Source organism: Malus domestica, chromosome 16, assembly GCF_042453785.1.
Source record: "Malus domestica chromosome 16, GDT2T_hap1".
NCBI lineage: Eukaryota > Viridiplantae > Streptophyta > Magnoliopsida > Rosales > Rosaceae > Malus > Malus domestica.
This window is the reverse complement of record NC_091676.1, coordinates 25446932-25518625: the sequence shown is the minus strand read 5'-3', so window position 1 is coordinate 25518625 and position 71694 is coordinate 25446932. Positions and strand designations below refer to the sequence as shown.

The 71694-nt window shown below is 37.7% G+C and overlaps 5 protein-coding genes and 1 long non-coding RNA gene across 8 annotated transcripts; 2 read left to right on the top strand and 4 right to left on the bottom strand.

Annotated features, from left to right (window-relative positions):
• Nucleotides 1-5545: 5545 nt before the first annotated feature.
• Nucleotides 5546-6856, bottom strand: LOC114822093 (senescence-specific cysteine protease SAG39-like). The gene is made up of 2 exons (XM_029096150.2): nt 6421-6856; nt 5546-6234 (listed from the first exon to the last, which is right to left on the bottom strand). Exons 1-2 carry the CDS (start codon nt 6854-6856, stop codon nt 5642-5644), a joined length of 1029 nt encoding a protein of 342 aa, XP_028951983.1. The 3' UTR covers nt 5546-5641.
• Nucleotides 6857-8127: 1271 nt separating this feature from the next.
• LOC114822102 (uncharacterized) lies at nt 8128-14331 on the bottom strand. 2 transcript variants are annotated; one of them, XR_003770211.2, is made up of 12 exons: nt 14189-14331; nt 13945-14068; nt 13699-13728; nt 12664-13300; nt 11757-11849; nt 11518-11585; nt 11264-11336; nt 10492-10604; nt 10289-10393; nt 9468-9567; nt 8501-8681; nt 8128-8426 (listed from the first exon to the last, which is right to left on the bottom strand). XR_003770211.2 is itself a non-coding variant. In XM_029096184.2 (12 exons), the coding sequence occupies exons 6-12, from the start codon at nt 11838-11840 to the stop codon at nt 8559-8561; spliced, it is 666 nt and encodes a 221-aa protein (XP_028952017.1). In that variant the 5' UTR covers nt 11841-11849; nt 12664-12945; nt 13211-13300; nt 13699-13728; nt 13945-14068; nt 14189-14331; the 3' UTR covers nt 8128-8558. The 2 variants fall into 2 exon arrangements, 1 of the variants encoding a protein (XP_028952017.1); XM_029096184.2 differs by having other exon boundaries at nt 8128-8681; nt 12664-12945; nt 13211-13300.
• A 1896-nt stretch (nt 14332-16227) lies between these two features.
• Nucleotides 16228-19700, bottom strand: LOC139192678 (uncharacterized). Of its 2 annotated transcripts, XR_011576939.1 has the most exons (4): nt 19368-19700; nt 19160-19285; nt 18772-18900; nt 16228-18605 (listed from the first exon to the last, which is right to left on the bottom strand). It is a non-coding gene; the product is annotated as an uncharacterized lncRNA (long non-coding RNA). The 2 variants fall into 2 exon arrangements; XR_011576938.1 differs by having other exon boundaries at nt 16228-18900.
• A 3504-nt stretch (nt 19701-23204) lies between these two features.
• Nucleotides 23205-29688, bottom strand: LOC114821963 (uncharacterized). The gene is made up of 2 exons (XM_029095638.2): nt 29432-29688; nt 23205-24426 (listed from the first exon to the last, which is right to left on the bottom strand). The coding sequence occupies exon 2, from the start codon at nt 24371-24373 to the stop codon at nt 23339-23341; it is 1035 nt and encodes a 344-aa protein (XP_028951471.1). The 5' UTR covers nt 24374-24426; nt 29432-29688; the 3' UTR covers nt 23205-23338.
• An 11157-nt stretch (nt 29689-40845) lies between these two features.
• Nucleotides 40846-43120, top strand: LOC103416414 (sugar transport protein 10-like). Its single transcript, XM_070816217.1, has 4 exons — nt 40846-41247; nt 41345-41670; nt 41886-42515; nt 42607-43120. Exons 1-4 carry the CDS (start codon nt 41115-41117, stop codon nt 43060-43062), a joined length of 1545 nt encoding a protein of 514 aa, XP_070672318.1. The 5' UTR covers nt 40846-41114; the 3' UTR covers nt 43063-43120.
• Nucleotides 43121-46567: 3447 nt separating this feature from the next.
• Nucleotides 46568-49009, top strand: LOC103431799 (uncharacterized). Its single transcript, XM_029096333.2, has 3 exons — nt 46568-46718; nt 47304-47469; nt 48552-49009. The coding sequence occupies exons 1-3, from the start codon at nt 46661-46663 to the stop codon at nt 48805-48807; spliced, it is 480 nt and encodes a 159-aa protein (XP_028952166.1). The 5' UTR covers nt 46568-46660; the 3' UTR covers nt 48808-49009.
• The last annotated feature ends 22685 nt before the right edge of the window (nt 49010-71694 follow it).

The window sequence follows — 71694 nt, the reverse complement described above, 5'->3', positions numbered from 1 at the left end:
TAATCTACTCTAAACTGACTTAAAACATAAAAATAAAATTAAAAACACTTAACAAGACTCACAAGACTCAAAACAAACTTAAAATACTCAAAACATCTTAAAACAACCAAATAGACTCAAACTAGACACTAGGAATGACTATGGACGAAAATTGACTTTTACTTGACTCAAAACACTTAAAAACACAAACTAAAACAGATTCTAACTAATTAGACACACTAAAGTAAAGGGGGATTGGGTTTTGGATGAAAATAAAGTAAAAACAAAACGTAAGCTAGAACTAGACAGATTTGCACGAAATTAGGGAAAAATATGGATGATTCGTTAGCTAGAATTCCTTCTCCACACATGACACACTAGCATACAAATTGATATTCAGTTGTTCTTTCGATAAACCATAAACCTCAATGCCCCAGATTAACCATGAATTGCACTAATTAACCTTTAGATTTTCCTAGTTTCATTGAATTGGATGAATGCATGTGACAACCCAAATCATTCCTCACAAGTTCCCTACATGAATTGCATAATAGAGATACGAGCAAAGATCATTAAGTTCTATGAAAATCATAAGCATTGACAAGGCACTTGTAACTATGAATTGCATGAAACTTATGCCAGTAATTTACTTAACACGATCGTGACCAGCAACCTCCACTACTTATGAATATAAGTTCATAACGATTAGGTGAAACTCCCTTATATTCTAGCATCAAATTCATGCATGCAAACTAAGTGTCGACCCTCAATCAACATACAAGAATAAGTTATCAATCAAACAGTTAAGTAAATTGCATTCAAGGTTTATGAAATCACAACTGAAAGTAATCAATTCATATTGTAAATATGTTCATGGCTTTGAATTCCCTCTAGCAAAAACGGGTTTAGCCACTCATGTTCGCAAAACAAAGATTATTGAACTTAAACATTGAAAACAAAAGAAAGATTACACCTAAAACGTTCTAGCAACTCTAACTTGAATGGCAAGAATGTCCAAGGGCTCTCCTTCTTCTTCTTTGTTGCGGCACAAGGTGTGGTTGATGATTTTTATCGTGAATTGTGGTGGTAGATGGATATCGGTGAGTTATGGTGAAGGGTGGATAGGTGGATTATGGCCCTCCTCTGAGTGGTGCAGCTAAAGCTTTTTAAAGGCTAAAACTCGGCTAGGGTTCAGAAAAAGGGTTTTAAATACTTAACTAATTTGTCCCACAATTGAATAGGTAAGAAAGAATCAGAATTTCAAGAGAAATAGATAACAAAGATGCGGCACAATATAGGAAAGGTATTTAAGGTCAGAAATTAAGAGAGAAAAGGGAAGGAAGCTGCGGCTGACTTTTAATTGAAAAGGGAATGTGATTTTGGTTCAGAATTTAGGCAATGAGAGGATCCCTTGTGCGGCAAGAAAAGGAAAAAACCTAGGGTGGTGCGGCTTGGACTTTAGGGAAAGTTTAGGACTTCTAGAATATGTAATTAAATGTCCTCACATATTTTGGAATCCTTTTGTGGCTGGAACATAGGTGAGGAAGTATTAGGAAACTTCCAATCCAAGAATAGAAACTTTCAAGAATGGAAACCTCCAACTTTAGAACTTTGGCTTCCAATTCTGAACTCTTTGTTCTTCATTTTCATTTCTTCATTTCTTTCATCTCATTATTCATTCCTAACCTCCTTTGATCTTCAATTTCGTCCATCTACTTAGCTCCAAGCATGTGTTATTCATTTCAAGCCCAAAACTGCACCAAAAGGCTCCAAAATACACTTTCTTGCTCCTTTAGCCCTTTGGACCTACGAACACACGAAAATAGCTTAATATACTAAAATAACTAGGAACTAACAACATAAATGCCAAAAACAAGCTAACTAAGTGACATAAATATACTCCTATCACGAGCCGAACTCATTGCAAGCTCGAATTATTTCAAGCAACTTACAATCCTAGAAACAAATATATAGTGTACAATATTGACCATGTTTGGCAAAAAAAGTTTGAAGTCTTTCTAGATTAAAAAAAAACATGCAAAGTAATTCCTAGAAGAAGCACATGTTGTGTGCTTATTTCAGGAAGCACTTGTTGTGCACTTCTTTCAGAAAACAGTTCAAGTGCATTTTCAGGAAGTACTTGCGTATTATTAAAAAAATTATTGTGCTTCTAATAGTGCTTTTACTGAAATGGTTTACAGCAAAAATTCTTTTTAAAGTAGTTCCAAACCAGCCTAGAGAGATATTAGGGTCTACTTAGCAAAATGTGTTCGTGTTCCATCTTCTACTTCTAATTGTAATAGGAAATAAAATTAAAATAGGAATCATATCCCTCTAACAATAATAACAATGAATCAACATCCTACAAGTTAGCTTATGCTAACAATGTCCCTCAAATTGGTGCATAAATGTTGCTAATGCTCAACTTGCCAAATAAGTTGTAAATTGCTTTACTCGAAATGTCAGTCGTAGATCTTTGATCAAATTATAGATTCATCACAAACTTAGAAGCAAATCTAAATTCTGTAACCAAAGCAGCCTCTAAACCGAAGAAGGTTAACACAGTCCTTTAGCTATTCCTCCATACTCAGCTTATGCACTAAGTAGAGCGGCCACCTTTCACTTCTTACTTCACCATGTAAGCAAATCCCCTACACAACTTTAAAATAACAGAGATATGGATCGGATATCAGTGATATTCCATGTCCAACAAAAAACATAACCCATCAATTACAATAATTACAATTAATTCTACAAGTCACGCCACCTAATGCTTCCGGTCAAATTGACCTCTAATTTTTATTTTTTTATTTTTTATTTTTTGGAACAAACAATATTATCTACACTAAAGCGAAAAGGGTGGTAGACTTAGCCTCACAATGGAATAGCAATAATGCGGTTCAAATTCACTTTTGACGAGAATCAAACTTAAGACCTCTCACTTACATGTGAAGAGGAATACCATTAAACCACAATACTAAATGGCAATCCACCTCTAATTAATCTCAAGATGACCAACCTCTCTTTAAACTTGATTCTACCATATTTTACCAATCTGAAAACTACCGAGTATCGATCAACTTCATACCTTGAATGACCCACTGGAGAATTCGTGCTAAGGAACCCATGCCGAAGCACAAGAGTTTCTCCCAAACTAGGAGGCCAATCACAATGTGACACGTGGGGCGACATCAGAATAAACCTTCTAGAATCTTACATCGACCACAGATGAAAGCCGAAGACTCTTCTCAACTATAAAAGGAGACCATTCTTCTCAATTAATCCTTAATGCCATTATTGTACTTAAACTCATCATTAGAACTCACTAATGATGATTATGCTTGAACCTATGTATTGTGTAAACTCTTCATTATTAATGAGAACTCCTATACCCTCGTGGACATAGCCCAACTTAGGGTGAGCCACATACATCTTGTGTTTAGTTCTTTATCTCTATCTCTTTACATATTGTCCTCACTAGGTGATGGAGAAACCTTGAGAATGTCACAAACTTAATTTAACACTTTACATAGTTTCAAAGTCTCACGATTTTGTACATCAACAAAACTTAATTAGCTTTATGGGCATAAAAAAATTTAACTGATTGAGCAGATAATATCACTAACAGAAGACCCCCATATAGTTAGTTTACCTTTGTTAGACGAAATTTGGTTACTTTACGCTTTGCCGATGAACAAGTAAGAATTGCATCAACAAAAATTGATGGAATTGGACCTAAAAAGCCATTCAGATTCGTTATTTATTCTGTATCAGTGGGAACATAAACATAAAAGAATTAACTAAGTATCAAATTGAACAAATGATGGGTCAATGCAGCATATTTTCCATTTTCTTTTCATTTTTAAGATTTTCTTTATCTGATATCAAATGCAAACTACCAGCAAATACCTCTCAAGAGTATTAATACCGTCACATGAATTGTAAATGTATGAATGTGATGCACCAAAAAATCTGCAGTTCCTAATGTAATAGATAAGAAATCAACTTTGCCACCTACTGCTACTAAATCATGGCGGGACTATTGATGTAAAATTTATTAATAGTATTCAAATTTAAATATGACTTCTAGAGAATTACAAAGAAGTTCTTTTCTCCTTCTGTTCTTTTCTTTCTTTTTTCAGTTGCCAGGGTCAAGGCCTTTCTCATTGGGCGAGCCATCCGATTCAAAATTCATTCCCATTCAATTTCTATATGGATAAAGATAAGCTTTTATAATGAGATTTACTTCCACGAATATGCATGCAAAAAAGTTGTTATTTGCTGTTGTTCCCAACGAGTAATTAATAATCTTGTTATGCACAAAAAAAAAATAGCTATCATCCAATTTTTTGACGAATCATCTAGTCCTACAATTTCATCGCCTAATAAATTTTAATTACAATTGAAATGATAAAAAATGATATATGGGTTAATATATGCTAATGTGCGAGATCTGGTAGCACATACCAATGAGACCCCATCGATTAGTATTACACAAAAGAAATCAATTATAGACACTAATATAATTTGATATGCTCTTCATGGACAAACTTAGGATTTGCGATTCCAAGTTAGATCGGTTCAAGATCATGGTATCCTTTTCTATGAGATAGGAAGGATTGTTGTACAAAATGTACTTTTAAGTAATTGCTCCATAGATCCAACATCTATCTATATAAAGAAGAAATCATGTAACAAAGGAGATTCTCATTTGTACTAATGGTACTTCAAACTTGGAACGAGCATGAAGAAATTAATTTTACTTCTTTATCTTTTGAGTTGTTTTGCCGGATTGGTCGCTCAAGACCTTTGGTTTGTATCCCGATCTGTAGTTGAAAATATTATAAAATTAATATAGGGTTCCTCAATAATAGGAATTAAATTGGGAATGAATTCATATGAATATATGTTGTGACAATAAAACTGCAATTGAAATTGCTCATAATCTAGTTTAACATGATCGCAACAAACATGTTGAGGTGGATAAATATTTCATCAAAGAGAAGTTGGAAGGTCAGATTGTTCAATTTTTGTTTGTGAAGTCGAAGAACCAATTAGCTGATATGCTAATAAAAGCAATTTTGAGCAAGGCATTTTACAACACATTTAGCAAGTCGGGCATCAATGACATATATGCACCAATTTTTTTATTTTTTATTTTTTTGAACAAATGATATTATCGACATTGAGGGGTGAAGAAGTGGGCTAAGCCTTACAATGGGCTAGTAATAATGTGTGGTGAGAATTGAACCTAAACCTCTCACTTTAGCGTGGCTTGACTTGTAGGATTAATTGTAATTAGTAATTAGTGGGTTACATTTCCTATTTAGGTTTCGTTTCCTACTGTAATTAGAATTAGGAGTTATTATTATTCTTGCTCTGCAAGGCTCGTTGACTATATATATACCTCCTTTGAGGGGAAGAATCATATCAGAGAATTAACACATAAACCTAATTTTAGCAAGTGGTTAAATTTAGCGTAACTAGACAATTCAACTAAAAGATCGAATAAGTTCTTCATTTGTAATTATAAACTTGGTACTACCGATGCGCAGACCATATAGCGTATTGTACTAAACGTACAAGTTCATCATGTACATATTACGATATACACGTCCAGGGTATTAGATATTGTAGGCATTGATTTGGATGGTAATTCAAGTTATGCAGTGGGGTAAGAGGCTTCCATAGCAATGCCACAAAGACCTTCCTTTGCCTCAACACCTCTCTGCATTCTTATGTATCCTTCTTCACCCCATTCAGTGCCCCATGAGTTCTTCACCAACCAATATTTAGTCCCATCAGCACTAACTCCATAACCAACAGCGGTAACCCCATGATCAAGACTCGTTCCACAAGTTCCTGTAAAGACACCACTTGAATAGAATTGAAAATCGGAACCTCCAGCATCAATGGCAACAGAAATTGGCTGATTTGCAACAGCCTTCAGAAGGGCTTCTTCACTGTTTGCTGGCACATCTTCATGACCAGTTATTTTGGCTGCATGGTTGGCCTCCTTCTTGGTGTTGCAAGTACCATCAACACCGGTGTAAGGATAATTAGTCTCGGTACTAAGCCCATGGTTTTGATTGATGAATTGAAATGCATCATCCATCAAACCACCCTCACAACCTTGATCTACACCGCTTGTGTCACAATCAACCAACTCTTGCTCAGACAAAGATATCAATTTACCAGTTGTAAGCTTAGTAATTCCTTCCATGGCTGCCACCGCTGAAAAAGCCCAACAACATCCTGCAAGTATTTTGTTGCAGTTAGATATCATGTTGTTCTTTTTTTTTTTTTTTTTTTTTTTTTTTTGCATAAATTAAGTAGTGGTTAATTTAATAGACATAGATTTGTATAATATTGCAATTAAATCATAGTTAGAGTACTAGAAACCGTTTAATGAAGTTCCAAGTTATAAATAAAATTGATTACCACATTGGCCTTGGTCCTTGACTGGTGTCACAGCTCCTTTGTTTCTCCAATCTACAGTTGGTGGTGCAGTAACATTTTCATATTTGAAAGAAGTCGTCTTTGCGGAACATTCGTGCCCCATGAATCTATTTCTCGAGGCTTTGAATTCTTCATTCGTAAGGTCTGCAAATTGATTGACGCTCAATTTGTAAAGTTTGTTTGCATCATTGTTGGAAGATTCTATGAAGGCAACATTTTCCTTGAAAATATTGAAGCGCTTCTCCTCCTCGTTAATGTCAGAATATACACGTCCATAACGAGCCATCCATTGCTCGTATCTCCCATACATTGATGCATCTTGGAGAGTGCGAGAAGTGGCTTGAGAAGACAAGGCTCCCAGCATGAAGATCAAAGCCAAAATAATACATTTGCAGTAGTACTGGTTAATGTATTCCATGGTGTATAGCTAGTAACGGAAGCTACTAGGATTTGATGAAGTAAATGGATTGGAGAGAAGGTTATACCCAAATGGTAGACTGCTTCACAGTTTATATAGAGAAGAGAATGGCGGGCGTTGCTATCACCGTGTTCCAAAAGTTGATCTGCAATCTTCGTGCCCTGTAAAATGTTCCGATATAAACCTCGCTTTTATTTTTTTTTTATTATTATTTTTTCTAATTTGAAGTCACGGTAAATTAGTAGCTAAACATATGTCCTTATGCGCTTACTTGTTCATATAGGTCAAAACAAATGTAACTTTGTTAATATGCAGAACTGATTAAGTTGGAAAAGTAGTCTCAAATTGTAAACCTCATGTCATAACGCATGCAACCTTCTCCTTACTTTAGACATGAATAAGCTAAGTGCCTATTCTTAGAGCTGGCTTGGAATTGTAGTGCTTTAAAAAAAAAAAAACAGCTTATTAAAAAAATCTAGGACATCAAATTTATTTAGAAAAATCAAAAGAGGTGTTTTTTTCTTAAAAATGATAACAATAAGAATAGAAAAGCATAGAAAAGTAAAAGCATTAAGGGCTGGTTTGGTATTGCTGTGCTTTGAAAAAAAACTGTTGTGAGAATAAGCGGCTGTGCTGTGAGAATAAGCGGCTGTGAAATAAATCAGCAGAGCGTTTGGTAAACTTTTTTGTAAAAGTGCTTTTGGAAAGAAAAGTAGTCTGATAGTGGGTCTTTTCATTAAAGGAGCACTGTAGCTCTGTGTGCTTTGAAAAAAAGCCAGTTTTCCAAAGCTGCAAATAGCAGCTTCAGCTTTTTCCTTTGATTTCAGCTTATTCTCACAGCAGCTTCCAAAATAAGCTCTTTTTTTTCAGTTTACCAAACACTTACAACCCTCACAGCTTTTTTTCATATGTGCTTTTTTTTTTAAGCACCTCACTCCCAAACTAGGTCTAAGTAGGGTCTATCATGTTCCTATAAAAAGTATATTTTTTTTCTTTCAAAGTATAGTAATCATTGCGCACTTAATAAAATTTTCAAATTGCAAGTATACCCCCACATATTTTACCAAATTACAATTTTTACCCCTACATTATTCTTTTTTATAATAATTTATCACATTAAATATCATAACACCGCAAAAACAGCTTTTTTAAAATGCACACCAATACCAAACTAGGCCTTAAGATAGATAAGGGGAGAGGAATGAGAGATTCGCTCTCGCGATGTCCAATTTGCATCAATGATCCAAAAAACACAACGCAAACGGGTCAACTAACGCAAGAATAACTGGTGTGATATCATGTTAAAAGTAGGCTCATGTGAGACTTTTCTAATACGGTTCTTCGCTTGTTTACATGGTGTACAACCCCTTTGGAGAGTAGAAACTAGTTAACATCTGCTAATTCTAATTACAATATGTAGCAGGACCTTCACCAATGAAAGTTGCAGTGCAGTCCCTTGAAATGTTCCGGTGACTAGCGTCGTAGTATCATTAACATTTCGATCCATTCCCTGTTCATTTCTGATGATCCATCAACAATGCTATGCTCCAAGATTATATCTATTCGTACACTGTCAATGTTCAACGTTGCAAATTATATGTAGAAATTGTGAGACGAAAGATGAGTCTTCCTAACACAACATACCCTTAAGTGACGCGAATTAAAAGAACCACCATGATGAATACGCATGTCATTACAAACATCAGAAGCCATGTGAAACAAGTAGTTTTGGACGTCTTTGAGTATATATATCTGTCGCCCGTGTAGTGGCATGGCCAGTGTTTGCCAAGCTACTTTCAACAGCCTTCTCTGTGGAATCAAGTATCTGCATACAAGCCATAACTAAGTTATGAGATCAACGTATATGTCCTTCCACCAGCTATGAATTTACATCTAAGACACCAGAGAGTAAACAGTTACAACTAGTTTCTTGAAGTAACATACGTTTCTAACCAAAAATTTAATCAGTTCTCCTGTTACCACTTAAATTCCTCAGCAAATCTATTTGTTTTAGCCCCCGTGTCCTGGGGCCCGTTTGGTATCCTACTCAAATGTTTTCATCATTTCTAAAACCATTTCGAAACAAAAATTCAATCAGTTCCCCTTCCGTCGACCTCCCCAGTCACCCTAAGCTCTAATCCACAATTAGCCAATCAGATGATAGATCCATTACTTCACCACCATATCCAACAGAGTACAACATCTCTCTCCTACCGCATCGACTCAGGATGGCACAACAAGAGAGTAGCTCTAGCGGCGAAGTTGAACCCGCACTCGCAGAGAGAGAGAGAGAGAGAGAGAGAAAGGGAGAGAGAGAGAGAATTATTAGCTTGTGACTAAAAAAATCATTATTGAGTATAAAAACATGGATCCAAATAGGATACCAACAGGCTCTTAGGACTCGTTTCAGTCCGAACACTCGATTCTTTGTTTAACATTTTCCTTTTCAAGCATTTCTCCTAATCTCACACCCTCTAAATACTACGCAATATTCAACTTAACTTCCCTTCAGTGTCAACCTAAACAAATCAAACCACAGCCAGCTAAATCCAATAGTATTGATTCTATAGACCTTACAACATCCTGCAATAGATATCTCAGGGTATCTTACTTTTTCAGTGTTCTCCAGGGAGTGACTCATCATGAGACTACTCTCTTTGAGTTGCCTAGCCAATCCAACCATTTCGTCCGTCAAATCCTCTTGAAGCTTTCTGTAAAACAAGAGAGAAAATTTATAAGAGTCGTAAACATAATGTGGAAGGGAAATGTAATTAACACTTGAAGTTTTAACTGCCGAATTGTGTGACCTCTACTTTATGGACGCCAATTGACTTGGGATCGAAGCAATTTCCTCTCTAACAGTAACAGTATCTACTCTGGTGGGTTCTGGTTAAAGGTCATGTTGATTCTAGCCACCATCTGTTGGCGGTGGTGTACCAAACATGCAGAAAGATCTTAGTATCGCTGCAGATGGCAGGAAAGACATGGGCAGGACATGGACTTGGGTTGATACAATTTGGATGGTCCTCCTAGTTCCTTAATAAGCACTCTGAATGACAGACAGGCGGGTTTGTAGACCAAGAGTTGTTTTTAGGTAGTGTTTTGTCTTTGTTACCAACAAAGTAAAGAAAGAAAAGTGTACAAATAGATGGAACTAATCCCAAAGTTGCCCAATTCTATTGCTCTAATTTTATTAGATATCCCAATGGAGCATCCATGTCATTTCTATTTGTAAAAGAAGCGTATCCCATTTATTTTTAAACAAAAATCCACTTCTTTCTTGGCTTAAAAGAAAAGTAACTTCATATTGAAAACATATATAACTACATTTCAGTCCCAATTTATGACCAACATCCTAGAACTCCCGTTTTCAAATTCATCCAGTCTAGTTACTCCAGTTTAATAGAAGAAATTGAGATAGTAATAATATACTTAAGCTTTTCAATGTGTGCTTGGGCTGCAGCATCCAGTTTAATAGGTGCCAAAGAATCAACATTAACAGTCTCGCGAGCTCCATCTTCGATATTAGAGGGAGGCCTATTTAACAAAACCACGGTTAAAATAAAACAAGTCATTGCAGACAAAAAATCACTAAGGAACTGAAACCATAGTGATCCTAACTATCATTTACTTACACAAATCTCCTTCTCAGACCTGGAGAAGCGGGAATCTGATTGTCTCCTGTATCAAAAGAGTTTGCTTTGACAGAAATTCTTGCAAGGGGCTCTTCAGGTGTTTGAATATCAGGCTGGGAATTGCGAAATAAATCACAGTTAGGAGCAAGGAACTTCATATATTGCACATACATACCCTACATTCTTTGACCAACAAATTAAAAACATTACATTCTGAAGAAATATTCTCTTGCCAAGCTGTTAATCTGGACCACTGATCAGGTAAACTCCTGCTTTCATATGTGATGCCAGATAATATACCATGTCAGATATGCAAGAGAACATAATCCATATATTACAGATTCACTCTCAAGATAACAAAAAGGACGCAACAAATTACATGTACTGATGCACTGAAGGAGATTCAGAATCATTACAATCATGAAACTTGAACTATAAACTGTCTCTAGAAATTGTTCCCTGCATAAGAACTAAAAACTGTCCAACCATCCATCACAGCTAAAAATACCTGTAATATTTTAGGTGTTGTGTCAACCAGTCTCCCAAGCAATTCGTTTCAGCGGAACAATATTTTTGTTCCTCATACCTTATCATTATAATTTCCAGACCTTCAAACTAAATTAGTAAAATTGATTTGAATCATACATGATACTTAATTCCATAGAAAATTGTAAATCAAAAGTACACATTTTACCAATAACTGGTTTAAAGTACATATTATCAACACTTCAACAATAGCGACATGAATGATTTATAGATTATATGTACACACCGGTGGAGCAGCTAATTTGGAAGCAATGGCTTCGATCTTCTCTGAATAGTCACTCATAACAGCCTTTGAAACTCTGTATATGAAATCGCAAATAATGATTTCAATAACTAAGAATCTTATAAACTCTTAAGTAGGGAACAGTATCAACAAAATACATAGAAATGGATAATATGAAAATGTTGATCGGCGTAGCTAATGTAGGACCCAGTATCAACAAAACAATGTTTGGAATGTGAATCAATATTCCCTCATACCTTGGTAAGCCTTCTGGATTTCTCTCTTCAGCTAGTTGTTCTACGAGTTCCCGTAAAATAGCAACATACTGCAAAGTAGCATTACTTATGTCATCCATAAATGGTAGATATCCCCCAAGCAAAAACAAAAAAAACCTAAAACTTTGAATATAAAGCCAAGAAACCGGAAATATTTGGCACAAAGCAATTATCTAAAAATGGATAACACCTTGTAACCTATAATTCTAATAACAGCATACATGTACAAGTTTTGCCTGGTTATGTTGCTGAGGCGCAGATGCAAGCAGCCTCCTCAAATTCACCTCTGTTTTACTGATCCTCATCCCAAAATCCTACATCATTGAGAAAAAAAAAACAACAAACGATTCAACACTCGAACAACACCCATGAAATCATCACTTTTTAGTATGTGATCCATATGCCATCAGTATTTGATCCCTAATCTTTGTTTTTTTTTATCTAAACATCGTCAATTTGATTTTGATCAGTTCAACAATTGGGATTTGTAAAGTGACCATTTCATCAATTTCCCAAAAAAATTAACCCAAATCTTAAAAAAAAGGAAACCCATAACCCTATTCTGCAAATAAATAAATGAAAAACAGTGGACCACCTAATATAATTAGCTTTCTCGACCCGTTCATACACAAAAAGAATAAAAACCGATGGGGCTGCAGATTCATCAGCCAAGTGCTTAGGAAAAGTCGATTTCCTGTGCGATAATTGGTAAGTTTGAGTGTCCCATTGGAACATTGTTGACTTCACGTTTGACACTAGAACAGGGCATAATCTGTTTTCTTAATCTCCTCGACCACGACGAATCGTCACTCTTTGATTCTTAACTACTCGTCCTATCATCAAATAGCTACAGGGAATGATTTGAGTTATAAAACCTGATTCTTATCAAATAGCTCTCAAAAATTCGATATGCGAAAACCGAAACAGAAATAGAGTCCAAATCTCATCCCAAAACGAACAATGAACCCAATTTACATGAACAAAAACAAAACAATAGGAATATTTCAATCTGTACAAAAGTAAACACATTCAGGAAAGCACAAAGCATGCATCCAATCCCATCCCATTCAAAATTCCAGCTCCCAATCATATAAAATAGTAATAGAGAGAGAGTGTTCAAAGTCTAACCTTTGAATTCGCCCAAACAAAATTCCAATTGAATCGTTCTTCAGCCTCTCACTGCTGAAATCTGGAAATAGGTTCTCTTTGTTTACTGATTTCGAATCAGCGCGAGAGATGAAGGGGATCGAGTTTCTCTGGTGTTTTCGTCGTTGGAGGCTGGAGAAGAGTTTCTTCCCGTTATTAAGGCCTAGCCTCTCCGCACGCAAACGTGCATCCGATGGGCATTTTTGCATCACGCGCGAATGTTAACTTTCTCCATCCCCATGTAGTTTGTACTTAATTTAATTCCTAATTACATTTGATATATATAGTTTAGCAGTAATACAAATTGGAATTTATATACTTGCAATGTCTAGTTTCTCGACATATATACTTGACCCTCTCTAATCCTAATCGCGGTCGCGTTTTGAAGTCTTATAATTTAAAAGTAAGTTCAGTTCTAATACTTAAGTTCAAATACAGAGCAAGATGTGAAAAGCAAAATCTCCACAAACTAAAATATCAAAACGTCCCAAAGCAATATAAGTTATAACAACCAATCATGTTCCCATACCCATGCCCTCTCTGTCCAACTTTTTTTCTATGAACAAAGATTGTCCTTGGGCCTCTCAATTTGAAAGCAAATCTGCATATTTTTGTGTACCTACAGACAAAAATCAACAGAATAGAAAGAGAAAAAAAAAACTAAATCAGACATATTCTTAATTTATTATCAAAGCTATGACTTGTAGGAGGGTAAAGAAGTCAATTTAGTACTAAAAGCAATAACACATACAATTAATTTATTCTATAATGAATTTGTTCCATACAAATTCGGAGTTTAGGCATTTCTTCCTAACAACACACCCAAAATATGAATTTTTAGTAGATCCAATTTATTTCATACATAATTGTGGTAGGGTTATTGTGTGCCTCACTTCCTATTTTTCTACACCCAATAAATACAAAACCAAACCTAAAAGCTCACATGTGCACATTCAATCACTCAAATAGAATTATAAGAGAAGATTTTTCACAGGAAATTAAAATGATGTCGCATACTTGAATAATTCTCGCCATTTACCTGGAACGCTACAAAAGATAAAAAAAAAAAAAAAAGAAGTCAAAACTCAAGGCAGAGATGAAAACTACAGTAAAACTAAATAAACATATAAAACAGAGAGAAAATAATACACTCTCCCATTGTATATCCATAAACTTTTCATTAGCCAAATTGTTTGAGAAATCAGACAAAAAATAAGCCAAAAACAGAAAGAATCAAATCTTAAGAGACAGAATATACAAGACCTCAATTTGAAAAGGGCCTTCACGAACTGGCTTATAGGAAAGGGATAAAATTTCATAAGAAAGGAGAAGCCGGACAGCGAGGTTTCAATGCAAGCAACCCCTTGTCTGCCAACCCCAAGAGAGTCTGAAAATGAAGAAGCCAATTTGTTATTGTTATTTGGGGGGACTGGGGAAAGGAACCCGAAAAATGTAAGAAGAAACCCGAAAAATTACTCTAAAACGAGAAGGAAAAAAACATCCAAACCTGAAGACTTTGATTCCATCACTGTGACTTGAGGATGTCCTTAAAAGTCCTCTGAAGAAAAATAAAAAAAATGAAAGCCTAACCTATCGATTGATTTATTTGACATGTTAAGAGAAGAAAAACCTGCAGAGAACAAAAACCACAATCAAACCACTACAATTAACGTGCAAAATTTTCAATAATCCTGTGAAAATGCATGAGAAAATTAAGGAATAAGAAGCATTGTGATGGAGAACAAAACACACAAATTTAATAATTGAGAACTACAGAACAACCAGTTCTTGTTGGTTTTTCTCCAATTTGATCTTCTCCTCCAGGCTCTAGCACAACAATTTGAAATTGTTTTCTTGAGGTTATTTTATTTTGTGTTTTATTTACATGTCCCACAAAACTGCTTCCTCTCCCAAGTTTGCTTTTATTTTCATGCATGTTCACGTTTATCATTTTACAAAACTGTTTACTTCACACGCTTGAAGATGCAACTGCCGAATAGCAGTTCTATTCTAAATGTATTAGGTCTTTTTTTTTTATTCCATTAGCAATAGCAGGAGATGTAACATCCCACATCGCCCAAGGGAGCGGATTCTCTAAGCCTTATATATACATGCCCACCTCTTCTTAGCACAAGGCTTTTTGGAAGCTCACTGGCTTCGGATTCCATCAGAACTCCGAAGTTAAGCAAGTTCGGGTGAGAGATATCTCAGGATGGGTGACCCACTAGGAAGTTCTTGTGTGAATTCCCAGAAACAAAACGTTGAGGGCATGGTCATGGCCCAAAGCGGACAATATCGTGCTACGATGGAGTCGAGCCCAGGATTAGTGGGGGCTCGGGCCGGGATGTGAAAATTTGGTATCAGAGCCCATCTCTGACCGAAAGTGTGTCGACGAGAACGTCGGGCCCCTAAGGTGGGGTCGATTGTAACATCCCACATCACCTAGGGGAATGGATCATGTAAGCCTTGTATGTACTTGCCCACCTCTTCCTAGCACGAGGCCTTTTGGGAGCTCACTGGTTTCGAGTTCCATCGGAACTCCGAAGTTAAGCGAGTTCGCGAGAGAGCAATCTCATGATGGGTGATCCATTGGGAAATTCTCGTGTGAGTTCCTAGAAACAAAACCGTGAGGGCGTGATCGGGGCCCAAAGTGGACAATATAATGCACAGTGGAGTCAAGCCCCGGATATGGTGGGGGCCCAGGCCAAGATGTGACAATTTGGTATTAGAGCCAATCCCTGGCCGGAAGTGTGTCAACTAGGACGTCGGGCCCCTAAGGGGGGTGGATTGTACCATCCCACATCATTCAGGGAAGTGGATCATCTAAGCATTATATGTACATGCCCACCTCTTCCTAGCACGAGGCATTTTGGGAGCTCACTGGCTTCAGGTTCCATCTGAACTCCGAAGTTAAGTGAGTTCGCACGAGAGCAATCCTATGATGTGTGACCCACTGGGAAGTTCTCGTGTGAATTCCCATAAACAAAACCGTGAGGGCGTGGTCGGGCCCTAAAGGGGACAATATCGTGTTACGGTGGAGTCGAGCCCAGGTTGTGGTGGGCGCTCGGGCTGGGATGTGACAATTTGGTATCAAAGCTAATCCCTGGTCGGAAATGTGCTGACGAGGATGTCGGGCTCTTAAGGGGGTGGATTGTAACATCCCACATTGCCCAGGGGAGTGGATCCTCTAAGCCTTATATGTACATGCACACCTCTTCCTAGCACGAGGCTTTTTGGGAGCTCACTGGCTTCAGGTTCCATCGGAATTCTGAAGTTAAGCGAGTTCGCGCGAGAGCAATCCCATGATGGGTGACCCATTGGGAAGTTCTCGTGTGAGTTCTTAGAAACAAAATCGTGAGGGCGTGGTCAAGGCCCAAAGTGTACAATATCGTGCAGGGTGGAGTCGAGCCTGGGATGTGGTAGGGGCCCGGGCCAAGATGTGACAATTTGGTATCAGAGCCAATCCTTGGCCGAAAGTGTGTCGACTAGGACGTCAGGCCCCTAAGGGGGGTGGATTGTACCATCCTACATCGCTCATGGGAGTGGATCATCTAAGCCTTATATGTACATGCCCACCTCTTCTTAGCACGAGGCCTTTTGGAAGCTCACTAGCTTCGAGTTCCATCTAAACTCTGAAGTTAAGCGAGTTCGCACGAGAGCAATCCCATGATGGGTGACCCACTGGGAAGTTCTTGTGTGAGTTCCCAGAAACAAAACCATGAGGGCGTGGTCGGGGCCTAAAGCGGACAATATCTTGCTACGGTAGAATCAAGCCCAAGATGTGATAGGGGCCTGGGCCAGGATGTGATAATTTAATATTAGAACCAATCCCTGGCCGGAAGTGTGCCAACTAGGATGTTGGGCCCCTTAGGGGGGTGGATTGTAACATCCCACATCGTCCACGAGAATGGATCATTTAAGCCTTATATGTACATGCCCACCTCTTCCTAGCACGAGGCCTTTTGGGAGCTCACTCGCTTTGGAGTTCCACTAAGCGAGTTCGGGCAACAACAATCCTATGATGGGTGACCCATTGGGAAGTTCTCGTGTGAGTTCCCAGAAACAAAACCATGAGGGTGGGTCGGGGCCCAAAGCGAACAATATCGTGCTACGGTGGAGTCAAGCCTAGGATGTGGTGGGCACTCGGGCTGGGATGTGACAATTTGGTATCAGAGCTAATCTCTGGTCGGAAGTGTGCTGACGAGGACGTCGGGCTCTTAAGGAGGGTGGATTGTAACATCCCACATTGCCTAAAGGAGTGGATCCTTTAAGCCTTATATGTACATGCACACCTCTTCCTAGCACGAGGCTTTTTGGGAGCTCACTAGCTTCGGGTTCCATCGAAACTCCGAAGTTAAGCGAGTTCGAATGAGGGCAATCCCATGATGGGTGACCCATTAAGAAGGTCTTGTGTGAGTTCCTAGAAACAAAACCGTAAGGGCGTGGTCGGGGCCTAAAACAGACAATATCGTGCTACGGTGGAGTCGAGCCCGGGATGTGGTGGGGGCCCAGGTCGGAATATGACAATTTGGTATCAGAGCCAATCCTTGGCCAGAAGTGTGCCGACGAGGACATCGGGCCCTTAGGGAGGGTGGATTGTAACATCCCACATCGCCCAGAGGAGTGGATCCTCTAAGTCTTATATGTACATGCCCACCTTTTCCTAGCACAAGGCCTTTTGGGGGCTCACTGGCTTCGAATTCCATCGGAACTCCAAAGTTAAGCGAGTTCGCGCAAGAGCAATCCCATGATGGGTGACCTATTGGGAAGTTCTCGTGTGAGTTCCCAGAAACAAAACCGTGAGGGCATAGTCGGGGCCCAAAGAAGACAATATCGTGCTACGGTGGAGTCGAGCCCAGGATGTGGTGGGGGCCCGGGCCGGGATGTGACAAACTGACACACCCCGACCCGGAAAGTTCCACTGGACTCCGAATCGAGTTGTGTTGGCCGACACCTTGAGGGTGACGAAGCCATATAGTGTAGCGTAGTGGAAAAAGAATGTAAATAAATTTAAATCTAAAAGTGCCTAAACAAAAGAGTGCGCGGGTGAGCGGGATTGAACCCTTTCACACATGATGTTAAAGCATAAGACAATAAAGTGAATAGGATGAGGGTTACACCATTGAAGGTAGCCATCTCCTAAGACTTTCCAGAATCCTCGTATATACATAAGCATTGCTACTAAACTTAGAGGGGCGAAAAACAAAGTTAAGTGGGTTAGCAAAACAATGTTTTGCAAAAACCTTTATTTTCAAATATACTAACCCCTCACCGTAAAACAAGTATAGTTTCCTTAAAACATATTCTGTAAGTATGTAAACAATAATACAATAGCATTATAACCATAAATATGCCAAGTCATGATATATCAAATGTCGCAGTAATATAATCATGTGATAATCAAGTATAGCTAAGTGCTCATCCATCTAAGCTGACACACGAGTTTGAACAGATAATTTCTGACACAAACAGGACTGGGTGTAATCAATACGCTCTAGTACTACGATCACGTGAAGACTGGTGCAGAAGCACGTCACATACAAGTCGGATTGCCTAATGCAATATGCCAGACAGGACTGGCACATAACTTGGATCCAAGGTGAGCGAACGATGCGATGTGAACATATACATGAAGGACTGGCCCTGGCCCTGGGGCAAGTACTAACACTAGTGCAGCAAGATGAGAATGTACAAATATGTATGAATGTCATGACAGTAATATATCAGCCATATAGCAGCATTTATCACATTTATTATCACAATAACGAATACTTGGCAATATAAGCGTAAAGGTGAAGTAACTACGCATTTAGGGAAACTGTAAATATGTATAGGTATAAAATAATCTACCCACTCATAGATACATAGTCGAAACGAAGTGTCCGAGCCTTGCTTGACCTGTACGTCCTTGGGATACGTTTCCCCTATATGTGAAGTTACTAATTAACTTAGTTTAATAACACATAAATGGAAACTTAAATAAAACCTTTGTAAATTGCTCAAACATAGGGTTTGAATATATGAAATCGATCTACTCGACGTCACCAACCTACACAAATTGACAAAAGATCAATCGGAGGCCAAACGCACCTCCACGCGCTGCACTGGCATCCACGCACGCCTACGCGCCTACGAGTACATACGTACTTGCCTTCATCGCGAGTTCCTGCAATTTGCAAGTTGAAGGTCCAACTTCCAAAGCTCCTAACAAGCTCGATTCTGTACCAAAATCAATGATACCATAACCTATGTGAAGTTAGGAGTGTAGGGAACAAGTCTATAAGAAAATAGGGCCGCGCTAAGGTCTATGATGGCCAGGAAAATGGTCTGAAAATGGCCAAATGGCCACGGTCTAAGTTTTCCAGAAATCTGGGAATTTCTTCCCTATTTTCAAAGCTAATAACTAACTCGATACTTAACCAAATTTGATGATTCAAAAACTAATTTGAAGCTAGAAATGTAATGAACAAGGCTATACCAGTTTCGAGGGCCAAATGTCAACGAGATGGCTTGAAAAATCCTCTGAAATGGGCTAAATGGTCACGGGTCCAAGCTTCCAAATTTCTGGGGAATCTCCCCCTTGGTGAGATTCATCTGCACCAACCTTTCCCCAATTCTCATTTAAGGTTGAAAGACAGTACGAGATTATGTTTAAAAGGAAAAATAAGAAGGATTTCGAGACTTACCATGGTTGCACAATGCTTCAGTGCATAGAGAATAAAGAGAGCGAGAAAGAGAGTCCCTTAGCATAAACATCCATTTGTCAATTCATCATCATCACCATATCCAGTATCAGCCTTCGACCTTAGTACCCTAAGGAATCATGCTAGCACAATGAACCACTAGGTTAAGAAGAAAGCCAATGATGGTGGTCCCATCGTCCAGGTTGCTACTATGCAGTGAGCAAAGTTTGAGATCTCCAGAACTCGGGATGCGAATGAAAAGAACAAGAGAGTGTGGGGTGAGGGAGCTTGGCTCCATTTTTTTTATAGAGAGAAAAGATAGGTGAGAGAGCTGAGGGAGAGAAGAGTGTTAAAAAAAATAGAAAGTGAGAGAGTTGAATGATTTGACAAGAAAGAGAATGAGAGATGTCAGGCCCGGAAAAATGGGAAGAAAATGGGCACGGGGAGTGGTGGAGGTATAGGGCGCGGTCCCCACATGTCTCACAATTAATTCAAACTATCTCTAACACAAAATTACCTATTTACCTTCGGTATTCGATGTTTCGTAAAAACTTAACCGTAGCTCTGATTTTAATTCCGCTTACGCCAACGCGTTCGTAGTGACGAGCACTACGAGGATACGTTAAAAGAATAAGTCCTACGCTCCTCTAGACAATGGTCAACAGAAGTCAAAGTTTCGTAAACTCACGCTTTTAAAATTTATAAAAACGTCAAATTAGGGACAAGTTGTCACATGAGAGCCTGTAAATTGAAAGCAGTTTGAAAACAACAGTTTCTCTCCCACATTTCTTTCCTCAGTTTCCAATATTTTTTTTTATTTTGTTTTTTATTGGTGTTTTTACTGCATCTGTCTCTTTGTGTTTTCATTTTTTTATTTTAAATCAAGACCAGTTACCAATATTACATTCGTCAGTTATCAATTATGTGGACTTGTTTTACCAGTATTCGGTTTAATTTCCGTCTATTATTATTATTATTATTATTATTATTATTATTATTACTACTACTAGCATTTGCATACACACTTTATGTGAATGAACACATTTTTTAGAAAAATGAGAAGGAGAGAGGGAGCAAGAGAACATGGGGGAGTGGGAGGTTTTTTTTTTAAAAAAAAAATTAATTTTAAATATTGGAGATATTTTAACATCACCTGTAGGCGAGGTCTCAATTAAAAACAGTAAAATTTGGACTTGTGAAATTACATTATTGCCCATCATTTTTTTTGGGTGATAGAAGACTAAATTGTCTTTTTACCCTCTTTTGGTTGACAAAGAGAGTTTCATTAATTAATAGATTATTATTTGTATTTCTTGCTTTTTAGTAAAAATTTAATTTTTTTCTTTCAATACAGTGAATGTTCGGTTATACGTTTTTACCAGTATGTCCTATTTTTGTTTTTTTTTTTGGACTTTTTTTAACAAACGATATTTTCTACACTATAGATGATGAGATGGGCTAAACTCTTTTTTGGACTTGATTGTTAAAAAAAAAAAAGTAGAGTGGCATTTTTGGCATTTCGAAATGCTTCACCATTTTGTTGTTCTGGCTTTATCTCTACTAATTAATGAAACTCTCATTGTCAACTAAAAAAGGATGAAAAGACAACTTAGTGTTCTCTCTCATTGTCAACTAAAAAAGGATGAAAAGACAACTTAGTGTTCTATCACAAAAAAAAATTATGGGCAATAATGTAATTTCACAGGTCAAATTTTACTATTTTTTATTGAAACATCACCAACAGGTGATATTAAAATATCTCTAATATATAAAATTAATAAAAAACAAAAACAAAAACCTCCCACTCCTCCCATGTTCTCTCTCTCTGTCTCTGTCTCTGTCTCTCTCTCTCTCTCTCTCCCCTCTATCCTTCTCATTTTCTAAAAAAATGTGTTCATACACACAAAGTGTGTGGGCAAATGCTAGTATATATTGATAGATGAGGAGCTGGACGCACTTTTTTCTTTGTTTTACTTTTTAAACCGCAAAACTGCTAATTTTTAGTGGATAACTATCCAACAGGATCCTCTCCGGATCCTCTTTGTGAGGATCCTGAGGATTCATGAATCGTATTTATTCATTGTACATCGTGCAGTCAATTTTTGTCAATTACTATTTGTGTTTAATTTTAAATAAATAAATTTAATATGATTTCTGACCGCAGGATGTATGAGCGGACACAATTGACGGATCTCCAAAATTCTCACAAAGGGGATCCAGTGTGGATTCAGATTTGATAACTATAATGCTTTTGTTTTTGAATTTAGTCTTTTCCAATACCCTTTTTTTGTTCGGTTATGTTTTTTTTTTTTTTTACCAATTTGTCCTAGTTTTTTGAACTTTTGAAGGTTTGATTGTGAAGAAAACAAAGGGGCTTTTTTGACATTTTGAAATGCTTCACTTATTTAGTCTTCTCCCTTTATATATATAGATATTCGAGTAATTACAGTTGGTCAATATTTGAGTAATTGTCACTCAGTGCTACTTTAGTAGTGGTATTTCTTTTTATCTGTAGGTGAGAGGTTTTAGGTTTCGATTCTCGCTGTAGGTGAATTTGAACCACTGCTAGCCCATTGTGAGGCTTAGCCTAAGGGGTTCAGTTTCATTCGGTTCGGTTTTTTGTCAAAATCGAAACTGAACCGAAATTTTCTTATGGTTTTTGTTAGTTCGCTTTTTATTCGATATGGTTTTGTTCGGTTCGATTTCGGTTTTTTTATTTTATAAAACTTGATCTTTTTTTAATATGAAATTGAGAAAAGAGGCTTGCATTGATACACTAATAATAAGAAAATGGGAAAAGTGGGAAGGTAGTTGTACCTATACAAGATCATATGAACCAATCTTATTCTATCAACAACCTCAATCGTAAAGAAAAATGATCACCGTATCCATTCCAAAAGTAAACAAATACAGAAGTTCTTCCAAGTTCCAAAGCCTTCCAAAACTTTCATATATAACCATTGGAATATCCCCCCTAATTGAACTAAGTATGCTTCTTGAAAAATCCCTAGGCTTAGTTTCAAACTTGGCAGTAAAGTTTCACAAAAGAAACATCATTGGCATCATTCATAAAGTGTAAAGAGATTCGATTTGGTTGAATTCGGTTCCCTTTTTTTTTTTTTTTTCTTAATTTTTGGTTTTTCGATTTTGGTTCGGTGTTCCATCCCTTTTTTTTTCTTTCTGTTTTCAGTTTTTGGTTAATGCAAACAATATCATTTGTTTGAAAAAAAAAAATATTTGAGTAATTGAAGAAATCCTCACAAAGCAATACTAAGTTAAACAAGCGAGAAAAGCACTATATATTCTATTAGTAAAGCCTAAACCTTCTTATTAAACATTAAAGTGATAACAAGCATGAAAAGACTCCTTGCCATACATAGACTAAATTGGTTTTGAACTCGTGTATGAATTTGAAATTAACATTTCTCACCTACTAGTTAAAAAGAATATCACTAAAATGTTGCACTGAAATTATCACGACTTTTGACATGAACAATCTTTTGGTGTGCTAATAACATGAGCATGTGACTATTATTTCACTAAAATTATCACACATACGAGTGAGAGATTGGAGCACATCGCCCGTTCCCAGTAGTGATAAAAATTCTTCATTATCCAAACCCAGAGAGTAAGTTCATCATGTATGCATGCATTCTTAAAATACTTTTGCTGCGTCTTTAACAACTCTGCAAAACAAATAACAAATACAGGGGAGATGTCGACTCACTTAATCTAAATATAACACGATGAATGTAACCCAAAAAAGAGGGCAACTGTGGGATATTGGGGACGCCGCACGCGGCAAGCATGGCGCCGTGAGCATAGCAACGACATGCGAAATTCAGAGACCAAACTATAAATCCATCAAGATTCAAGTTCAAAACTACGACGCGATAAAATCCTTCGAAAACTCAAGACTGTTCAAGTCACTACCACAACAGAAAGGTAGATGTTTCATTACATAACAGTAAAGCTCAGATTTCCCCTAGATAGATCTGTTTATCACTACTGCACGATCCAATGATGGGTTCGTTGGGATGGAAAACAGACTCGTTGACGGATCCACTGTGGCCAGGCAGCATATACAAGATGCGTCGGGAAGTGGTGTCCCATACGTAGACCATCCGATCAGAACTGCCAGCCGTGACCTTGCTTCCATCAGGGGACCAGCCACATTTCAACAGGTTCTTTTCAAAATTGTGCTGGTGACCTTCCATTATCTTCACACAGCGATTTTGCGGTGCATACGGGCGCATATCCCAAATGCAGAGTTTGCTGTCCATTCCATTAGTCAGAAGATAAGAGCCATCAGGACTCAATGACATACCTGTTATCATATCTTGATGGCCTTGAAGTGTCATCATTACTTCAACTTTGCGCAAATCCCATACCTTAATGTCATTGTCAATACCTCCCGTAAAGATTTTATCGGATGCATCAGAGAAGCTGACAGCTGTAATTTGATATTTATCAGGGAATGTTTGGATCGCTCCCCTCAGACGCATATCCCAGAGTTTGGCAGTTCCATCATCAGATCCACTGACAATAAGAGGAGGTCCCCTTCGAGCAGGATGGCAAGAATTCACAAACGAAGAGTGCTCAGCCATCTTCTTTATCCTTTTTCCTGTTTCAACATCCCATGCCCCCACAGTTTTGTCTGGACTGGCTGATATAATCTGTGAACCATCGGTTGTCCAGTGAAGATCCAATACAGCATTCTTGTGCCCCTTCAAAACCATAAAGTTCTTGCATTCCCCATGAACATTCCATAAAAAGATTTCTTTGTCATGGGACCCAGACGCAATAACTGTTCCAGCAGGGTTAAATTTCATTGTGTATACAGCACTCTGATGGCCTGTCAGCAACATGATCGGTGATTCCAAGCTGGAAGTCCTTTGTTTCCCATTTGGTCCAGGTGCTGGGCGACCATTGTATGTAGACAAATCCATTGGCCTTGGACCAACAACCGACAAAGCATTTTCACCCTCACTAGGAGCAAAATGCATCATTGATTCTGTCTGGTATTTGAACAGCAAACAGTTGGTTCCTGTGAGATCGAATCCTACAATACAAATGAAATAAATAAGCAAATATGTTATATATTAAATAACCTATCACACCCTGCAAACATCAAATTATTTGAGCTTAAAATCTAGTTAGGCAAACCAGAATAAGTACATAAACATAGAAATTTAGACTGAAGAGGGACTTTCAGAGTCCCAGAGAACTTTAGAATAGTTAAAACGCACTGGACGCTACCATGAACTACTCGAGCACTTGATAGCTACTACTAAAACACTACAATACACTACAAAGCACCACTCAAGGAGTCATTTGAAAGTTCTCTCAAATGTATTGTTTCTAGTCGTCTTGCAAGTCCTTCTATCTAATTTTTGTAGTGCATTCCTATTTTTTAACAAATTTAGCCCAACTTCCATGGAACATTAAAGTCCCTCATCCATGCACAGGGTAAGAAAAAACCACAATGACAGCAGGCAGCCACAGGTAACAGCAGAGCCAATTTCCAATTTGTCATCAGACAGCATCACACAACTGAAGCCACATATTAGCCACCATGCAAACAAGAGTAGAGGCGGTCTCTCTCTCTCTCCTAAGCATACAGGTTAAGTGCGTATGGAGCAAATAATCCATTATCTTACAATCCAAATGAGCATTTTCTAAGAAACGCTAGGATTAGCTTTTGAAATAAAAAAAGACAAATGACCTTTTGTGACCCAGTTTCGGAAGTACAGAGAAAACAAATGAAGCCTAAAAATCTATATTCTCTTCAAAACTTCAACTTTCTTCTTCCATTCCCAAGATTCAAGTACAATCACTCATGATAAGATTTGTGAGCTGAGATTTGAAGATCTTAATTCTCAGAAGGGAAAAAAACAAAAGAAACTGCTTGTTTTGTGATCCCACTTCAGTGCATATAGTTACCTGTGAAAACAGTTACCTTAAAATTTATCGTAACAAAGAAGTGATGTTTGCAAGGAGAAATGGATGTTGGTGGGATTGTTGGAAGAATCAACTCTCTGCCACCATCAAGTCAAGAAGTTGCTCCACAATAAAAGCACTATAGAATGAGAAAGACCCATTCACTCAAAAGGATAAAAAGCAAGACAACCGCAAGCCCAAATCTTTACTAAACGGTGGAGAAAAACAAGAAAACAATGTATTGCTAGTTCGTCGAAGAAGAGAGAAAGTCCACTTTCCTTGCCTTTTCATAGTAAGCCGTTTACAAGTTCTTTCATAGTATGCTTAGTAGAAATCTGGCATCCCAGGATTTAAGCTTTTCTAAAGTAACTGAAAATTCCGTGACCCAACTGTATTGTAAACCAATTCGCCTAGCCAACTGTAACACCAACCCCATCCATCCCCATCAAAGCATAATCCTGATTATACAGGGGTTTGCGTGTTGGTATCATAATCCAAGTTAATTAAAAAGGCAATGAATTCTAGAATGCAATCAGTTTTTTTCCCTGCACCACACCACTGTTCCACTTTTTCCATGAGCTATCTCACAAAACAAATCGATTAATTAGACTGAAAAAGTTTACAAGTCAATCCAAAATTCCCCGTCTAAAAATTAACACATAATTAAATAAATAACTACTTCAAATGCCCACTAACAATGTTAGGATGCCAAGTGGCATCACTTAGTTAGCCAGGTGTCAATTGTTGAGTTGGATTTCTTTAGCCTGCAACCAGCTATATAAGCTGAGATATGTGCAGATGCAAAGGGGGAATGAATATTTGATTGTATTAGTGTTCTTGTTAGTATATCTTGTATTTGAGTAAAGGTTGAAGTGGGGGTTCTATCATTGGTATCGAGCCAGTCTTGATTCCTCAATCCCTTCTCTTTTTCCGATTGAATCGTGCGTCGACGAAGGAAGCCATGGAAATTCATAACCATCTTGCTGCGATTAACAACACTCTCAATGTGCTAATCCAGCGATTTGACACCATGGAAGCTCGTCAAGATTCTTTTGATGCTCGATTCGAGAAACTATACCACGATTTTGTGGACAAATGCGATATGGGTTCGCATCTGTTGTTCATCAAAATGGCATCTCCCATCTCTTTTGAGAAATCGAACCAAGTCGTTCTCAAGCTTCAATCCTTCCATGAGAAAAAAATTCATACCAAAGAGAGAGTGAATCAATTCTCTCAATTTCATCAAAGTTACAAGCCCAAGACTCGTCCTTGTTTACGACCCATATTGAAGAGATTCAAGAAAGTTCGTGACTACAGCAAACACGACGATGATGGTTCTGCAATATTTCGTTCCAATTCCAAATTTGAGGAAAGTTATGGGTTTTTTTGGAAAGCTTTGGCTGTGGAGGACGAAAAGGTTTTCAATTTGTTCGACAGGGAAGCTAAAGATTCTGTGAAAATTCCTCCATTTCTTGATTCTATTGCAAGGCAGGCACCGCAAAGGAGTTGGTTTCTTTATTCAACAAGAAAGTTGAAGATTTTGTAGTAGCTTCTCTAGTTCTTGATTCTGATTGCAGGAAATCCAAGGTTCAAGCTACATTTCGTAATGGCTTGGCTACTTCTTTTGGACATAAATTCATTCAGTTCGGGATGGCGCCTTCATCTATTTGTGAATCTAGTTGCAAGAACGATGTGGTCCAGGATTTCATTTTCACAATTCCTGTTTCTGATGATAGGTTCGTGAAAATTGATTCACCTGCAACCCAGGTGTTTGATGAAAGGTCACACTCAATATATTGTGATTTTCAGTTGGGCTATCATATGCCGATTTCTGACACCAGAGGAAAAGTTGAAACCATTTTGGTGCAAGATGATGCTTCTACTGGTGTTGTTCTTATTCTTCAATTCCACTACCATAAAGGAATTCGTGATAAAGGTGGTGGTTTGGCAAAAGACAAGATTTGGAAGGACCATTCGAGAATATTCAGGTACAAGATTAGTACAATCCTTATATCTTCTTGTACAAAACGATCTGAAAATGCTACTGCATATAACAAAGATGGAACTGTTTGTCTCTTTGAATTCAACTCAATGGATTTTCTGGCAATTTGTGAGTTGGGTTTTGTTCTTAATGCAAAAAAGAGGAATTTTTTGGAGGAAGCTGACCACTTTATTGTACCTACTGAGAAAACTCGTCTTGCTCTCAACGTGTTTGATGAAATTCCTGACTCAAATTGTCTTGTTGTTGTCAATTATGACATGTACTATTGCAAGGGTATTCAAGATAAGGGTAGAGGCTCAAAATTCAGGTATATGGTTACTCTGAATATTCATTTTTCTTGTATGAATGCATCTGGAGATTCTATTGAATGTAGCCAAGATGGAATATTTGAGGTTGTAGGTGGAGAATTTTATAGTTCAAATATTCAATTGAGCGGGGCAGGGAAGAAGAAATCCCCAAATGTTAGGGAGGATTATCTGGTTCATAGCTTTTACGGGCAAAAGAAACTAACATTTGAAAGGAATGTTTATGGATCTTTTGGTTTGCCAGATACTAGTCATTTACTTGAGGGTGGTATATTAACTGGTAGAAGAATGATGACAATGAGTGACCATGGTATTCTTTACCATCTTAGTAGTAAATATGTTGAGCACAGGAAATTGGATGTTGCCATCACTGGTGCAATGCACATGCCAAAACTAAACGATGGGTCTAGTGTTTTGGGTTTGTTATTGTTAACTCTCTAGAGAACTAATTTGATCTAGGAAGCTAGTACTACTTTGCTGCCCATTGTAAAAGCTATATTTGCATTTACACCTTGGATTGTAGATGAGGCTTTACGTTTCATACTCATCTCAATTGGTAAAACAAATTGGATTGTGGGAAATACTGTGTTGAGCAAAACTTGAGGGTTGCCAATTGAGAGGGCAGATTCTTGTCAACCGATATGGCCGCTGGTATTAATACACAAATTTCCAAATAATACTACGAGCATGGTTGTAATTTTGTGTTTATTGCTGTGATTGGTGCCTTGTTTGCTGAGAAAGAAAGGAAAAAAATTCATAGGGTTGGTGTACTGGTGGACTTTCTATGTAGGTGCTCAATTCATGTGAGTAGTGTCATTATGCATCTGGACTCTAGGTGTGGCAATGAGCATAATGCCTTGAGGTTTTTCTTGGACCCAGATTTGTGTGAAATTACTAAACCAAATATTTCTTGGAATTCTTTGCTTGCTGGATACTTTGAGAGTAGAGGTACAAGTCAGGCTGTTCAAGTGGGTATTGAAATGTATGGAGTAGTGGTGTGCATAGTTGCATTGGGTATCCTTATGCATGCTGGAAATTCTGATTGTATGGTCAATATCATTGCTCAATTTTGGACAGGGTGTAATGTGGAGTTAATGTTTTCAGCAGTGAGCTTTTGGTGGAAGCAGACTTATGGTTTCATTAGTTCAGTACATATGTTGTTGCTCGTTTACAAGGGAAAAACATATCAGTCCTCATACTACTTGTGGAAGCATATTGCTGCAGCAAATTAATAGGAATGCTGCTGCTATATACTACTGGCTTATGTCGCTCATTGTCTCTAGATCAACCTATGGTAGTTGGATCCATTGCCAAATCATAATCAAAAGAATGCTACTGGAATTTTCAAAGCTAAACCTTGAGGACAAGGTTGATTTCTAAGGGAGGGGTAATGTTAGGATGCCAAGTGGCTTCACTTAGTTAGCCAGGTGTCAATTGTTGAGTTGGATTTCTTTAGCCTGCAACCAGCTATATAAGCTGAGATATGTGCAGATGCAATGGGGGAATGAATATTTGATTGTATTAGTGTTCTTGTTAGTATATCTTGCATTTGAGTAAAGGTTGAAGTGGGGTTCTATCAAACAAACTCACAGATCTTGACTGTTAACTTATGGCCATTTCACATAATTCAAGCACAATCAAAACCCCTCCACGCATCAACCAAGACAAACCCTAGTTTCTATTTCGTTCCTCTTTGCAACGTTTATCAGAAAATAGCAAAGCATACTTTCCCGAAATTCTCAAACAGTTAATATTTACTGAGATTCAGACCAAAGCATATCTTAGAGAGAGAGAGAGAGTGCGTGCGTGCGTGGGTGTACCTGGTAGAGCTTTATCCGGTAAACCCTAGAGGGTTCTTCTCCGTCTTCTTCCTATTAACGCGGCTCAATGATCGACCTGTGCTGAAACAACGTATAACTCGCATAAACTACGCTTGGACGCTGTCGTTTTGCCTCAAGACTTAAGATGCCGCCTATTGGGAACTGTTGGGCCTCACTGCCTTGGAAGCCCAATTCTATTCGGTAGCAATCAATTCAAACAATGTAACGGTTCAGTAGACAACAGCCGAAATCAAAATACTTAAACCTGCACATTTAAGTTATATATTTGAACAAGATTTGTTAGATTTTTTAATGTGCATCGGAGAAATTTCACGAGTTTAGGAGGAGTTCGACAGCTAAGTCAATCTGGGTTTTAGGTGGTGTAATCTAATTTACAATGGCTTGTGGTTACAAAGGTCATTTTGCGCAAGTTGTAGTAGTGATTCTAGTTAGTACACGAATTCAAAAGTATGAAAGTTGTGTGTCACTACGGGTTTAGTACCCTTTATTTTATTTTTTTTATCAATTGTAAGTGAGAGATATTGAATTTCGTAGATGGATAATTCGAAATTAATTTATTCTCCAATCCCTTAATGTAAATATATCGTTGTGTCAAAACCAAAATAATATGAAGAGTTGCTTTCAAAATATGATATTTTGACCGAAAATGCTTCTTACATAAGCAATTCCAAACATACTCTAAGCATTCTATTGACAAGGAAATAAAATATTCCAAGTATAACAGATACAATGAAATGCATTAAAGAGATAAGTTTGCCATTCACTCTCTTTTCTTTATAAGAAAACAAAATAGAAATTAAATAGAAAATTCAAACTTAGGACTTTCTAAAAAACAACCTACTTATATTATTAAACTATCTTTGGTTGGCAAAGAAAAATGAGATGTGATTTATTGAAGGTGGCTTGGGTTGTAAAGATCTTTACGCTTTCAATCTTGCGTTGCTTGCAAAACAAGGGTAAAGGCTACTACAACAACCAACGTCAATTACGGCAAGACTATTTCAAGCCAAGCATCTTCCTAAAGACAGATTTTTTTGTCTTGGTCACAATTTGATCAAACGAATACCTGATGTGTAAATTAACTTGACACACAAATTAAACCCTATTGATGACAATTGTAGTAATGATGCAAGTAGGGATCGTTCTAGACCGGGGATTAACTAGGGATGCTAATCAACACAAATAAGACTCAAAAACACTAAACTAGACTCTATAGACTCAAAACTAACTCAAAACACTCAAAACAGCAAGAAACAATAAAAAAGACTCAATTCTAGACCTAATAAGTGATTTGGACGAAAATAGAACTTAAAAGACTCAAAAGACCAAAAGAAAACAGGTTTTGACTCTAAAAACAAGACTTAATGAAGGGGGATTTTGTTTTGACGAAATTGAAAGTTCAAACATAAACTTTGAAAACAAACTTAACAAAAACGATTTTGGATGAAATAGAATGGTAAAAGGTTAGTTAGAGGGTTCCTTCTCCACACATGAAACATATGCATACGACTCGATTTCCAGTTACTCTTTCAACAAACCATGAATGACAATGCCCCAAATTAACTAGATTGCACCAATTAATTCTCAGATTTCCCTAAATTCATTGAATTGAATGGAATACGCATTACAACCAAATTATTCTTATCAAGGACCCTAACTATGGAATACGCATGATAGAGACACATATCAAAGATCATTAAGTTCAATGTAAATCATAAGCATTGACGAGGCATTCATAACTATGGAATACGCATGTTACTCTTGCCAAGGATTTACTTAACACAATCGTGACTAGCGACTTTTACTACTTATGAATATAAGTTAATAACGATTAGGTGAAATTCCCTTATACTCTAGCATCAAATTCATGCATGCAAACTAAGTGTCGACCCTCAATCAACATACATAAACATGTTATCAATCAAATAGATAAGTAAACCACATTCACGATTTATGAAATCATAACTGGAGGAAATCAAGTCATATAAAACATATGATCATGGCTTTGAATTCCCCTCTAACTATAAAGAAATTAGTTCCTCATGTTCGCAAATAAATAAAGATAAATAAATTTAAACATTGACATAAAGATAGAAAACACCTAGAAACGCTCCAACAATCCAAGCTCCTTGAATGGCATGCACGGCTCCAAGAGTCTCCTTCCTTCTCCTTTGCAAACTCACGGCACAAGAGGGATGTTTAGGTGAATGGTGTAGTGAAAATATGGTAGAGGGTGGTGATCAATTGGTGCGGCAAAGGGTTGTATTTATAGGCTGAAAATCACAGCCCCTAGGTAGCAAAGGAAAAGGATTTAAAGGCCTAATTTGCATGGGAAAATAACACACAATCCTTGAAGGAAAACAAATTAGAAATCCAAAGGGAATGGGAGGATAAGGTGCGGCATTAAACTAGGAAAGGATAAGGGCTTCTAGAAACCAAAATCCCAAGGGAATTGGGTGAAAACTCACGGCAAGAATTGGAGGGAAAGTGACAGAATTGCAATGCAAGGCAAAGGTCTTCTAGAAAGGTTCTAGGCGCCACCTTTGTAGGAAAAGATTAGGTCTTCTAGAAATCTGATTTTAAGCATCCTAATATAGTTAGGAATCCTCCCTCGCAGCTGGAATATAGGTGGATTAGGATTAGGATAAGATAGGATAGGATAAGGTTTGGATAATGTTTTGGATAAGGTTTCTTCACTTGAGCTGATTCTTTGGCTTTAACTTCCCTTCTTCAAGTAGGAAACCTTGTTTGAGTAGGAAACTTCAATCTTCTAGAAATCCAACTTCACTTAGGAATCATTCTTCAACTAGGAATCCTTCTTCAACTAGGAATCCATTGTTGACTAGGATTTCATCTTCAATTAAGCACTTTCCTACTTCAATTAGGAAACTTTGCATCTTCAATTCTTCAACTTTGAAACACATTCCTAGCTTCTTCAATCCTTCAAATTCGTCCATTCTTTGTGCTCCACATGCATGAGCTCCATTCTAGCTCAATTTTGCTCCAAAATGCTCCAATTTGCATCTTTTTGCTTACTTTATCCTTAAAACATGAAAACACATGAAAATAGCTTAAAATACTAACTTAACTAAGAAAACACAAGAAGAAGTGCATAAATATGCTCCTATCAATAAGGCGCATAAATATGCTCCTATCAATACCCATCAGTTTGTTTCAAACGAACGGTACTCTGATTTGGAATGTGGCAGAGAATGAGAAATTCACAAGAAGAAGTGCATACCATCTAGCGTGGGCGTGTGGGGAGATAAGTGGTAATGAACCAAGTGGTTCAATAATGATCCTGAAAGTAAAGTTCTTATGGAAAGCATTGTGGCGAGCCCGTGTACCGGGGAAGGTTAAAATTTGTGTGTGGTGGTGTTGCATGGATGCTCCACCAACCAGGGATAATATTAGGAAAAGGAAGATGTATATGGAGACTACCTGTTTGTTTTGTGATGGGAGTGCTGAAACAATTGAACATTTGATGCTAGATATGAGAAGCAGGGAGGATCGACAAAAGCATATTATTAACAATATGGAAAAATAGACTATATCCATTGCAGGAGATTTAAGAAACAAGAAAGCAATGAAGAAAGTAAAGAGAGAAAGCTGAGGAAAATATACTGATTGTATTGAATGTATGAAAAACTCAAGAGAATTACAAAGAGTATCAACTTATATAGTAGTAGTGTCTTAGCTTACACACTAGCAATTATTCTAACTGTCTAAAACAGTTGCAGTACCATATTTCAACAAACCATGCTGAGCTGACAATCTTAACAAACTATGTTGAGTTAGCAATCTTAGCAAACTATACTGAGTTGGCATTTGGTCAATGATAGTCAACATGCCCCCTCAATCTTAACTGGGATTTCCCAGCTTAAGATTGTAGCAGTGCAGAAGAAATGAGGGACTGTGTAAGCCTTTGGTTAACACATCTGCTATTTGTTCTTCAGTAGGTACATAGAGCACTTCCAAATCACTCTTTTAGACTCGTTCCCTTACAAAGTGATAGTCTATGTCTAAATGTTTTATCCTTGACTGAAAAATGGGATTAGCACTCAATGATATGGCTGACATATTATCACAATGTATGATGGGTGGATAAGGAACATGAAATTTTACATCTCTCAAAATCTGTCTCACCCAAGCAATATCAGTTGCAGTGTGTGCAAGAGCTTTATACTCTGCTTCAGTTGAACTCCTTAAGATTGAGGACTGTTTCTTTGATTGCCAAGACATAGGATTGTTCCCAATAAAAACAACATATCCTGTCACAGATCTTCTAGTGTTCAAGTTAACAGCCCAGTCTAAATATGAAAATGCTGCCAAGTTGGATTCTGACTTTGCTGAATGCACTATACCATAATTTATTGTTCTTTGAAGATATCTCAGGATCCTCTTCACTACCCCCAAAATGTAAATATGTTGGTGTTGTCATGAATTGGCAAACTGAATTGACAGCAAAAATAATATCAGGCCTAGTGAAGGTCAGATATTGCAGTGATCCTACAATACTCATGTACATACTTGGATCTGTGATCATTGTCCCTTTTGAGGCAAGTAATTGGTTGTGAGGTTTGCAAGGTGTTGTAGATGATTTACAAGAGTCCATGTCTACTTTATGAATCAAATCCCTAACATACTTTGCTTGATTATCAAAGAAGTCACCACCAGAAAGTATGTAAGCTTCCCCAAATCTTTCAAGTCTAAAACTGTAGCTAGTTCTTCAATGGTTTTTTGAATTTTTATAGAATTGATCCAGTGAGAATTATATCATCTATATATAAAAGTAGTATGATAGTCTCCTCATCTTCTGTCTTTATGAATAAACTGGAATATGAGAGTGATGCAGAAAACCCCATAACTAGAAGATAGCTTATCAATTTCGACCAAGCCCTTGGAGCTTGTTTTAGACCATAAAGTGATTTTAATAATTTGCATACATGTGTTGGATAAGAACTGTCAATAAATCTCTGAAGTTACCCCCTCTTGCAAATCTCCATGCAAAAATGCATTCTTTCTGTCATATTCCTTCTACATTGCACTTTGCCATTGAGGAATTGATACAGCTTTCCTAAAACATGAAGGCTCAGTTACATCTGTAATCTTTGAGATAAATGAATATCCTCCATGAAATGAATCATCATCACTTAATTGTAGTGTTTGAAGCTCAGGAAAAGTAGCTAGGTAAGCAACATAATGTTTCCTCTCCATTACACCACTTCTTAGTCTTGTCACCATTGGATGAACTGATGTAACAATTTGATTCTCCATAGATCCTTTAGATAAAGAATGAAATACTTGTGAAATAGGTGGAAGAATTACCTCAAGTTGAGAGCTTTGATGGATAGGGAACAAAGGTGATTGAGATGTAGCTTGTGTACCAGAGTGATGGTGATGATGATGGGGACTTTGATTTGCAGAATCAGAATTCACTAAATTCATAGAGTTGCTAGTTGCAGAGATTGATTCGTTTTGTTGTGAGAAAATAGGACTTGTACTACTAGAATATAATGTATATGTCGTTGATTTTTGTGTTTAGTTTATTTGGTTATACTGCAATTGGTTTTGTTTGGACCAGTTAAGTTTTATTGTTCCTTTATTACTAAAAATGTCTTATATGTTCCTAAGATTACTGTGAATTTACTCTCTGTTAAGAAGTTATGCAAGGATAATGGTTGTTGGTTTATATGTGATGATGTGGTAATATTTTTATGCAGAACAAGGCAACAAAGGTGATATTGTACCAAGGAAAGAGTGATGGTGGGGATCTGTTCACTATACCAGTCCATGTTTTCAATAATTCTTTTGCTGCAAGGTTGAATAAGTGTGCTGCTTTTCTTGGAAAGAAGGTTCAAATTTCAGTATGGCATAGAAGGTTGGGACATCCTGCAGAAGATATCTTGGAACTTATGTTCAAGAGTTCACATATTTTAGTTAGTACAAATTCTTGTCCTTCTCTTTGTCTATCTTGTATTCATGGAAAAATAAGTAAACAATCTTTCACTGTAAAGCAAGTTAGGGCTACACCATTGGGTCTATCTCCAAAATTGTCAATAGAAGGATATAGATACTATATAAGCTTTGTAGATGAATTTTCACGTTTTTTTGTCGATTTTTCCAATGAATAGTAAATCATAGGCATTTCAAATATTTGTCAAGTTTCATGCTTTTGTTTTAAATCAGTTCAATGTGTCTATCAAATGCTTACAAACTGATGGGAGAGGAGAATACATGAGTAAATTGTTTACTAGTTTTCTTGAGAATAAAGGAATTGTTCACATGGTGTCCATATACTCCTCAACATAATGGACTTCCTGAAAGAAAGCATAGGCATGTGGTTAAGACTGCAATAACTTTGATGTCTGATGCAAATTTGAATTCAACATTTTGGTATCATGCATGCTCATATGTTGCATTTTTAATTAATAGAATGCCATGTAGAACTCTGCAAATGAAGTCACCATATCAAGTCTTGTTTGGTCATACTCCAGAAGTACACCATTTAAGAGTATTTGAATAGCTACATATCCATTTTTAAGGCCCTATAATGAGAACAAGTTGCAGTAAAGGTTAGCTCAATGTGTGTTTCTTGGTTATGTAATGTGGTATAAAGGTGTAGTGTGCTATAATATGCATACAATAGTTGATACTGTCTAGACATGTTATACAAGATGAAGAAATATTTCCATGTAAATATAGAGTGTCTTCAATTGCTACAATTCAACAACAATCTTGTAAAGTTTCTCAGGTTCCAATTATGACTCAGCTGCCTTCAATTGGTTCTACAATCCAGAATATGGAATCATTATCAAACACCGAGAACAAATCACAGTATGTAGATTCAAGTTCCACAAGACAATTCAGTCATGATGTGTTAGGACACAATGACACAGTTTCTGCAACATGTACATTATATTTTAGTAGTACAAGTCAGGTGAGATCTACAAGTCCTATTTTCTCATAACAAAACGAATCAATCTCTGCAACTAGTAACTCTGTGAATTTAGTGAATTCTGATTCTGCAAATCAAAGTCTTCATCATCATCACCATCACTCTGATACACAAGCTACATCTCAATCACCTTTGTTCCCTATTCTTCAAAGCTCTTAACTTGAGGTAATTCTTCCACCTATTTCACCAGTATCTCATTCTTTATCTGAAAGATCTATAGAGAATCAAATTGTTACATCAGTTTATCCAATGGTGACAAGACTAAGAAGTGGTGCAATAGAGATGAAACATTATGCTGCTTACCTAGCTATTTTTCCTGAGCTTTAAACACTGCAATTAAGTGATGAGGATTCATTTCATGGAGGATATTCATTTATCTTAGAGATTACAGATGCAACTGAACCTTCATGCTTTAGGAAAACTGCATCAATTCCTCAATGGCAAAGTGCAATGCAAGAGGAATATGACTCACTTAGAGCTCAAGGTACATAGACCTTGGTTCCAGCTCCTGAAAATAGATCTTTTGTGGGTAGTATGTGGGTTTACAAGGTGAAAAAGAATCCAAATGGTGCTGTTTCAAGGTACAACGCTAGATTGGTTGCACAAGACTTATCTCAAGAACATAGGGTTGATTATACTAAGACTTAGTGTATCCAAACAAGGCTTCATAGACTATAATTTGGGTTCTATACCATATTAACAATATGGAAAAGATAGACTATAACCATTGTAGGAGATTTAAGAGACAAGAAAGCAATGAAGAAAGTAGACAGAGAAAGCTGAGGAAAATATATTGATTATATTGAATGTATGAAAAACTCAAGAGAATTACAGAGAGTATCAGCTTATATAGTTGCAGTGTCTTAGCTTACACGCTAACAACTATTCTAACTGTCTAAAATAGTTGCAGTACCATATTTCAACAAACCATGTTGAGCTGGCAATCTTAACAAACTATGCTGAGTTGGCAATCTTAGCAAACTATGCTGAGTTGGCGTTTGGTCAATGATAGTCAACACATATGATTGAATGGGTGGCTGCACTTGCGGGTTCTTTATCGAGATAGTTTTAATCTTGCATTGATAGTTTTAATCTTGCATTGATGTTAATTTGGGGTTTGTGGACAGAGAGCAACTCCTTACTTTGGTAAGGTAAAGCCCTAAATCCAATGGAGATTAATTGTACAATGCTAACTTGGTCACAAGAATATCACAAGTGGCATGAGATGAGTAAAACATCACTACTACATTTAACAATTTTCGCAATGAAGGACAATTCGTCATGTAAAGACAAATTTCGTGCATAAATGTCTAAGCGACGAAGATTTCATTGCACAATGTTTGTCGTGCAAAGGTCGTGAAAAATGACAATGCGTGACGAATAATCAAATTTCGTCGCGCAAAAAGCAAAGTGCGCAAACAAAACTCTTCTTCATAGCACAAAAGTTAGGGGGACTACATCACTTTGCCATGCAAAAAATAAAGCTACATAAGCCTTTCATCGCAAGACAACAAATGGGACGCAAGACCTTCGTTGGGTAAAACTTCGCGGGACGAATATTTTTCATCCTGTAAACATTAAAGCAACAATTAACATAAATAAATTGTTAAAATATTGTCGTTATAATTATTGCATGACAAAAAAATTTAGTTGTATTAGGTTTTGCGCGACGAAGTCTCCGTCACGCAAGGTTCAATTTTTTGTTTTTTTTTTTTTTTTGGGTTTTGGTTACATATTTTATTTTAAATAATAGTTACTTTTTTAATTAAATTGCAACTATAATAAATAGAGTAAAAAATAATGTATTTATATAATCAAAGAGAAATGTACGTACAAATCGAAAGTTTTTTCTTTTTTTTTTAACAAACGATATTATCTACAAAGAGACAAGGGGTAGGCTTAGCCTCACAATAGGCTAGCAATAATGTGGTTCAAATTTGCTTTTTTTTTTTTTTTTTGCGAGAATCGAACCTAAGACATCTCACTTACAAGTGAAAAGGAATACCACTAGATTGTAGTACTAAGTGGCTACAAACCGAAAGTTTTAAACTAAGAAAAAGGAAGTGATAATCTATTTGGTCCTTATATAAGGTGGGCTACAGGAACAGGTTGTGCATCAGGCTACTGGGCAGGGGTACTGGACGAACTCGGAGGTCGACGGGTCTTAGGACTGCTGCGGGTGGATGGGCTGGGTGGTTGACAAGTCTTAGGGCTGCTGTGGGTGGATAGGCTCAGAAGTGAAAGGGCTAACAACGACTGGTGGGAGACAGATGCTGAGGGCCTCAACAATAAGCGTGAGCTTACTACTCAGGTCGGCCACCTCATGGGTCAAAGTCGTGACCTGGCCTTGTGGCTGAGGCGATGATGAGGCCCTAGTGGCGTGTTGACGAGCATGGCCTATCCTCCGACAATACTTCCCTGGCCTCCATCCAATGGTCTGATCCAAGGTCTCAGTCAGGATCTGAAACCCCGCATCCTCGGGTGGATCCACGGACTCGATCGGAGTATTCAGGGGAGGCTGGAAGGCAGACTTCTGAAGCACAGATGGGCTATTCTCCACCATCGTCGCCTATGACAATAAGACTTAGATTGGTAATAATTAATATTAAATTAAATGTTATAATACTTGGAAGTGTAAGATACTAATTTAAAATTAACTTTTACTTACGTCCAGCTACTCAGTGAGCTCATCCATTTGGTGAACATAAACGTCCTTAAATGCATCTTTCTCGGGGAATTCTGAACCCCCCCTGAAACAAAAAAAGATCAAAACAATGTTAGTGTGGAAAAAAAAATTAATATTTGTCAGAAATTGGAAGTGCCAATATTAAACACTTTATTACTTGCCATCGCGCCTCCATCCTATAAGAGAATGGCCTCGAACTAGAATGGTGGAGAAAAGTCTTCTTATCCCGGTTGATCGTTCGCCTTTGCCTTTTTATGTTAACATAAAATGAACGTATTAGTATAATATTTAAAGAAAATAAAGCAAGAATTAACCAAATTTAATAATAATTTTTAAAACTTATAAATAATTAAGTAATAAATATATACATACGTACTAGACATGCGGGCTCCTGAAAATGGACGCAAAGCCAATCTCAATCATCCGCCCGGTCCTCCAACTCCAATGGGCAACCCTCCTCAAGAGCGACCTCCAGACCATCGAACAACTCAAAATGTTTGTGGAGGTCGCTCTTCCACTACTTGTACCGATCCGAGAATAACTTATTCAGGTAGTTGTCCATTGACTTGTTTATGTCGTCAAAATTGTAGTTTGTCTACAATTTAGCAAGTATTAAATTCAAATAATTAACAAATATTAAATTAAAAATAAAGTTAAATGTCGAAAACATTTTCTATCTAAGTAAGAGTTGTGAACTAAGTAGCCTAGGCTGGTGCCTATGAGAGTCTAGGCTGGTGCCTATGAGAGTCTAGACAAGTGCCTAGGGAGGGACTTTAGGACAATGGTTTTTACAAGTGTAGACAATGAGAAGTAAGAACTATGCTGACAATGAGAGTTTTTTCAATGTGCTGGGAACATGGCCCAGTAGATTAAGTGTCATAATTCAAGTGGTGGATAATTGAAAAAAAAAAAATTCCAACCACTTGTATTATGATGAGTTGAAAAGTTCTCATTAGCAAGTGGAAGAAAGAGGCAAGCAGGACTACACACAAGGGCTCGACATCACAGTTGGATGTGCCAGACTCGACATCAAAATTAAGTACGATTAAGTATTTCGTTAAAATATATAAATTATAAAATAAAACCAAATTTACAGTACTGCTTTTCATATACTACATGTCTGTTAGAGATTTTTCAGTGTGTCGAGAATATGGCTCAATACACTAAGTGTCATTATACAAGTCGTTCGATACTTCAAAAAAAAGTTTCCAACCACTTTTATTATGACACTTGGACAGGACCGTGTTTCTGAGACACTGAAAATTTTCTCACTAGCAAAGGGAAGAAAGAGGCAAGCAGGACTACACGCTAGGGCTCGACATCACAGTTGGATGTGTCGGACTCGACATCAAAATTAAGTACGATTAATTATGTTGTTAAGATATATAACTTAAAAAATAAATTCAAATTTAAAGTACGGCGTTTCATATGCTACATGTAAATGAGAGATTTTTCAAGGTGTCAGGAACACGACTCAGTATACCAAGTGTCATTATACAGGTGGTTCGATACTTGAAAAAGAAAAAGTTTCCAACCACTTTTATTATGACACTTGATGTCCATACAGTGTTCTTGACACACTAAAAAAGTTCTGCATGCCTGTTAAATTGTGTTGAGTTTTGACCCATATCCGTTCACATATAACAATCATCACACATTGCCAAATTTAGAGCTCTAGACAGCAAGATTAATGGTGTAATACCAAGAACTAGTATTATCTCAACCTAACCGAAACAAGAACTTTGCTATTATCCTCTTGTCCTAACATGTCCAACGATTCATGCCTAAATATGGCAGAACTAGCAAGGAGGTAAGGAGTTGCAGAAACTAGAAAATAAGATTAGGTCTAAGTTGTTGAAACTCTAGCCTGGTTTTGTTGCAGCTTCGAACCTTTATAAACTTCAAACATTTTCGGATTTGAGATACAAGTCAGCAACAAAGATCAAAAGATTTGTGAGATATCGGTTTAATATATTCAAACTACAAGGAGCTGTAAGACTCTAAAACTTTGTAAAGCGATGGCTGGAGGAGCATATATTGGCCGTGGAGGAGGGAGGAGCTATGAAGGAGGTGTCACCATCTTTGTGCTTTTCACTTGTGTGGCAGCTGCCATGGGTGGTCTCCTCTTCGGATATGATCTCGGGATCTCAGGTAATTAAATCTGTGATTGTCTCTATGTTTAAAAGAATTGAGGTCATCAAGAGAAACAAGTACTAATCGGGTTTTGAATTATCGCGCATATATGCAGGGGGTGTGACTTCAATGGAGTCGTTCTTGAGCAAGTTCTTCCCGTCTGTGTTCCACAAAATGAAGAATGAGACTGCTAATCAAAACCAGTACTGCAAATTTGACAGCCAACTCCTCACATTGTTCACGTCTTGCCTCTACCTTGCAGCCTTGGTGGCTTCCTTCTTCGCTTCAACGGTGACTAGGAAATTTGGCCGGAAAATATCCATGTTTGTGGCAGGCCTTGTTTTTCTTGTTGGCTCAATTCTAAATGGTATTGCCAATAACATTATCCTTCTAATCATTGGTCGTCTCTTGCTTGGTGTTGGAGTGGGATTTGCTAATCAGGTACATATATCTTCTATCTTTAACTACAGGTTGATTAAAACATACGATCCTTAAGGTAATAACGCATTTTAGACGACAGGTAATGTATCAATTACCACGTATACCTCATAATGTGGTCGGTCGATGTTGCATGAAAATATGATCTCTGTAGCATCCTTGAAACTTAGAGCTAGACCGGTAGCTAACTAGTTCAAAATTCTCGTCGTGATTTGCAGTCCGTTCCCATTTATCTAGCGGAAATGGCTCCAACAAAGATTAGAGGAGCATTGAACATGGGGTTCCAAATGGCCATCACCATTGGTATTCTAGTGGCAGGTCTTGTCAACTTTGGCACAGCCAAGATCAAAGGCGGATATGGCTGGAGAGTCTCTCTTGCTCTTGCAGCCGTCCCTTCCTTGATGATGACTCTCGCTGCAATCTTTCTTCCCGACACTCCAAATTCCATCCTAGAAAGAGGTAACCTCGATAAGGCCAGGAAAATGCTGAAAAAAATCCGTGGCACCGACAACGTTGATGAGGAGTTCCAAGACCTTCTTGATGCTACTGACGCTGCCCAAAAAGTGGAAAACCAATGGACCAACATCACAGAGCAGAGATATAGGCCTCAACTTGTCATTTGCATTCTCGTTCCATTCTTCCAGCAGCTCACCGGGATCAATGTGATCATGTTTTACGCACCAGTTCTTTTCATGACTTTGGGGTTTGGAGACGAAGCATCCCTAATGTCCGCAGTCATCACCGGCGGTGTTAACATGGTTGCTACCCTTGTGTCCATTCTCGCAGTCGATAAGTTCGGAAGAAGGGTGTTATTCCTTCAAGGTGGTGTGCAGATGCTCCTGTGCCAGGTACTTAAACACGATCAATTTAATAAAAAACAATTGTTTGCCTCCTTTAATTTGTAAAGGACATTACCAAACTTCCACACATGCATTGCAGGTTGCTGTTGGAGTGATGATAGGCATGAAATTTGGGCTTAGTGGAGTCGGATCCTTTACAAAAACTGAAGCCAATTGGATCTTGTTCTCGATCTGTGCATATGTAGCAGCATTTGCATGGTCTTGGGGTCCGTTGGGGTGGTTGGTGCCGAGCGAGATTTGCCCTCTGGAGATCCGATCAGCCGGACAAGCCATCAACGTCTCGGTGAACATGTTGTTCACTTTTATCATTGGTCAAGTCTTCCTCAGCATGCTTTGCCACTTAAAGTTTGGTCTCTTCTTCTTCTTTGGCGGTTTTGTGATCATTATGACCATCTTCATCGCCTTCTTCTTGCCCGAGACGAAGAATGTTCCGATTGAAGAGATGAATAGAGTTTGGAAAGCTCACTGGTTCTGGGGCAAGTACATCCCTGATGAGGCTGTCAATTATGGTAGGCAAGACAAAGTTGTAGATTGATGGAGCAAATCACAGTTGGATTTGTAAATAATCCAAGCATCTGGGTTCTGATATAACATCGAAAAGTCGACAAGGGAAAGAAACCAATCTCGATAGAGAGACAATTAGGGGATCGGGGGATGATATTTGTGAATCACTTTGTTTTGTCCTACTCATTTTCGAGTTGTAAGTCAATAAGAATACACGATTCTTCCTTCTCAAACACAAATTATACGTGCACGTAGATCAGATACAATCAATAATATTAATCATCAACTTTGCAACTAATATACCGCCTTTTTTACGTTCACGTGCTTTAAGAAACATGGTCTAGATTTGGAGTAATCTTCCATATAATCACCCATCTAGGTGGAGAAGAAAAGAAGCGAAAATTGGAGGAGGCTGGGTACTGATTCCTCAAAATACAACATGTACTCGGAGACAATCGAATGCAAGTACAGTACACTTAAGAAACTAAAAAGAAAAGGAGGAATTCGGGATCTCTGCAAATTCAAATGGAAGTGGAACTATGCAACTGGCATGGACTCCAAAAACGCATCCACATACTCTTGAAGCTTCGCTTTGGTAATTGCGCCTTCTCTCCGACTTTCTGGAACTTCCCTTCCGTTTGTGAAGAGAATCAAGGCCGGCAACCCATAAACTATATATTCTTCAATCAGTTTTGGGTTTGCATCATGATCTATCTTAGCAACGGTTAACCTTTCTTTGTATTCCTGAGCGCAACATATAAACTAATACTTAAGATAATTTCTTTAGTTTGGACAACAATCAAAGGCACATTGATATCCAAATCTTGAAAGATACGACTTGTCCTCCCTATCTCTTTATGACATTTCCAAACGTTGTTCCAAAATGACCCTACATATCAAAGACAATGACATCGCTTCTGTCTTTCTTTTCTGACAAGAAATCAAACATTGTATCTGGAAGCGAGACTAATAGGGTCTTATTGGTCAAAGACTTTCCAAAAGTGCTTCTAGCAGGGTTTGGCACAGAATAACTAAAAGCGCTTCTAGCCTAGCAGTGTTTAGCATAGAATATCTATAACTGCTTCTAGATTCTAAAAGCACTCTCGGTGCTTTCTGGAGTCTTCACAAATCACTTCCAATTGCTTTTTCAGGAAGCACTTGGATTTTTAATGAAAGTTTGTTGTGCTTCTAGTAGAAAAAGCGCATATGAGCACAAGTGTTTCCTCCGATAAGTTTTTACTCACGCTTAACAGTGCAGAGGACCGACCTCTAGCCTCCCGCTTAAACATTATTTCAGACAGTAGTCAAGTTGTCAAACTTCAAGTTCAAGTCTGAATCCTAAAAAACTAATGGGAAATCCAAAGGCTCCCAAACGAGCCATTCAATCGGCTCTACTTTGTGACAAAAAGACCGCACATGACTACACGTTCCAAAAAACTTGTTTGGTGGACATCAAACTAGCCACACACAAATTGTAATGAGTTGTTGTTGGTTCCATTTGTACAATAAAAAGGTGAAATGGTTTAGAAATCAAACCAAACATTCAATTGTGGTTTTGGATAAGATAGGCGTGATTCAGCTTGATTCGGTTTGACACAAAAAATATTATCAAACTAACTACCATTTAACATTTCGGTTTGGCTTTTGACCAATACCACTATTGAAACTAAACCAAACCAAGTCATTGTTAGTCAATTTGAGTTGGTTGGTTTAAGCCCCAATCCAACACATCAATAAAAGAAAAGTCTAACATTACAAAAGTTTTAATCTTTTAAACATCCACACATCATTCATATTCCAATTTGATCAAAACATTTTTCGGATTGAATTATTAAGTTTTTCGGAACTAATAAGAAAATTTATCAAATCAAATAAAACTATGTTTCAATTAATAAAAAAAATCTCATACTACCAAACAATTTATTAGTTACAAGCTCACAATCACATAAGCATAAAATACATACAAATCTCTAACTGTTCTATTCATTAATCTTATATTATTTTGAGACTTAAAATACATATGAATCTTCAAACAACTTATAATATGTTGACATGTTTAAATTTAATACTTGAATACATTTTCGGTTTAATTCGATTATATCATTTTTAAAAATATCAAAAGTAAAGCGGTTCAGTTTGATTTTTGAATTGTTTGACTTCTTTTAGTCAAAATCAAACCAAACCAACTAATATGGTTCAGATCAATCTGTTTGGTCAGTTTGATGGCCATGCCAAGTATTGGTCTTCCGCCGCTCGTTAAGAATGTTAAAGATTTATAAGATGATATGGTTTTGTACTAACTTATTTGGGAAGTGACTTGTGCAAAGCTTTTGTCTTCATATAACACCCAATAATAATTACTGTCTTCATATCCACACACTATTTTTTACTTTTCACATATCCCTTGTTAATTTTTGTCTATTGATCTGTTTCAATTGTACTAAATCATTCACTTGTACTCACTAAAAGAGAGCTTGAACCTATGTACTTGTGTAAACCCTTCACAATTAATGAGAACTCCTCTATTTCGTGGACGTAGCCAATATGGGTGAACCACGTACATCTGGTGTTTGCTTTCCTATCTCTATCCATTTATATACTTATCCACACTAATGACCGGAGCAATCTAGCGAAGATCACAAAAAGCGACCGTTTTCGCTACCTAGGATCTATCTTGCAAGAGAACGGAGAATTAGATGGAGATCTCAACCATAGAATACAAGCTGGATGGATGAAGTGTAAGAGTGCATCCGGCGTGTTGTGTGACCGTCGTAGGTCACTGAAGCTCAAGGGAAAATTTTATAGGACGGCAATAAGGCCAGCGATGTTGTATGGCACATAATGTTGGGCGGTGAAGCATCAACACGTACACAAAATGGGTGTAGCGGAGAAAACGATGCTTCGTGGGATGTGTGGGCACACGAGAAAGGATAAGATTGTGAATGAGGATATCCGAGGTAAAGTAGGAGTAGCCGAAGTTGAAGGAAAGATGAGAGAAAATCGGTTACGGTGGTTTGGACATGTGCAAAGAAGGCCTACTGACGCTCCGGTTCGAAGATGTGACTACGGAACAGAGGTTCGGGGTCGAAGGGGTAGAGGAAGACCTAGGAAAACTTTGGAAGAGACCCTAAGAAAAGACTTAGAGTACTTGGATCTAACAGAGGACATGACACAAAACCGAGCGTAATGGCGTTCTAGGATTCATATAGCCGACCCCACTTAGTGGGAAAAGGCTTTGTTGTTGTTGTTGTTGTTATTGATCTGTTTCAATTCATCTGATCCGACGGCCGAAAACCAATAAGGTGTGAGAGAAGTAAAAGAGGTGTGTAGATATCACATCCCTAATTACTTTATATCATTCGAATCGAATAAGGCAAGGGGATTCATTCAAATGGAAGACAAAAACAAACCACAACGAAGGGATTACATTAATAATAATGGGCCAAGACAAACAAAAAGAGGCAATTCCTTCCAGAGTCCAGGCCAACCCAGGCCAGCCCAGCCCATCCCAGATAATGCTGGGTGGGCTCATCAAAATTTCAGCAACCCAAATACAACCGCCATAAATAAAACTAAACAAATTAAAACAAAGGGGAAAGAGGCGAGACAGAGTCTTAAACCCTGGAGAGATGGAGATGGACAAGATGACAGACGACATGGCCTCTCCATCCAATTCTCAGAAAACTGGTATTTTTCTCCTCCTAACTGCTTGCTTTTCCAGACCCAGAATTTTTTTTCTTTCAATTTTCTTGGTTTTTATGTATTTTTTAATTTGGGTTATTATTTCATGATTTGCATATTCTTTTGATCGACTTTGAGGATTGTCATGTGATTGTTTTCTGTTAAAATTTAGTAAGATTTTTTTGTTAGTGCCAAGGTATAGAGCAAATTTTGAAGAAAAGGATATTTTTTTTTTATTTTTTTAACTTGATTAGCAGAGTCCTGGGGATGTTTTAATAGGTATTGTTCATGATGTGTTGAATGTAATGCATTGAGTTTGATATTGAATCAATGACTTTTATGAGATTGGTCTTGTATATTCGACATATGCAATGAAACTGTGCATCAAATCAAATTAATGATGTGTTGTGATAAGCTCGAAAACTTCCCAAATGGGTTTGTAATCTTGCAATTCAAATCATTCTTTTAGCTGTGCATTGCTTTTAGCCTCAGCTAACTGCTGTTTTATAGAATTGGAATCAGTGTAAGTGTAATAAGTCAAACTTTTAAAGTTGTTCATTTAACTGGTGTTGATATGTTGTGTATTTTCAGTTTCTGATGATGATGAAATCGACTACTCCGTCAAACCAGAGTTCTATGATTCAGATATTGATGACAAAGATGAGTTATGGGTTCAAAAGAAAAGGAAAGGTGGCACTTCTGATGCTGTGCTTAGTTGTCCATCTTGTTTCACCACGCTCTGCCTCGACTGTCAAAGGTATATACACTACATGAATGTCAGTACTTTTTTTTATTTTTTACAAGATTGTCGCGGATTGATTGGTAGTAGCATTCTTTTCTATCTATGAAAATATCTTTATGGCATGCCGTTTCCTTTTCTTGCTGTTATAGTTATGGGGAGGATTAATCGCTCTATCTATTTTACTCTTTAAATCTCTTTGTGTGGGTCTGAGTTTAGCATTGGTTGGAGCTCGGAGTTTTCTTTTTACAGCAGCATTCTCAATCTTGTTTGGGTGTTTTAGGCTATAAAAGCACTCGACATATGCAATATTAGGATCCCAGGCAAATTATGATTTAGGTCGAGACATTTGAAAAAGTGGACGCTAAGAGTGGGAAAGTATTAGGGATATAATTTGCACTCTTTTTAGGTTACCAAAGGAGAAGGGAAAGAAAAAGAAACTTGAACTCTCTCCCGCACTTCTGATTAGTTTGAACTTTGATCGTGGGAAGGAACTTTCATGGTCAATTGTATTGCCAATCAGCAGAAACCATGAAGACGGAGTAGCTTCACAGTTTAATTGGCTGTATTCTGTCCAGTCTAGCCACATTTTCGTAACCTGTCCAGTCAAGGTTTTGTTATTCAGATTTGAACTATTTAGATCAATTGTTGAAGTCTCACGGTTTAAAGGATGGAATTTCAACGGAAGCTAAGTTCTCCAATCTCTTTGAGAAAATTTGACACCTTTTACATTGTCAGACATAAACTGTTCTTGATTCCATTGTTAGTAGCCCTCCTGCTTTCAAGGGATTAGAAAAGTTCCAAGTCTTATGAAGATTAGTGACAAATTGCAAGTATTACATTGTTTTTCACTGTTATTAGGATGATTGAGGTTTGCTGCTTTAAAAGAATTATTATTTGTAGAATTGTTCTTTCTACCATTGAAGAGTAAACTAGAATAACCTAATAAGAAGACAGCAGAGAAACGAAACCGAGGTTTGAACAAAGGAAGTCTTTTAACAGTAGTAGAATGTAGTGGTTTTGGCTGGCAGTGGTTAGATTACTTTGGTGGATTTGGCAGTACTTCTTGAGGTGGCTTATCTGAGCTCGATTTCTTGCAGGCATGAAAAATATGTGACCCAGTACAGAGCAATTTTTGTTGAGAACTGCAAGATTGGAAGTGATCAAATAGTGCATCAAAAAGAAGCAAGACCTAGAAAGGGCAAAAGAGGGAGAGAATCTTCGGAGCATGAAGCAACTCCTGCAGGTAAGCAGACCGTCAAGCAAGTTTGCTGCTTAGTTTGCTCAACTGAGGTAGGTGTAATCGACGCAGAAGAAGTTTATCATTTCTTCAATGTTCTTCCAAGCGAGTCTTGACCTGCCAAGTTTCATTAATCCAGTAATGTAAGCTTTGATCTTCTTTTCCGGTTACATTGGAGCTTAGAAGGGATTGAATGCTTGACCTATACCCATCTTAATGTGTTCCCCACCGCTCTTGAACTTGACCTAACCCTGCGAGCTTATGCTGTGTATGTTTTCAACCAAACAAATAGACAAATAAAGCTGCTACTATTTACAAGTCTTTATTTCCATGGTGATCTTTGCTCTCAAATGACAATATGCATTTGGATTTTCACTCTCCTTTTTACTTCTCTTAATTTTAATCCTTGATTTTCGTTTGAGCTGGTTCATCCCACGGCCAGAAAGAAATAGTGGAGTGTGTAAGGTCGATCGGAATGAACCCGAGTTTCCTACAATATGTGATTTTCACAAAACTCCTTCAGGTTTCGATGTTGTTCATCCCTTGGGTAACGTTCTGTTGACACATGCGTGACATATTAAAACTCAGTCAAAATCTTTATATGTTTTCCTAGATAACATATTTTTTTACAAAATCTTTTCATGTTTTGTGCAAGTAGGAGTCGCGGTAGAGGGATGGTGGGCTGTAGGAATATTTCGAAGCATCCCAACAAAGGGACAAGTTTTATCAACTAATAAATTGTATTAAACAATAAACATTGCGTTGATTAGTGCATAAAACTTTCCGCAAACGAAATCATTGAATTCGGAACCATGATACCTTCAAAAAGAATTTATTTATTTATTAATTTTTTTTTTGAGAAATTGGGACATTCATTACCAGGGCAAAGATGTCAAGATTACATAGAAAGCTTGCACCGAGGCAAAACAACTAACTAGGCAGAAAATAATCCAAGCAGCACAGGGAGGTACAAGGAGGAAAGATCCTGCAACAAATGCTAAGGTGTCGCCCCCTGCACTGCCATTACAAAATTAAGGTGGACAAGGTAAACCATCATTGTTAAGGACATGAACCAACGAAGATGGAGGTCGGTCGACCCATGAAACATCGCACATCTCAGAAAATCTCGTCGACGCTAACAAGTTCGCCACCATATTGGCTGATCTTGGAATCCAAGACCAGCGACAGCCCTAGAAGGATTCCCCTAAGCGTTTGAATTTCGCCAAAGTAGGATAGGCCTCCCAGCTGCCATTCTCCAGCAAATCCCTTAAACACAAGATAGATTCGAGAGAGTCGGATTCCATAATAACCAATCTATGGCCCAAAGAGATACCTAGCTGACATCCATGAAGGAATGTCAAGGCTTCAACCTGAGCAACATTCTGCACCTTAATCGTGTACCTTGCTGCAGCCATAAATTTACCTTCAACGTCTTGCACTACTGTCCCCATAATGCCAGATACAATTGATGTATTCCAACTTGCATCAGCATTTATTTTAATGAACGAAAAAGTTGGAGAGGACCATCGGACAACCAGAACAGCACCACCAGAGTTTGGGGTTTGAAGATCCATAGATTTACAGGCTGCCACGAAAAATGCACTAGTCGCATTCGAAATGGCTAGCAGGATCTGTGTAGGATTGATTTCCATATGGTTAAAAAGGAAGTTGCATCTCGCTTTCCAGATATGCCAGCACGTGATGGCAACGTGAGAAAGCAATGTAGCCACTACGCCCATGTCAAGGTACCATCCCTGTCAACCCTATAGTTTAGCACCCCATCAAACCAGATTGTTTCCACCTACGAACACAGAAGAAAGAGATGTTCCACAGATTCATCACTATTATGGTAGATTGGGCAAGTTGGGGAAGGGGAGGATCTTCTCTTGAAAAGTTCAACCATCGTTGCAAGAGCTGTAACGGCCCGTTTCGAAAATTCCATTTTAATTAGTTAAAATTATGAAAATACCTCTAGTGACGGAAACATTGACTTTCATCCATTGATGTATTAGAATTTTTCGTTTATTTTATTTTCGTAGCTTTTGTCGATACGGATGCATAGGGGCGATCAAAATTGAATTTGGAGCTAAAACAAAGCTTCTACGATTTTAGGATTTTAGGAACGACAAAGGCATTTTGGTAATTTCATAAGTGGAGATTTTTCCCCACTTTGGACCTCTACATGGTTGACACGTGGCACCCCCTATTTTGTGGGTGCCTTCTTCTTCTTTCCCGTGACCTCTCTCTCACTCTAGAACCTTTCTCCCTTCTCTCTCTCTCTCTCTCTCTCTCTCTCTCTCTCTCTCGTCTTCACTCTTTTCTCCTCTAAGTGAATAACCATCGAGACCTTCATCGTCTTTTTTCCCTCCGGCGACCACCACTCCATCATTACTCCCTATCCTGTGAGTCTTACGAACCTTGAACACAAAGATATCACTTGTTTTCTCTCTCTCCCTCGTTGCACAGTACGTTCATTGTGCAAAGCATTGATCCGGCAAGCTCTTGCCATTCTCCGATGAGGTAAGCTCATTAACAACTCTAAATATTCATAGATCGTGTTTAGGAATAAGTTAGGGACACTTTTGAGTAGTCTTTGTGGTTATTGAATGCAGATATACCTCGGAAAACTCACTTCCATATTTTCCGGCGAGGTTAGTCGACTTTTGAGCTAATTTCCGACCAACTCCAGCCACGACACAACTCCAAAATGGTACGAATCTCTTCCCTTAATGTCAAGCTTCATTTTGGCTTTTGAATCATTACAAATGGTGTTGACTTGAGCTCGAACGTAGCTCGGGAAAGGTTACCTAAATTCCTGTGCCTAATCCACTTATCCTAGCCTAGATCCAACCCTACAACCTGGCCCATTAACCCTAGCCCAGGCCCAATCCAACAACCCTAGCCCAGACTCGAACCGAATCCGACCCGACCCAAGCTGGATACTCAGTTTCAGGGTGGACGCGCGGGTGGCGTATGGGTTCACGTGGAGCACGCCAGCCCTAGATAGTATGGACACCCAAGTAAGTGCCAGGATCATTCACCGTAGGCATTCCAAGTAAATCTCCCATTTCCTTGAAAGTAGCCATCAGAAAATTTGCACAAAAAAACACGCTTGCCTTATGCAGATTAACTTCCTGCCCAGAAGCAGAGTAATATGCTCCAAACAATAGGACCAATTTACTACAATTCCTTTTGTTTTCCTTTAGAAAAATTAACGTGTCATTAGCGAAGAAGATAAGTGAGATGATAAGGCCGTGGGGGTTCATCCTCACACCATCCAAATGCCTTATTTCAACAGCCGATTGAATCATCCGAGATAAAACCTCACTAACAAGGAGAAATAAGTAGGGAGATAATGGATCCCCTTGCCAAAGGCCTCTGGATGGAGCAAACTTTTTCCCAAGCTGCCTATTAAGGATAACGACAAAATTTACTATGTTGGCACAACCCATAACAAGCCTCCACTACGTAGGATTAAACCCCAATTTTTCCATAATTGCCTCAAGGAAATCCCACTCCACCCGGTCGTAAGCTTTGTGCATATCAAGCTTGATACCAAGTTCAAACTTGCATTTTGTTTTCCTAAGCTTAAGGAAATGGAAAAGCTCATATGCAATCCAAATGTTATGTTGTATATGTCTTCCCGCCACAAAAGTGTTTTGCATGGGAAAGATTAGATTTGGCAGGTAAAGTAGGCTTCAGCTTGTTCGCAAGTACCTTGGATATGACTTTTTAGGAGTAGTTGCAAAGACTTATTAGTCGGAATTGCGAGACAGACTCCAGGTTTAGAACTTTTGGTTTCAACACTATATGTGTAGAGTTAATCTAACTAGGGCTGCCATTCCCATTTACCAAAGCCCAAACCAACTCATTAACTTCCACGTCAATGTCCTCCTAGAATGAGTGGTAAAATATACCTTGAAAGTCGTCCGGCCTTAGAGCCCTAAGGCCCCCATTTGATGAGCCGCAACTTTGATCTCCTCCACTGAGACCCATGTCATTAGAGACTCATTTATTTCATCAGTGACAGTTGCGGAAATGCAATCCAAAACCGACCCCCAGTCTCTATGCCCCGATGATTTGAACAGGTTGATAAAATGGTTATCAACCAAATTTTGAACCCTTCCCGAATTCTCCACCCAATTCCCATTCTCCTCCTTGATCTTCAACACCTTATTCCTTTTTTGCTGTTGTAAAGTAGATTGATGGAAGAAGATGGTGTTGGCATCACCTTCCAAAAACCATTTAACCCGAGACCTTTGCTACCAAAAGCTCTCCTCTTGTTCCCATAATTTATCAACCTTTTTTTATGTCTCCTTGATTTTTTTCTACATTTTCTCCCCACTTCTGTTGAAATCTCCAAGTTGGCCTAGGAGATCATCAATTTGTCAGCCTTTCATTTTAAACTTCTTCATGCTCCACTGTATGAGTTTTGACCGACAATCATTGATCTTTTCGTGCCATTTGTCAAGCACATCCTATTCACCAGGTTTCTGTCAGCAAGATCTCACCAACTTTCTACAGTCATCTTCCTTGGACCAAAAGGCTTCAAACTGAAATAGTTTCCTTCTTCCTTTAGTCCCTGGATCGCACTGAATGATGATCGGGCAGTGGTCCAAGCCCAATATCGTGCCATAGGTGGCAGTAGTAGTCGACCAAAGCTTCTGCCATTGAGTATTGAGAAGACCCCTATCAATACGTTCCTCTACAAGAACATAGTTTATGGTATCTCTCCATGTAAAGGCTAGCTCGTTGAAGTCCAGATCCATCAACTCTGTACAGTTCATGAAATCAGGTATCGGAGACGATTATAAAGCACCTGTGTCCTTCCCGATTTCTCAAAATCCCATATAAACTCATTAAAGTCCCTTTCAGCCAAGGGATAGTAGAAGGGACAAAATGAGAGTTCATCCACCCTCAAAATTCCTTCTTCTGAGGTTTTTTACGTTATTTTTTACCATGGTCAATGGATGGGATAATCTAAGGGTGTTTTTGGACGGATTGGATCGGACACCACGTTTCCACTTTTCAATCTAAAATTTCGGGAACGAATCAGATAGGAACACAATTTTTAAACTCGAAAATTTTGAAATTTTCAAAATCGGAGTAACCTAAAGTTTGGAATGTAATTTGAAAATTTATATATTTTACAAGTTTTCTAACACTCTCAATTTTTTTTGTACATGTAATTTATTGTTCTTTCTAAATATTTAGTACATGTTTATGTATAGAGTCAAAGTAATACTAAATTTATCAAATTTTTCATGCCACGTTTATAACATCCCTCTAATAGAGGTAGAGCTCACCAACACATATGGATTTCATCTCTATTGGAAAAGTAGTATAAATGTGGTATGAAAATATGGTGAGAGTAGCACTTTTGATAGATTCAAGTAATTTTGTAGTATACTTGTGAAATCCCGTTCCCGGATTTCACTATTATAATATACGTATTGTTATTATTGAGATTTTATGTTATTTTTGGAAATTTATATTAATTTCTTTGAATTTAGATTTTAATTAAACTAGTTACGAAGTTTGAAGTTTGGAAATTAATTATTTAAAATCCGTAGTTCTTTCGAGGTCACAATTTATATTTTTGAATAGAACTCAATCTCACGAACATATAGGCGAAAGCCGTTTGCCAGTTCAGATTATAACGGTATAGTTACGGATGTTTGGAATCGTTTTACTAAACTATGGGTTTTAAATTAATTAAACTCCCACCATGTGGGAATGGTAACCAATCAAAGTTGAGGACCAATTAGATTAGTTGTTGAGGGACCAATCTGAAATTAAGGAGGGGAGAGGACTAATGAGGAGAAGGAAAAAAAAAAGGAAGAAGAAACCTTCCTCTTCCCGTCATCCACACCCAAGACAAAACAAAATCGGTTTCGACTCGGTTCTAACTCTGGCCACCTTCCACCATTTTTCAGGCCAACTACACCCATCCCTCACCTGCAATCAAGGTATTAAATATCGATGATATCGGAAATATCGGTAGTCCGAAAACACGGAAATATCGATGGAAATATCGGGATAATATCGATATCGATAAAAATAATATGGAAACCACGGAAATTGTAAGAAAAACTTGGAAATTTTTATTGAAACTTTGCAGGATGTTTATTTAGTCAATTATCTATTAGTTTATCATAAAAAATTGGAAGGAAATGCATTGCATGATGGATTTAACATTATCAAGTTGATTATATAGCAAGCTGGCAAACATTGTGAGTGTAGAAAATATGTAGTAATTAATGAAAGAAGTTTAAACACACCATAATCATTTATATATAATGAATTAGTACAATATTTTACACTTTATACATTGCATGATAAGATACATAAGTGACTTAGTACCACATAGAGTTCCTATGAGGTTCAAATTTTTCACTATCTTCATCATCTTTATGTGTAGAGTGAGTGTATTGTGAAGAATAGTTATCAAATGATAAATCCCCAAAATAGTTTTGCATGTAATTGTTAACATGCCACCCATATGGATCCGAGATTGGTTGACCTTGTCCATAAGTAAAATCATTTGAAGATTGAGTCTCAGATTGTTTCCATGAGTCGCTCGATTCCATCCCAACAAGAATGGGATATCAAGGGTAGGGAAATGGTTGGTTATTTGTATAACCATAGTTACTACTTCCCACTCCAACAGAGTCCGAAGTTATAGATAACAAGTCATCTTCTTAACTTGACAAAATCCCCTTGCCTCTTTCTCTACGAGTATAGTTCTTCCCTATGGCATCAATTCCTGGTCCTGCCCGCCTACTGCCATGGTCCTCATCCTGTGTTGCATGCGTGAAGTTTGCCTCACCAGTGAAGGGGCTCATAAATCCGGGAGGTGGTCCAACATAGTTTCCATATCCACCACCACTACCTCCAACTCCACTATATCCTTCATCATTCCCACATCCGGTGGTAAGTGAGTCTCCTCCTGATCTTGTACTAGAGCTATCATTAGTATCAGCACGATGTTGTGGTTGTGTAGGATTGGAAGAAGGTGGAATTCCAGTGTTTCTTGGTCTTGGGCGCAAAAGTTCTTCCAAATAGTCAGCGCTGCTAGATCCCACCTCCTTCGCTAATACTCTTTCTACATTTATCCCTTCATTACGTGCTTCTTCAGCAACTCTAAGAGCTTGGTTGCCTTCATCATCATCTAAATGAAGAGGTCTAATCCATTGATAAAGTTGGTTACCCTCTGTATCATCATCTTCAGCAACAATATCAAACACATTTAGTGGGTCACCACGGTCGACATGACCTATTTCTGCTTCCTTATCTCGAATTTGAAGCTTCATGTTGTAGTAGCAATAAACTAATTTTTCCAACCGACTATGAACCAACCTATTTCTTTGCTTTGTGTGTATGAGTGCAAATGTGCTCCAATTTCTTTCACAAGCAGATGAGGAAGCTATTTGTGATAATACTTTGATTGCTAACTTTCTCACAGTTGGTGCATCGGTCCCATACATGATCCACCATTCAGCTACAATGAAAAACAATGTTGATAAGCCTAATAACTCCAACAAATTCTATTATAAACTTATCGTGAAATATGTTTACACTCACTAGGAGACATTTTTGTTCGAGCAGCAACTGATGTTGGTTCTCCAAAAGTTTTTCTTGAATCTTTAAACCATGTTAGCTGAATTCAATAAATCGTGTTAGTTTAATCTAACAAAGTAATTATTATAATTTAAGTAATTGTGTAACTCATTTCCAAATTGGCCAACTGTTGGTGATGCAGGGTCTAATTTAGAGTATACATTATGTACAGCACGTATAAGGGTACCATCATCTTCAACACCGAGTCTGTATTGGTATCGAGGATTCAAATAATATGCTGTTCAAAGAAACACATACTCTAATAGGAGAAATAATACTTATGCAACTAAAGAAATGAATTGCAAATTATGACATACTTTTATACCTGCTGCATGCAAATTGTGGTATAATGTTTTATACCATCGGTCTTCAATTATCTTTATGACCCACCTTGCACCATGTTTTCTTTCCAATTCATCATTCACTACACGCATCAACTCATATATTGCCCCCATAGTAGGATACACTTCTGTGTCAATGATCTGTAAAACTTTGTAAAAAGGTTCAAACACTTAGCACACATGTTCTGATTGTGTCCAAAAAGCATGATCAAGCACTATACTTTCCACCATACGACTTGCATTTAAGCGGCTCAAATTGTGGTTGGCCCAATCGTCACTAGTGAATAGTTGCTTCAACCCTGCTTTCTTCTTAAGTAGGCTGTCTAATGTAATATAGTTGGTGGCGAATCGAGTGGTAGCCGGACGAATAATGTCTCCTTTGCAAAATTCACGCATCTTTGTCAACAACCAACCGTGATTGTAAATATAATTTGTGATCGTTCTAGCTCTTTTTACCACAGTAGCAACATTCTCTCTCTTCCCCATTGCCTCAAATATGAGATCAATACAATGTGCTGCACATGATGTCCAAAACACATTATGATGCTTCATTAACTTTTTTCCAGCTTTAACAAATGCAGAACCGTTATCGGTCACGACTTGGACAACATTATGCTCTCCCACCTCCATGATTACATCCCTCAATAATTTGTAAATATACTTGTAGTTCTTTATATGGTCTGAAGTATCAACAGACTTCAAAAAAATTATCTTTCCCTTGGAGTATACCATGAAGTTTATGATAGACAATGTGGTCGGGCCAGTCCATCTGTCACACATTATTGTGCAACCATTAGTTTCCCACTTTGACCTCAACTTGTTAACATACTCGCCAATATCTTTATACTCCATATCCAAATATTTGTTTCTTATCTCATAGGGAGTGGGAGGTTGTACTCCAACACCGGCCTGTTGACATTCCACTACCATATTTTTTAAATGATGTGATGATGTTTTCTCAGCAAGGATATTTTCATAGATAAAGAACTTGCTAATTAGACGCCCCATTCCCTCCTTCACATTACCTCCAGTGAAATAACTCCAAACACTCTTTTGACGTGCTTTGGATGACTTATATAAACTTGGGGCTATTGGTGGTCTTGGTTGTGATTCTTTAAGACTGCCTCCCCGTCTCATTTGTGCACCACCACTTGTCCCGGAACCTTGTGCTCTATTAGGAATTTTATGAAGGTGTTCTCTTTCCCATGCTGACTGTTTGGAGGCACGTAATGCTTGTTTCAAACTGCGTCGTTCTTCAGGTCCTATGTCATCATCACATTCGTCCTCATCGTCATCATCATCACTGTGAACCGCTTGGCCATAGACTTCTCCTCGTAGCCCAGCTCGAATATTTTCCATTCCATGTGTTATCTTTTCCTTCTACTGTTTTTTATTTTTTAATAATGTGTTGATGAATGCCTTCACTTCTGGGGGGACATTATCGCATCGTTGGACATTTTTTGCTGGATCTAATTCACTAATATGGTACTTAAGTCGTGTCGCTCCGCCACTCTTCATTACCTGACCACAATATTTGCAAATTGTGCAATGTTTGTTTCTGTCTATTGGGTCTCCATGTTCCCAAGTTGGATCACGTTTAGTAACTCCACTGGACATCTTAAACGTACCTATATTTATTTTTCATGAAAATTAGACAATTATTTTTTGGCCAAAAAATATAGTAGTGATGACGGTTATATAAGAGAGCCTAAATAATAAAGTTATTCTACAGAAGAATTAAATATGAAGTAAAGAAAATGATTGTAAAAATTTAAGTAATTATAAAAATAATATGGAATAATAAAACCTAATATTAATGAATACTAATCCAATTTGATAAAAAAATAATCCTAATATAAAACATAGTGATGAATAATAATCCAATTTGATAATAATCCAATTTAATAATAATCCAATTTAATAATAATCCAATTTAATGAATAATCCAATTTGATAATAATCCAATTTGATAATAAAAAAAACCTAATATTAATGAATAATAATCCAATTTGATAATCAAACCTAATATTAATAAAATAATAAATAACATTAAACATATTAAAATTATCCTAGGGACTAATTATACAACATTACTTAATTACTTAAAAAAATTAACATGTAATTGTTAACATTACTTAATTACTTACAAAAATTAACATGCAAGTATTAATTACTTAAAAAAATTAACATGCAAGTATTAATTACTTAAAAAAATTAACATACGAGTCCACACAAATTTTTGTTGTTGTTGTATAAATTACAATAATATAAATATAAGTTTGTAAACTTACTTTAAATATGGAACCTTTGTGTTCAAGCTCTGGAATGGATCTGGAATGGCTTTGAAAGGCGTAAGGGAAGAAGAAGAAACGAAAATGCTCTAAATGACTCTGATACTCCACCTCTGAGAATGTGAAAGAATATCACAAACTCACAGTGGCACACGGTTTTGAATTTGAAAGAATATCACAGACTCACAGTGGCACACGGTTTCATTATGAAAGCACTATTATTTTTGTCCATGGTCTGTGATTGTAAAAGTTGTCAAGTGAGTGTGAGTCAAATGACCCAACCACACACACATACTGACACACACACACACACTGACACGCCACCACACACGCACACAACACAACACAACACACGCACACAGTCTCTCTCTCTCTCGATCCTTCTCTCTTCTTCTCTGATCTCCCTTCTCCCCTTTCTCCATTTTCCCACACACACACACAGATCTCCCACACACATGCACAGAGACCCAAGGTCTCTCGATCCTTCTCCCACATCGCCTTCTGCTCCTCCCTCATCGGCGCAGTCTCTCTCATTTCTCTCTGCACCGAGGGTCCGAGACCTACATACACACACGCACACCATCGCACCTGCTTTAGGAAGACACCCATCATCATCAGCAACCTCGTCTTTCTCCCTCTCCTTCTCGTCTCTGCAACTCGGCGAACGCAGGAACTCCGGCGAGGTTCTTGAATTTCTCCGGTTAGGTAAGCTTCAGATTTGCCTCTTTCTGTTCTAGATTGAAGCTCATATGTGAAATTTAAGTTCAAAATCGTGTTTTTGCAAGGTTTTTGGGACGAAATCGGATCGGGAATAGGCACACCTATCTCCGGCGAGGCTGTGGGTGTCGACGAACTTTCCGAACACTTCCGACCGTTTCACGGCAAACAGACTTTATAAAAACATTCATCTTGTCTTCTATTTCATTTTGATACCTAGATCGGAGTCTAGGGTGCTTTTTTACTGTCGGTCGGAGCTATAGAAGCTCCGACGTTCTTCTCCGGTTCTTCTCCAATTAGCACAGTTCCAAAATATCGTGATAGTTTCGGAAATATCGCGATATTATCGATATTATTGATAATATCGTGATATTTTGATGAAAACCCGTTGGATACCTATTAAAATATCTTTATCGTGAAAAACCGATAATATCGGCGAAATATCGCCGATATTATCGGCATTTAAAACCTTGCCTGCAATCTTTTCCACAACATCTCCTCTACCATTTCCACCACAAATTTGATGGAAATTAACTTGGTATTTGTGAAAACCGCACCAGTGGGTATACAGGGTAGACGGCGGTGATTCTGTCATTTGGGAAAGTAACACAATTGACTACCACCATGGTTCGACTCCTGGTGAGGTAGGGAACAAAGCCCAACCAACCTTGGGGGCGATAGATCATCGGAGGTGACGGATCAAAGCCACCGATTTCTAGGGTTTCCGGCGGGTTTGTGGTGATTTGAGGCTTTTCCCGGCCAAATTAGACTTGGGTACATGTATAAAGTTTGCTCTACTCATTGAGATCTTGACTTCTATAAATTTTGGTAATTTTTGGATTTAGTTGATTTTTCCGGCGAGTAGGGGCGGCCAGCCAGCGCGTGCAGCGGCACGTGGACCAAGACCCGACCTGCTCATTCTAGGCTAATTTGGATGCCCTGATTCCATATTGATATATGTATGATGTAATTTGATTGTTTGAAGTTAGTTTCATTACGATACATTACTTGATCAAAATATGAATCGCCAATCCGACGTACGGATGGGAAAAGTCGGATGGGAAATCCGATGTAAGGATCTTCCCAAATTAGATTTCTAAGTTAGTAAAAGTAATTGTTAACTGCCACCTAATTCTAGCAATTGGCAGAGATCTGACCGTCGGATCGCGATGTGATTTTAATATGTTGTTCTTTGAGCATAATGTGGACCTTAGGAAGTTACAGATCTAGATTACGATGTGTGGATCTTCCAAATTAAATTGCTAGGGTGTGGACCCCACCGTTGATGTTTGGTCAACAGGTCATGAACAATTTGAATTACAAAAATTAGTATTACTAAAGACTCAGTGAGGCTTTGCGAAGTTGTCTCTATGAGTGACTTTAATATATGTGATATGGTGATTACTCGATTCTTTATATTAATATCCTTTGTGGATATGACTTGGTTTTATAAATGTGTTTTCTATTAAAATGTGACTTGGTTTTATAAATGTGCTTCTATTAAAATGTGATTCTTTTATAATTGGCCATCGATCTATTTTTATTAAATGTGATTTGATTCATGGATTGGTAATATTTGTGGAAAAGTGATTCGAATTGCATATTGAAATGTTTTGTAAATTGAGGGCTAGTAGGGGACTATGACCCTACTTGGTTAATCAGCATTGGGGGGTCATTAATGGTCTTGCTTGGTTAATCAGCTTTGGGGGACCATACTATATATGGATCACGCTTGGTTAATCCACATTGGGCGATCCTTATGGCCATTTATACTTAAGGGTGATCATGCTTGGTTAATCCGCGTTGGGTGACCACTACCTAACAGTTTTGTAGGTGTGACTCTGCTTGGTTAATCCGTGTTGGGGGGATCACTACTTACCTGATTATCTTGACCTTGCTTGGTTAATTCGCATTAGGGGACCATACTATATATGGATTGTGCTTGTTTAATCCGTGTTGGGCAATCCTTATAGCCATGTATGCTTAGGAGTGATCATGCTTGGTTAATCCGTATTGGGTGATCACTTCCTAACAGCTGTAAGAGTGACTCTGCTTGGTTAATCCACGTTGTGGGGTCACTGCCTACTTGGTTACTTTTTCGGGGGTGGCTTTGCTTGATTAATCCGGTTTGGGGGGCCACTTCCTGTTTGTTTACATATGTAGGATTCGGCCGAATTGCGTCCCTTTAACCCTAGTTTTTAATGTACATATGAATGATGGTTTTTGAGAATCTTGGTGGTCTGAATGGGAAAAGTAGTTGGATGTCTGGGTGACTCCTTCGGAGTTGTTAGAGACTTGACTATGGTTTCATATTTACGAACTTATATTTGAGGTTTATAAACTGTGATCGATGGTCTTTCTTTTTATTGATTATCACATACTTGCATTATTGTCACTCACCGGAGCTTCGCAGCCTATTCGAATTCTATTTGGCCAATGCACCATTTCCATGATGTAGGCATTGATTTTACATATGACAGGTCTGGGTAGATTATGAGAAACCACTTGATATTTTGGTTCCATTGAGTGGTCTGGAATCCTTGCTCTCGCTCATTCCCATAAGGCTAGTCTAGAACCCTAGATTCGAGTGAATGAGAATTACCCACAATAGACCTTGTGAATATAAAATGGATTTACCATGTTATTGCTCATAATCCAAATAGGGAATTATATAGAGTTCCTTAGTTAAATTCGTGAAATGATATGTTTTCGCATTGTTTGATTAACGTAATTAAATGCTAAGATCGTGCATCTTTGATTCATGAATTGATTAATTGACGAGATTGTAGAATTATGTTGGATATGAGTGTTGTTACTATGATTATTTTAGTTGTTCAATGTTTCTAGAGAATAATATTGTGCATTGTTAATTCTTTACTATGTTACACGCTATGAATTGTGATTTTATGTGGGAAACATGACGAGTTATGTGATGATTGAAGTGGAAATGTTAATCGTCATGTGGGATTGTTATGTTGGATATCATTGTTATTGTTATGATTAGACTTGTTGATAAATATGGCTAGAGAATATGATTGTGCTTCGTCGTTTGTTCTTTGAAATATTGCATGATATGCGTTGTGGTATGTTGTTGGGACATAACGATTTATGTGATGAATATTCGAGTATAGTGAAATAATGAACTACGAATGGCTTGATCCCTATTTAGGGTACGTAGGCAGTCTAACAAGGATGTTAGATGCAGCCATAAAGTCTACGAAGAATTATTGCGCTGTTGGATCTTAAGTTGTGTTTTGCCATTTTTCGGAGGCGGTGTGTGTTAGAGATACGGGTATTTGGTGACGTCACGTGTCAATCCTGGACGTATGTCAGGATCGGGGCGTGACAATACTGGTATGGTTATCCCTGTTAATTTGTTGATGTATGTTTAATATAAAAACAATGAACAAAATATACCCAAAACTAGCAATAAAATAAAAAATTTGATAACAAATTACATGATTTCAGTAAATAACTATAAAAAATTGGAAATTTTTGGAATTATTTTCGGAATAAGTTGGAAACACTTTGAAAAAAATCGAATTTGGTCTAGGGCTCGGTTCAATTCAGTTTTTGGCTGAAACTAAAAACCAAACTGAAATCACTGATCGGTTCAGTTTGGTTTTCTATAAGTTTTTTTGGTTCAGTTTCAATCTGGTTCGGTTTTTTTCATGATTTTTTTTTTTGAAATCTGAAAATTGTAAAAAAATAAATCTGGAAATTGGTAAAGAAATGAATCTGGAAAGAAATAAATTTGCAACACCAAGAGCAACACAAGCACATAATTGATCAAACTACTATCTTAATCTACAACTCACAACAATAATTACATTCATTTATCTGAAATTCAAATAACTAACACACACAACACAAAAATTGAACAAATCTGCAATACGAACCAAAACAACAACCCATAAATTTACATCAAAATTTCAGTCTCCCTCTTTGGAATTTACCCTAAAAAACCCATAAATCAATAAAATAAATAAGAGAGACTGGGGATCTTAGCTTGGAGTGAGAAGATCGGGAAATGGAGCGACCAATTATAAAGAAATTATAACTTAGATGTCGAATGGCTGTGGGTGGGTTGTCGAGATGGCGAGACGAAGAGACGACGAGAACGGGCTGTAGGGATGAAGGGAGGGCTGGCTATGGGTTATGGAGTAGAATGGAGAAATTGGAGGCATAGACATGGAGGGAGTCTAGAGGCAGGGGACTAAAGAAAAAATAGGGGAATGAAAAAGTGTGGGTGCTATTGGCTAGGGCTTTGTTGATTTCTAATTCCACAAAAGACTATAGATTTCAATCTTTATAAATAGTTTAGTCTTACAATCATAACAAAACAAAACTTGTTGCCAAGTTGAGTTGAGCGAAGCTTTTCGAGCTAGAGCGTAGGGGTTCGAATCCTCATGCCTCTAGAATTTCGGGGAATTTTGAGAATTTCTATGATTTTTATAATTAAAATATTATAAAAATATTGAATATATATCGTTCAGTTTTCAAACCTTAAAAATTGAAATCAAATTGGTTCGGTTTGACAGCATCGGTTCAATTTTTTCGATCTCAGTTCGATTTTCAATCCTTTTTTTTTTTTTTGGTTTTTGATTTTTCAAACCCACCCCTAATTTGGTTTTTTCAAACAGTTTAGTCGTACAATCATAACAAAACAAAACATGTTGCCAAGTTGGTTTGAGTAAAGCTTTTCGAGCTGGAACGCAGGGGTTCGAACCTTTATGCCTCCAAAATTTCAAGGAATTTTGAGAATTTCTATGATTTTTATAACTATAAAAAATATTGAATATATATCGGTTCGGTCCGGTTTAGTTTTCGAACCTAAAAAACTAAAACCGAACAAACCAGATTCGGTTTGACTAGGGCTGGGCAAGGGCCGGGCCAGGCCCAAATTTGAAGGAACTGGGCCTACCCTTTTTAAAATGTAACGGGGCGGGCTGGGTCGGGTAGAGAGCTTTAGAGTTTTAAAACCGGACCTAACCCAACCCATTTCAAAATGGTTGGTTCAGGGCAGGTCCACAGTTCCTATTACATTTTTTTTCGTTATCACAGAAAGGGACGACATCGTTCAAGTCGTCTTCCTCAGTCGTCGAGCTCAATTCCTCCACGACAACCCAGATGTAGCTCAGACCATTCAAGCCGTCTTCCTTAGTCGTCTGGGAGAGAAGAGAATACGACAAATAGAACCATAAAAAACCCAACCAACATAAAATCAGAACCATAAAAAAAACCAGAAAAGACGAGTCAAGGAGAGAGGAGAAGATGAGTCAAGGAGAGGAAGAGTGACATTCTCCAAAAGAAACCCACATGCGCAACTGCAACGGACAAGTCGGCGGTCATGAGAGTCTATCCCAGTCCTAGATCGTGGCGATGAGGTAGTTAATCGAGTCAAGAACGCCTTGGAATAGCCCGAGTCGGACCATATTGGGTGGTCAACGGCCGAGATCTGATGGTCCAGTGACCTAAGCAAGAGCTCGATAGCAGTGTAGTTATAGTGGTCATGAGATGATGGTTTGGGTGACTGTTATCGAGAACTCAACGCAATCTCTTAAGTGTGAACTCACACGTGCGATCAAATTTGATGAAGACCCAGATGACAAAATTTCCAAAGAAACGCAAAAATGAAGATAATGGACCCAAATACAGACATCAATTTACCTATGATGAACTCGAACACCACCACAACGGTAAGAATTTGATGCGTAAAATAAGTTAACACACAAATTAACCCTCTTTTTGACAATTGTAGTATAGATGTAAGTAGGGTATCGTTCTAGGCCGGGGATTAGGAGGGATTGCTAATCTATTCTAAATTAATTTAAAAATATTAAACAAGACTCAAGGACACAAAACTAGGCTAAAAACTCTAATAACTCGAAACACACTTAGAATGACTCAAAATAATGAAAACAATCAAATTAGACACTAGGAACTGAAATGGACGGAAATTGAATTAAAAGACTAACAACAATGAAAACTAACTAAATAATATAATTTAATAATGGGGGGGGGTTTGGTTTTGACGAGAAGTAAATTAAACTTAAATAAATTACAGAATTGACAAAAGCATGAAATTAAGGTGAAAGGATAGGTGATGGACTAGCTAGAGGGTTCTTCTCCACACATGACACATATGCAACCTAAATTGATTTTCAGTTGTTCTTTCAATAAATTGTAAATCTCAATACTTCAGATTAACCGTGAACAGCACTTTTTTAATCTTCAAGTTTTCCTTAAGTTATTGAATTGGACGGAAAAACGCATACAACAATTCAAAACATTCTTCAAAAGTCCCCTACGTGAAAAGCACAATAGAGATACAATCAAAGATCATTAAACTTTGTGAAAACTATAAGCATTGACGAGGCATTCGTAACTATGATTTGCATGAAACTTATGCCAAGAGTTTACTTAACGTGATTGTGACTAGCAACCTTCACTACTTGTGAATATAAGTTTATAACGATTAGGTGAAACTCCCTTATATTCTAGCGTCAAATTCATGCATGTAAATTAAGTATGCATTCTTAATCGACATACAAAAATAAGTTATCAATCAAGCAATTAAGCAAATTAAATCACAACTGAAGGTAATCAATTCATATTACAAATATATTCATGGCTTTGAATTAACCTCTAGCCAAAATAAATTTAGTTACACATTATTAAAACAGAAATAAAATATAAATTTGGAAAGATTTAACCGAAAGATTGAGTGAAGCCTCTGCTTCTGTGCTACTGCTGCCGTGCTTCCGTCAGCCTCTATCAATCTCTCTCTGCCCATCTCTCCTCTCCGAGGCTCACGCTGCGTAAAGCAGCTTGCTGATTCTTCTCTCGTTTCTGCTCCTCGTCCGTCCCTCTCACTAAATTTTCTGTCTGTTCTATCTATCCATCTCTCTGCCTTCTGTCCTGCCTTTTTCGCTGGAGCCCTCCTCTACTTGCTGTTTTTATTTCTTTCTTTATTTGACTTTTCTTCTATTGCCAACCTGTGCTTTGCTGTATTTGTTGCCTTTCAGACAAAACCAAAGGGCAGCCTTAATCATTCATCATGATTATTCATCATGATTTTATGCTTTATGCTCTTCTTTGTCATCTTTTTCTGCTTTTCAATTCCAATCTGCAAGTTGTCGTCAGCTACACCTTCCCTTACTCAAATGCCCATAACTTCTTCTAGAAAAATAATATTAACAATCCGTGAAGTGTTCTAGAAAATAGACATCTGTAGCTTTCCAAGCATATAAGGCTCATTCTCTAAATTAATTCTGAGCTGTTCGCAACTTGCTCCCAAAGTCAGCTGATCTACATAGGCAGTTTTGACGAATTTATTACATAAAATTTCACTTGTTCTATTTTTATTTTCTTTGCATAACAAATCCTATAAACACAAAAATAACGTAAATAGCTCAAAAATATAAGGAACTAACTAAGAAAAGACGAGTGAATTCGAAGTAAAAATATATATAAATATGATCCGATCAGAATTGCCTAGACGGAGTAGCAGCTGAGATAGTTGAACGACTCTTTGAGAAAGATGAGCAGCAAGATGATCATCAGCGCCAGACCCATCTTCCATGCGAATACGATCTTTCGTGGATCGGACTGACCCATCTGAACAGCCCAGCTTGAGACATGTTGCACAGTTCGGCACCAGCTAACGATTCGGTCGGAGACTGATTGGAAAGTGCAACAGCGGAGAGACCTAGACGACTCTTGCTCCTCGATGTGGACGAAGTCGAGCTTGGAGTAGCCCTTCTAGACAGAGAGCAAGCGCTCTCTCTTTTCTTGGAAATTGTACTTGAATGAACCTAATTTGGCTGCCATTTTTGTAGGGAGATGGAAAGTGGAAAGTATAAGCTCGTGTTTGTTGAACTTAGAGATCTAGATACGATTTTATCGTTGGAACTGTGAAGTGAATGAATGGAAAATGGGAGAATGCTGGAAAGTTGTTTTAATTAAATGATCTGATAGTTCTAGAGACCTTCTTGAGGGCCTCCCAAATCTGGTCCAATTTTGTGGGCTACCTTGTAAGTCGAGGGCCATGGCGTCGCTTTAATCCACAATACATTATCCCATGTTACAAACGGGTCGGGCCGGGGGCCCGTTCCTTCTTATTTTTGGACCCATCCCGCCCTGCTAATTTTGTAGACCCACCCCGCCCCACCCCGTTTTGTGTTTCAAATTTTTAGACCCACCCTGACCCGCGGGTCCAGGACCCATTTGCCCACCCTTAGGTTTGACAGCTTTGGTTCGGTTTTTTTTGTTTTTTAAGTTTATTTGGTCTCGGTTCGGTTTTCGATCCTTTTTTTTTTGGTTTTTGGTTTTTCAAACCCACCCCTAATTTGGTTATCACAAATTATCGAAGTGGCTAAATACATTCTAATTTCCGTTCCAATTTTTGGAAAAATATTTGAATTCGGAATTTTCGAGTTCCGACTTAGAAATTCTATTGTTGAAAATCGGAAAACCCATTCCAACTTGCACCCCTAGAATTAAAAAGGAAAAAGAAAAAATAAAAGGGCAAAGCCAGGTATAGATTGCCTTAGATTCTAGCACAACCCAAATTTAAAGAGTGATGTTAGACTCAAACTATTACCCTATTTTCTTACTCAAATTATCATCACATTCACTATAAAGGCTAAAAATTAAAATATGTTGCAGTCCTATTAGATTAGAAATGTGATTGTGTAAATCCTAGAAGATATGGGAATGTATCTTATATTCCTATTAGGAGTAGATTACCTATTAAATGTTGTAATCCTAAAGGGAAAGGTTTTTACCTATCCTACTACTATAAATAAAGGCACAATGGGGTAAAATAGAACACACTCACAATTACACATCTCTCTCTTCCCTCTACTATTGCCGCACCTTCCTCTCTCTCTCTCTATGTTATCAGCATGCTCTTGACGCTACGCTAAAAAGAGTTTGATCTTCAATCTGGGGAGTATTACTTTTTAATCATTCTTTTTATGATTAATTTATTATTTTATTGAATTGATCTACATGCTATTAATTCAATTTATTTTTTTGTGTTGAACGTGATAAAACGCATTGGAGATGCAATTCCGGTTTCTGCGAAGGATTTCCTACAAATTCAAAGGTTTTTGTTGTTTTCTGCCAATCAGGTACACTTAAAATAAAGAAAGATATTTGAAACGACCTTGAAGCATGAAAGCATTCCTCATGATGCATGAAACCCCCCTATGTTTATATTTTCCTTCCAATATATATATTGTATATGTTCATGATAGGAGTATATTTATGCGACTTAGTTAGCTTGTTTTCTTGCATTTATGTTGTTAGTTCATAGTTATTTTAGTATTTCAAGCTATTTTCGTGTGTTTATAGGTCCAAAGGGCAAAAGTGGCAAGAAAGTGCATTTTGGAGCAGTTTTGGGCTTGGAATGAATAGCACATGTATGGAGAAAGGTGGATGGACGAATTTGAAGATCAAAAGAGGCCAGGATTATGTTGAAGTTATGAAGAAATTAATTCAAGAAAAGGAAGTAAATGATGCAAGCAAAAAAGAAGGAATGTTAATAAAGTATATTTTGTCCTAAACCTTTCCTAATCCTAATTCACCTATGTTCCAGCTGCAAAGAGATGTCCTAATTATTTTAGGACACTTAAATAAATGTTCTAGAAACCCTAATCCCAGTGAAAGAGGGACCGCACCTTTCCTCCACCTTTCTTCCCTTGCCGTGCAAGGGATCCTTGTTTCCTTTTCCTTGTGCGCATATCATTTTCCCTTATCCCTCTAGGACCCTTTGCCGCACCCTATTTCCTTTTCCCTTTGGATTTTGACTTTGACTTAGCCTTTTCCTAGCAGATTTAGAGTTAAAATCCTTCTAAAAATAATTAAAACTTTCCTTTCTCTTTCCCTTTATTTCTGCCGCACCTTAGCCTTTATTCCCTAGGGTTTTGACATATTTTGCTATATAATTAAGCCTTTGCCACATCCTTCGAGGATCCATTCACTACCATTCACAATTTCAACCATTCTTCCATACAAATCACCACTCAAACTTTCACCCAACCCTTGTGCCGCAACAAAGAGAAGAAAGACCCTTGGAGTGCTTGCTATTCAAGTTTGGATTACTAGATCATTCTTAGGAGTAATCTATCTTTTGATTTCAATGTTTAAGTTTGTTTATCTTTGTTTTGTGAACATGAGGAGCTAAACCCCTTTTAGCTAGGGGGAATTTCGAAAACATGATCATATTTGCAGTATGAATTGACTAATTCCAGTTGTGATTTCATAAAGTGTGAATGCAATTTGCTTAACTGTTTTATTCAAAACTTATTCTTGTATGTTGATAAAGGAGGCCTACTTAGTTTGCATGCTTGAATTTGATGTTGGAATATAAGAGAGTTTCACATAATCGTTACAAGCTTATATTTACAAGTAGTGAAGGTCACTAGTCATGATCGTGTTAAGTTAAATTCCTAGCATGAGTATCATGATGTCATAGTTACGAATGCTTTGTCAATGCTTATGATTTTCATAGAGCTTAATGATCTTTGATTGTATCTCTATTATGATGTGCATGTTGGGGACTATTGAAGAATAATTTGGGTTGATGATGCATATCCCATCCAATTCAATGATTCAAGGAAAATCTAAGGTTAATTTGTGATGGCACAGTTAATCTGGGGCATTGTCATTGATGGTTTATCAAAAAAGCAATTGGAGATCGATTTGTATGCAAGTGTGTCATGTGTGGAGAAGGACCCTCTAGCTTACCCATCATCCATTTAATTCACCAAATTCATCCAACTTTGTTTAAGTCTTTAATTCACTTGTTTTCACTTTAATTTCATCCAAAACCCAATCCCCTTTACTTTAGAGTGTTAAAGTAGTAAGAATATGTCCAACTTTGTGTCTTTTATTGTTTTGAGTCAAATTAAAGTTAGAATTCGTCCAAATAACTCCATAGAGTCTATTTTGAGTCTATTTGCTTGCTTTGTGCTGTTTTGAGTCATTCTAGTTAGTTTTGAGTCTTTTTAGTTTGTTTTGAGTTCTTTGAGTCTAGTTAAGTGTTTTTAGCCTAGTTTTGTGTTTTTGAGTTAGTTTAGAGTAGATTAGCAATCCCCCCCTAATCCCCGGCCTAGAACGATCCCTACTTACATCTTTACTACAATTGTCAATAGGAGAGGAGTGTTGTTTTATTTCACATTAGTTCATATATTTGTCAATATATATATTTGTTCATGCAATACGCAATTTTTGCTATGTGGAATATGTGAGTCAAAGAATCAAAATAAATTAGAAGTAATTAGGGTTTTTCAAACCCTAGATGTCGAAAAAAAGAAGAGGAAAAATCATTAAGCCACGCCGAAACTGTGAGCCAAGCTGTGTCTAACTGGCCTGAAGCCAAGCCAAGACAGCAGCTCCTTCCTTGTTTTGGGTTTTCTGTGCATGGAACTCAAGCCCACACGCTAGGCTTTGCTCACCTAATAGACTTACGACCCTCAGCCCGCATATCACAAGCCTATTGCTTTTGATCTACTTCTCTTTTGGCCCGCATACCAGCCCATCCCATCTTTGTTGCATACCTACAGCCTACATGCAAACTGGGTTGCACAACAGCTTTTCCCAACCCCACTTGCAGTCACCTGGGCTAACTTGCAACCTTACCCCCTCTTGGCCCCAATTACGCCAGCACTTATTGCTGGGTTTCAAAAACTTAGCTCGTGGCCTAAAGACCATTATGTAGGCTGCTTTTGCAGCCATACCCAACCCAAGCCCCTTCTTTTGCTCACGGCATTCAACCCTATTTTTTGGGTTATGGTATTTTTGACCCAACACTATTATTTAGCATTTTAAATAATTTTAACCCGAATGTTATTATTATTTTTGCTTCTACAATCGACTCTGTATGGCCTGATTTATTGAATTAATTAAAAGTGACCTGCAGTCCATTAATCTGATAATGAATCCAAATTATTGACATGAAGATTACTTTTGGACATTAACGATTCAATAATTTATTTTTATACTTTGAACCGTTGACATACTTTCG

What these genes read in the sequence shown, in the direction of transcription:
- LOC114822093 (XM_029096150.2), bottom strand. Translation starts at nt 6,856, where the DNA reads ATGGAATACATTAACCAGTACTACTGCAAATGTATTATTTTGGCTTTG. An exon ending in CAAGGACCAAGGCCAATGTG is followed by an intron (nt 6,235 to 6,420) that starts GTAATCAATTTT and finishes AAATACTTGCAG; the next exon opens with GATGTTGTTGGGCTTTTTCA.
- LOC114822102 (XM_029096184.2), bottom strand. Translation starts at nt 11,840, where the DNA reads ATGAGGATCAGTAAAACAGAGGTGAATTTGAGGAGGCTGCTTGCATCT. An exon ending in ACCAGGCAAAACTTGTACAT is followed by an intron (nt 11,586 to 11,756) that starts GTATGCTGTTAT and finishes GCTACTTTGCAG; the next exon opens with TATGTTGCTATTTTACGGGA. An exon ending in CCAAATTAGCTGCTCCACCG is followed by an intron (nt 10,605 to 11,263) that starts GTGTGTACATAT and finishes CGCAATTCCCAG; the next exon opens with CCTGATATTCAAACACCTGA.
- LOC114821963 (XM_029095638.2), bottom strand. Translation starts at nt 24,373, where the DNA reads ATGATGCATTTTGCTCCTAGTGAGGGTGAAAATGCTTTGTCGGTTGTT.
- LOC103416414 (XM_070816217.1), top strand. Translation starts at nt 41,115, where the DNA reads ATGGCTGGAGGAGCATATATTGGCCGTGGAGGAGGGAGGAGCTATGAA. An exon ending in ATATGATCTCGGGATCTCAG is followed by an intron (nt 41,248 to 41,344) that starts GTAATTAAATCT and finishes GCATATATGCAG; the next exon opens with GGGGTGTGACTTCAATGGAG. An exon ending in TGCAGATGCTCCTGTGCCAG is followed by an intron (nt 42,516 to 42,606) that starts GTACTTAAACAC and finishes CATGCATTGCAG; the next exon opens with GTTGCTGTTGGAGTGATGAT.
- LOC103431799 (XM_029096333.2), top strand. Translation starts at nt 46,661, where the DNA reads ATGGAGATGGACAAGATGACAGACGACATGGCCTCTCCATCCAATTCT. An exon ending in ATCCAATTCTCAGAAAACTG is followed by an intron (nt 46,719 to 47,303) that starts GTATTTTTCTCC and finishes GTGTATTTTCAG; the next exon opens with TTTCTGATGATGATGAAATC. An exon ending in CTCTGCCTCGACTGTCAAAG is followed by an intron (nt 47,470 to 48,551) that starts GTATATACACTA and finishes GATTTCTTGCAG; the next exon opens with GCATGAAAAATATGTGACCC.